This window comes from Bufo bufo, chromosome 9, assembly GCF_905171765.1.
Source record: "Bufo bufo chromosome 9, aBufBuf1.1, whole genome shotgun sequence".
Lineage (NCBI taxonomy): Eukaryota > Metazoa > Chordata > Amphibia > Anura > Bufonidae > Bufo > Bufo bufo.
Genome location: NC_053397.1, coordinates 1,336,723 through 1,408,811, shown reverse-complemented (window position 1 = coordinate 1,408,811; position 72,089 = coordinate 1,336,723). Strand labels below are relative to the sequence as shown.

Below are 72,089 nucleotides of genomic sequence, written 5' to 3'. Positions count from 1 at the left end.
CCTTGCAGGTGACGCACGCTTTTTATTTTACCCCGTTGTGGGAAAATTGGAATTTAGGGGAATTTTTGAAAATAACTGATTACACTTATTGGAGTTGTAGGGGTATTACCAGAGTGGCTCATTTGTTTGTTGTAGATCGTTTTAAAGTTTTAGGGGACTTTAACTTCACAAACACTTTCTTAGATCGATTTATGTACGCACGTTTAAAACATGCACACGACGGCACACTTAACAAAACATATAGGATTACTGCACAACATTCATTTTTTGATTATTGTTTTTCTCACGCAGGGAAAAAGATTAAAAGGACACAGATTTACTCGAAAATGCGAGATTCACTGTCCACGGTGTTTCCTTTTAAAAGTATAACTAAATGGGAGCAGGAATTACAAATCTCCCCCCTCCCCTGGTCACAGATTTTTAAAAATATGAAAAAGGTAGTATCGGCAGCCAGCTATAGTTTGATCCAGTTTAAGATTTTTCGCAGGTTATACTATACACCGCAAATGCAGGCTAAATTTGCTAATAACCGAGGACGTGATTTTTTTCTGTCAAAAGTGCGGCAGACCCAATGTTGGATATATCCATCTTTTATGGGAATGCAGGGTGATAAAGCGTTTTTGGGAGCAGGCATTTACAGCATTGCAGGGGGATCTTCTCCAATCCTCTGCACCAGATATGATCTCTGCAATTTTGGGCGTTTATATACCTGACAGTCCTAACCCTTCCGTACATCAATTAGCTTGGCTGAAGGGCTGCTTGATTGCAAAGGTGCTGATAGTCAAGAGATGGGGTTCCCTTATTTCCCCTGTACTTGAGGAGTGGAGACGGATCATGTCCCAAATAAAGCTCTACGAGGAGGTTGAGAGGCGGAGTAGGTGAGGCATGAGTTATTATGCTGCTCTGCAGAAGTGAGGTGAATTGGTTCAGCTTGAAGAGTGGAGTATAGGGACGGGTACGGGGGGGATACGGGGTCCGGGCTATCAGCGACAGCAGCTAAGGGAAAGAGGGGGAACAGTGGGGCTTAAGGGTATTAGGCTTGAGTTTACAGTGTTGGATTGAATGTTACTGGCTATGATAATGTTGAAATTATATTAACATCTTTGGCATGTGTGTATAAGCTTTGTCTTTCTTTTTATATTTTTGGCTTATTTTTGTTCCTTTTTGTAACTATTATTGAAGAAAATAAAATTTAAATAAAAAATAATAATAATGTGGGAACAGCTGTAAAGGAGGTGGTATGGGATGCCATGTACGCCTGTCTTAGAGGGGTGTTCGTTCAAGGAGTCAGTAGGGCTAAACCTAAAAATTGCCAATTAAGAGAATTTCTACAAGACAGGTTGTCATTAACGGATGAGGAGTTTGTGGAGAGGGGCGATCAGTTATCTTTCTTAGTATGGAAGGAGGCGCAGCTAAGTGACGGTATCTTTACATTATATGTTTTTATATAAATGATGATATATTTGCCTTATAAATCATGTATTCACGTACCCATTGTTTAAGCCTATTTATTCCTGTATCCCTCAATCCACAGTAAAACAAGATGAATGGCAAGGTCCTGTGCAATCTGAATCCGGCCTTGCATTTGATCAGCTACTCGCTGAAGCCGATACCTAGTAACATTTTATTTTGGGAGAGTTATTCTATCACAATAACAATAGTCTTCTACAGCTCATCTGTAAAGTCGCCTGGGAAATGTTGAGCTCACAAGCTTGGAGAAAGAGAAATTCCAGCGATCTTCTAGAACAAATCCATCTTTATTGAAGCATACAAAATCTGTTTCTAACGGTGCGTTTTTTGACTACTTATGTCGGACTTTGAATTATTCTGGATTTTATATGCTTCAATAAAGATAAATTTGTTTTAGAAGATCGCTGGAATTTCTCCTTGTAGTCAGAGTACCATGACCCATCCAGCAAATGCATGTCCGCTGCCAGACACTAGCTGGAGTTGGAGAACTTGCCCTGCAATGCCCCGGGTCCTGGCGAGAGTGAGACAGCTGCCATGATATGAGCAATCCCATTTAGGAGCCTAACTAGTTAACCCCCAGTGGTCCCTGCTGCTGGTATGGTATGCTGTCTTGCATTCACTGGGTAGCTACTAGCATGTGGAGCAGACATGTACAGTAGTCATACTAGCCAAGGTCAGAAACAGAGTGGTCATGTGTCAAAGCCAAAACAGGATTCCATACCAGTAACAGAAACCAGAGTCAGTCAGAACCAAGACACAAAAGGGAAGAGAACAGTCACTAAACAGTTCAAGGTCAAACACAGGAGCAAGCATTGAGAAGGCAGAGAAGGCGGGTAACAAGTAAGAGTACTTACAACATGCACCCAGGAAGCAAGCCGAAAAGTCCAATCCCAGCAGGACTGAGGTAGACCCAGATCTCACTGCTCCAGGTAACAGAACAGGTCTCTCAGGCTATGCCCTCTCCTATCTCTTCTGCTGGCTTCTGGAGCAGATTATTATGGCCTCCTTCCCATAGTGAAATTTTGGTAGGTACTAACCACTGCATAACAGGAACACCCCATGAGACTGGCATTTTTGGGAGAGTGCTGACCCAGTTGTCTAAAAAAACATCACAATTTTACCCTTGTTGCTGATGAGAGCAAATCTATATCTGGAAGAAGGTGAAGACAGCTAGCCGACAATAGGCGGCAGAAGAGTAGGACCGACCTGGCCCTTGGATACAGTCTGCCAAAGAGGAAGCTCTTCCCCTGAGGTTTAGTGGGCAGCCTCCAGGGAAGGGACTGGTCGGCTAAAAGGTCCAGAATGCCTACCACGAATTATGAGGTTCAGATAGGCCGAGTCCAGCTCTGGAAGTTCAAGGCAAGAGAAACGGACTCCAAGTGGGGGCAGGGTCACAGATGGCATGGCTACTAGAAAACAGGCCTATAATTACTGTCTGGAATGTCTTGAACCTGAGTAACTGTGAAGATCAATTTCTCTTCTTATAGACCGCGTGCATGTGTCATCTGATGTTCGCAATAACCAGAAAGTAATATACAGCTGAAGAAAACCGCAGACTTGAGACAACATCAATGGGCCACAGGAGAGAGCCATCAATAAAAAGCCATCAATAAAATCAGGCTTTAATAACATCAGTGATGGGGGGCCACCCGTCAGTGATGGGGGGGCCCGGACGGCTGTCAGTGATGGGGGGGCCCGGACGGGTGTGAGGCTGAGTGGATGCCCTGTTCATAAGCTCCAGAACCTGCAAGATAAAACAGCAGCTGACGGCAGGATTTACAAGCCTCCATCTAGGCCAGGGATCAACAACCTCCAGCTAAAACTACAACTCCTAGAATCCTCACTTCTATGAGAGTTACAAGAACAGCCAAGAAAGTGTGCAGGCTGGGAGTTGTAGTTTTACAGCAGCTGGCGTGCCGGCTGATTATAGCACTCACCGACAGCCACGGGTCGCAGCAGAAAGAACCAAGAACCGCCAAGAATGCAGCATTCACTATGGCTGGTGAGGGAATCCAAGATGGGCCCACTCCTCACATCACGGGTGACACTAGGGAGGCTCGTCCCAGTCACCGCCTGCCATTGGCCTCCCCCGACACCGCATATTTTAATCTGCGCACACGTGGTGAAGCAAAAGTTGCGGCGGGGAATGTATGATTATACATTGTGTCTGTGAATAAAGCAGTGATGTGTAGATGAGCTTTCTGAGCAGATCTCTGTGTGGTGAAGCTATAGTACATAGTGTATATGATATGGAGATGCTAGGACACCGCTCTGTCCTCAGCATCTCTTTCTTATACTTTGTCGGGCGGTAATAATTCAATTAAGATTATGGTCATAAAATGATTAACCATGAAAAAATACAATTTATATAATTTGTCATAAATTCTTGAAATCATGACCTGGTGACTTGTAGACAACCTAATTGATACAATTCACATCTGAGTCCGACTATTTCCTCAGATAAGTTATTTTGACGTGAGATGACGTTAATGATAAATGTGTAGTTTTACATTATACAATAATACACCGGTATTATAAAAATATGCAGATTTATTGGTTACCAGGTTATAAACATAAATAAGTAAATAAACACAAAGATACATGCAAATGAATATATATATAGCGTTAATATAAAGCATTAGAAGCCTAACAATACATGTGAGTGGAAATACCTTGTCACATTATAACCGAGCTATTATTAGGTTAGGATATCAAAATAGGAACATAAGTTATATACATCACTTCTGTTCAGAGAAAACCTCATGATATCAGGACGGGCATGTCTAATGCTAGACATCATTATAGAATGATAAATACATTCTGCCCCCCCTAACCAACTACACATGACTTCACGAATAGGCAAATCCATTCTAGGATGTAAGAAGCCATAACTGTATCCTTCCGCCCCATCCTGGACTAGTTTCACACATATGACCTTGGTAAGACTATTAAGACAAACAGGGATCTTATAATCAAAGCCATTATTACATTTTAAATGGGAAGAACTTGGAACAAGTCTTTCCTGTGGGAATCCATCACTTAGCTTGGCGAAGAATATTACTATCAATATATATAGGCAATCATTTAATGCTTTGATAGATTATGAGTCTAGATTCTTCTGCAGGTAGAATGAAGCCTCACAATATCCTAAGACTACATCTCAATGTGGATATGATCAATTAATTAAATTTATTCGCCAATCTAGATGGTATAATTTCACCCACATTATCCAATTAGTCTTAAAGGGGTATTCCCATCACAATGATCACTGTTAAATCTGTTAATGATTTGACAGTGATCATTTTCTGTAAATACATTTAATTACCTAATTCCCACCCTTTTGAGAAAATAAGTCCCCTCATACCTGATCATTTTCTTTAGTCTCCCCTGGTTACGGCCACCTCTCCTGTCGAATCCCGCCGGGCCGCGCTTGCGCCATGATGACTTCTTCCTGGCCAGTATAGTACAGAGCCGCGAACGCGCACGCAGGCTCTGTACTATACAGGCCAGGAACAAGTCACCATGGCGCATGAGCGGCGGCGTGCGCGTTCAGGACATTGCGCGGCCCGGCCGGGAGAAAATCTTCAGTGTTCTGCGCAAGCGCGGCCCGGCCGGGAGAAGAATCCAGGAAGTGATCGTCACGCTCAACGAAGGTAAGTATGAAAAGTAAAGATGGGAATACCCCTTTAATAAAATGAAATATTATTTGTGTCTCTTAGGAAGTCCTAGCAGGAATCTCACTTCTGCTTCTAGGAAAGCTGGGTGGTCCATCATAGTGCATCTCACCATGGCTTTCATCTTGATAGACCCCTCTAGAGAGCTCAACTTGTCTTTGTGTCTAAGCCTAAGCCTATCTTCTAACCTCTGTAGGTGTCCAGCTCTTTTGTTTTCCTTTCTCCTGGTTGCTTGGCCCCTTTGGGATCCTTCCTCCTTGTTCTTTTTTTTTTAATGGGGTTTTTCTTTCCTCCGTGTGTGTGGTTTATGATCACAAACTTATCAGTTAAACACACCTTCCTACTTTGGAACTTTTTCCAATCATTGTTGGATAGGCGTGTATTTTAATAAGGAATGTGACCTCATAACATCACCCAGAATGCAGTTTTGCTACTGTTGCAATGTCACCTACTCATACCTAGGTGGCACTACTGTATAAGCTATTTGCATCATCCTATAAAGGGTTAACTATGCAAGTCTGATTTCATCTGCCACAGCAGCCAATCTGTTCTAGGAACAAATGCCTGAAGAGGGGCACACTTGTGTAGAAATTGTCCACATAAATATGGTACCCCTTGCCAAATAAGGGTGACACCAAGTCCTAGACTGTCTTCCCACTGCTCCCCAGGTAGTCAGGGCAACCGACCGGCTCCAGGGTCTGATATTTACCCTCACAGACACAAAATTTGTGGGTATAGCCTGTGGCCCTTTCACAGAGCTTATACAATTTGACCCCATTTCAGGCGCGCTTGCTTGGGATGTATTGTTTGAAGCCAAGGCGCCCGGTAAAATAAGGGACTCGTCTACGCAGATGTTTTGCTCAGGGGTATACAAATCTGCAAATTTGGTGTTAAGGTGGTCTATGAGGGGCCGAATTTTGTGGAGCCGGTCAAAAGCTGGGTGGCCTCTGGGACGAGAGGTGCTGTTGTCGCTAAAGTGCAGGAAACGCAGGATGGTCTCAAATCGTGCCCTGGACATAGCAGCAGAGAACATGGGCATGTGATGAATCGGGTTCGTGGACCAATATGATCGCAATTCATGTTTTTTTGTCAGGCCCATGTTGAGGAGAAGGCCCAGAAAAGTTTTAAATTCGGAATTTTGGACTGGTTTCCACCGGAAAGGCTGGGCATAAAAGCTTCCCAAGTTGGCGGCTATAAATTGAGTGGCATACCGATTTGTTTCTGCCACGAGTCCAAGTCCAAGAGCTCCGCAGTCAAGAACAGCTCAAAAAATCCCAGTGCCGAACCGATCTGAGCTGTCTCAACCCGAACTCCAGACTGGGCGGTGTAAGGGGGAAGTAATGGTGCGGCTGAAGTTGGGGACTGCCAATCAGGGTTTGCCAGCACCTCAGGGACTCTACGGGTCTCTCTGTGCGGTGGCTGTGACGGGGTGACTACTGCACGTGCCACCGTACCAGCTTCAACTGCCCTTCTGGTGCTTGCTACTTCACCATGTTGTACGGCAGTGCTGGTACTAGGTCCAGGGAGGGCTGCGCTGCTGGTGTATGCCTCACCACGTGATCCGGCAGAGACAGCCCCACTCTGCTGCTCTTGAAACGGATCCTGCGCAACCTGTGGTCTAGCAACATGGGGCCGGGTACGCCTGGTTCTATCAGGGACCTCAACCTCCTCGTCCGAACTTTGGGTCAGACTGCCACTGCTTTCTACAGGTTCATATTCTGCTAGATTCGTCAGATGAGGGTTCACATTCCTCATCCGTCTGGGTCAGAAGCCTGTAGGCCTCTTCAGAAGAATAGTGGTAGGTTGTGGTGGCTCACTAGCAAGTATTTAAGGTATGGTGCTGCAAGCTCATATAGAGGGAATCACCCCACCCTCTTTTAAAAGGCAAATGTAGTAATAGAATAATGAGCGAGCACTCATACACTTGGCAACCAGATTGACATGTGCAGAAAATATTTATTAAATCCCCATAAAATACAAGTAATAAAATTTATAAGAACAATGTAGCAAGAATACCCCTTTATTTGCCATTTGGTCAACTAAATTTAGGGGGTATTCCCTGAGACTACCCAAGAAAAAAAGCAAGCCTGTCTTACAAATGGGAGGCTAGCAAAGTACCGGAAGCCGCTACGATTGATAAAAAATATCAAAACCGATTTTTTTATCGCCGCAGTGCTTGGAAAGTGATTGTGCAGTGATCCAAAAACAAAAAATTTTTTTGTCACTGCGGCGGGGCGGGTGTGGGTGAACGCACGTGTGGGCGACCGATCAGGCCCAAGGTGACACTAATACTATTATAGATCTGACTGTGATCAGTTCTGATCACTTACAGATACTATAAAAGTACAAAAGCGAATTAGCGATACGCTAATCAGCGAATAAGTGACTGCGGTACGGTGGTCTGGGCGCTAACCGACGCTAACTACCTAACAAAGGGGCCTAAACTATCCTAAACCTAACAGTCAATACTGGTGAAAAAAAAAATGTGACAGTTTACACTGATCACTTTTTTCCCTTTCACTAGGTTATTGACAGGGGCGATCAAGGGGTTAATTGGGGTGATGGGGGTGATCTGGGGCTAAGTGTGGTGTTTGGTGTGTACTCACTGGTATGTGTGCTCATCTGCTGGGACCAACCGACGAAAAGGGCCAGCAGAGGAGCACAGAAGCCATTTATAAATATAAGGTGTTCGATGGCTTGTGATTTGTTTTTTTGAAAATCATCAGCCTGCCAGCCACGATCATTGGCTGGCAGGCTGGTGACGAACTTGTCCTCTAACTTTTGCCGGCCCGTGATGCGCATGCGCGGGCCGGCTGTGAGCGTAATCTCGCGTCTCGCGAGATGACGCGCCGGCGCGTCCAGGAGGAATGAATCGACCGCCTCCGGAACGCAATCCTGCGTTAGGCGGTCCGGAGGCGGTTAAAACATCCCTGATAAAAATAAAAAAAAATAGGTATAACTGAAAAAAATATTAAAATAAAAAATCCTATGATCTTGCGGTGGGAAAAAAACCAAAAACGTTTAGCATTCATAAATCAGATCTGGTCTGTGAGATGGTAGGAGCTTTACTTCCCAGGAGAAATATCCAATAGGATTCTCGATTGAGAATTTTCCTATTCAGATCACTGCCTCTGGAAGGGTTAAACACCCTTTCAATGCCTGATGTAGCTGGAGCTGTCTTCTTTAAAGTCTTCTGTTTCCTCATCCGGACTTTCGGGGCATTACTTGTGCAGCCTAAACAGCGGAGTTCCCATAATCTGCGGTCACAGCTAATAGAAGATTTCATCTCATATTCTAAACCCGTTTTTCCCAGGGCAATACGAGAGCCCAGCCACATCCGTAGCCACAGATAGGGCCGGGGGCTATCCATAGTACTCAGTATATTGGGCAGACTAGATGGGCCAAATGGTTCTCATCTGCCGGCACATTCTAGGTTTCTATAACATCCGTAGCACCCTGGTGTAATTAGGCTTCGTTACCTTATCTAGAAGCAGACCTGCGATAATGCCCGGGTCTAAAATCTTTCCCAGGTGTCCATCTCAATACAGGACAGGGATAAACCTCTGTATAATATTCTTCACTAGTACAAACTGAGGACCATAGGTGGTCGTGAATGGGACCTGACATTTGTATTATTTCCCTCCATATTTCCTGGTTTTAGCTGGTTTAAAGTATTCTGATTGTTTCCCACAAGCCAGTGAGGATGCCGGTAATTGATCTGAAAGCACTCCGCCCCACTGAAGAGGCTGAGAGAATGCAAACTGCAATTCTTACCAACATAAGAAATGAGCAATAGACAGTAATAGTCTCTTTAACAATGCACGATTGGTCAAAATTAAAAAAAATAGATTTTGTAGCCTGAAATACGAGCTTCAAACTCATTACAAAAAAGTAAAAAAAACTATTAAAAAAATTAAAGTTTAAAATCACCCCCCTTTCTGTACAATAAAAAATAAATTAATAAATAACCAACCATGATGTGTATACTTTTTCACCACCACGACCAAAAGTGCCCGTACTAATATAACAATTATTTTTCCAATATGGCGAATGGCGGAATGGAAAAAAAAAGAGTCAAAATGGGCAATTTGTCATTTTTTCATTGCTTCCCTTACCCAAAAAAAAAAAAAAAAAGTAATAAAATGTGATCAAAAAGTCACACACACTCCAAAATTGTATCAATAAAAACGACATTGTTTTGCAAAAAACTAGCCCCTATATAGCTCAATTTATTTTTTGAAGTTTAAATTTATTTTTACACTACTTAGACATAAAAAACCTATACATATGGGGTAACGTTGTAATCGTACTGACGCAGAGAATGAAGTGCATGGATCAGTTTTGCCGCAAACGGAACACTGTGGGAACAGAACCCGTAAAACGGTGGAATTGCTTTTTTCCAATTCCACCCCAATTGGAATTTTACTGCTTCCCACTAAATTGCATGCCATAATTAATGGTGGCACTAGAACGTACAACTTGTCCCGCAAAAAATAAGCGCTCATACAGCTATTTGAACGGGGAAAAAAAACAAGATTTTTGTGAAACTCACCTGTAAAATCTCTTTCTCGCTTGTATCATTGGGGGACACAGGACCGTGGGTGTAGCTGCTTGCTGCCACTAGGAGGCGACACTAGGCTGAAAAGTGATAACTCCTCCCCTGCGGCTATACCCCCTCCAGCCTGGAGAGAGCACATCAGTTTGTGCCCAAGCAATAGGAGTAGAAGAAAAAAACTATACGGTAAACAACCAATAACTGACCAATGCCAGTCGGATCGAACCCGAACTGAGGGCCATACCGGTTCCTCAACCGCCAGCATTTACAGCAAAACGCAGTTACTGGGTGGGAGCTGTGTCCCCCAATTAACTAAGCGAGAAAGAGATTTTACAGGTGAGTTACACAAAAATCTTGTTTTCTCGCTTGTATCATTGGGGGACACAGGACCCTTGGACGTCCTAAAGCAGTCCACGGGGAGGAAAAAACAAACCACACGCCCTTGGAGAAAAAAAAACGACCTCGAGGACGCGTAACCCACTACCGCCTGCAAGACCTTGCTGCCGGGAACAGCAGCCGCCCGTAGGAAGACACCTGGTAAAACTTGGTGAATGTGTGCCTGGAAGACCAAGACACTGCCTTCTACAACTGGAAAGCTGCTGCATGACGGAGATAAACCCGAGAAGCGCAGGCCGCTGGTCGGGTGGGCCAAGGCTCAGCGAGCCATGCCTTACCCCAGAAGCGGAACGCCCGAGCAGCTGTTAAACGGATATACCTGGAAAACAGCCCTTGGAGGCAGTCAGCTTTGACAAGGACCTCCAGGAAAAAATTGGTAAAAGGTCCGTACAGCGGAAGCACTAGTCATGGACAAGCAAACCTTGGAGGCCAAATCACATGGCTGATAGAGAGCTCGGTCTGTAGAATGCGAGGGAGAAAGAAGAGAAATCCATGTCTGTGAGGACGTGGAAAGGCGACTACCTTCTGTAAAGAAAGAGGATACTGGACGGAGCACTGCCTTATGTTCTGGATAAAAGAAAAAAAAGAAATAAATACGAACAAGAAGGCGTAGTAACTCCGAAAAATGCTACCCAAACGCTGGCTCCTGGTCACAACTGTGGGAGTAGAACTAAAATCCAGGTCCGCAGGATCCTCCTCTAGCCAGGAGAACGCTCCCTAGGAAGGGGAATATTGGTAGACCAATGCCCTTACAGCTGTAGAGGCTTGTGGTGAGATTTCTAGCGAGAGAAGTTGCTTGAGAAACCACCGAGGCAAAAATGCCTGAGCCAGGCATGCCCCACTGCAGGCCAAAGAAACAATACCTCGGAGCAAGGAAAAGGTAAAGCCAATGAGAGCATCATCTGTGATGGGAAGCCCAGTCAGTGACCCTATATTCCCAATGTGGCAACCCTGCCTGGAAGGGCGGATGGGTGGAACAAAGATGAGAGAAATACTCTTGCCGGGTGGAATGTGAATACGCCGCCCACACCTCCACCGTACCCGAGGGACCCTGGGTGCGTGGAAAAAATAGAGTTGAGCTTCCCGAGTCGTACGGCCCATGGCTACTGGTCAGCTAGACAGAAGGAGAAGACGAACAGTTATCCAACTCGAGGAGGGACAGGAAAGGAAAAGTGTGTTCCGTCCGAGAGACAAAACCCTTACCAGCGGTGACCAGGTGTGACAGACACACGCTCTAACCGTCGTGGGAGACTCCCAGTCCACCACTGGAATGAGCAGTGAAGGAATGACCACCGTTGGCTTGAGGTGACGTAGATATTACTCATCTCTGAAGAGAGGTCGCACCGATGGTGTCACGGCATCAACCATTAAAAACCCAGGTCGCGCTTATAACGGCAACCTAGTGGTTGACGAGTGCCGCGGGGACTAAGCTACCCAGTAGAACGCACTCGAAGGTAGGTGATGATCAGCAATGGCAAGTACGCCATCGCCACGCCTGAGTTGATGACAGAAGGACAACAGTTGCCAGAGCAACAGGCACTCATAGGTAGAGTAAACCAGAGCTAAAGTCCATTGCCTCAGACTGACGGACTACAGAATCTATTGGTAATGCAATACTCCGCCTGAAGATGAGGCCATACAAAAGGAAGCCACAAGAGTAATGCTCACGCCATACTCCAGCTGAGGAGGAGGCCACACCGTAGAGGTCACCGATTCCAGTGTCAGAAGAATCCGTCATCTGATGAAAAGGCTGTGCAGCAGGAACCCTAGCATGTAATGGCGACGCAAACACCCCTTGTGCAGTAGGAGCTACCGCATGCTCCACTAGTGTAAAATGAAAAGGGAGCTGAACAGGAGCAACCGCCGAAGCAGTGGTAGGGTAGAACCCCTACCTGAGGGGAGCTGCCCCACTACAGGGATTACGACCATCTAGCTCTAGCGTGAAGACTTTCCACCCTCGTAATGGTCACTGCAGAGTGCCAGCATAACACCCTCACCTAGATCAGCAAGAGTGGTGGACAAGAATCCATAGTCAGTGGAATACTTTGCTTGCTGGATCGTAATCACAGCATTTTGGGTAATGTGACTTACCTGAACGGTGGATGCCCATGGGGATGTGGGGTCTCTAGGACACAAGTGTTGCTGGTAGACCCCCCTGAGGGCACAAAGGTCGACATTTTCGTGCCTGAAGAACAGAAGGATACAATCTGAAAGTAGCCATAGAATCCTGTGGCCATATCCGTATGCCACTAGATGGAGAGTACCAGCGGTACCGACTGTGGTCACGGACCACCTTGAAGGAAGCCAGGCATCTAGTGTCGTGGCGTAGTTAAATTATATCATGCAAGAAATGCTAGTGGTTACCCCGTAAAGGAACATTTGTAGAGGGTAATGCCACAGGAAGCATGTGATGGCAAAAGACTGATGGAATAGCATCCAGTGGTAGTGCGATCCTCTGGATAAGGAAGGGGGTAGCGCAATAGTCAGAAACACAATCCACTGAAGTGTAATTACCCCACCTACGGAGGGGGGGGGGGGATGCCTACGGTAAGCACTGCACTCAGTGGCAGAGCAATCACTCCCCCTATGACAGGGAGTAACATATTCAGCAAGTACTGTAACCCGAGGTAGTGCAAGTACCTCACTTACCGAAGGGGGTAACGCATACAGCAGGAACTTGCATGCGACGAGTTCAGTACCCGGCGGGAAGTGTCCATTACTTCACCGAAGTAAGGAGGCAATGTATACGTAAACACTGTAACAGCCTTGAGAATGCCATCATGCCACCTAAACAAAAGACTAATACATACAGACAGTATTGTGTCCAGGCGGAACTGCAATTCCGCCACCTACGGAGCTGGGGGCGCCTTTGGCTGGCATTGAGACCAGTGCTAGTGCGGTCAGTCCACCAAAGGAAGAGGTAATACATAAGGTAAGTATTGCCACCAGTAGTAGTGCAAAGACCACCTAGGGAAGGGGGTAATGCATACACCAGCACCGTAATCTTGGAAGATTGAAGAGGATTCGTGTCAGAGTCGAATAACTGACCCCCCCCCCCCCGGAACTAACCCCTCCAGGTTTTTTTTAGCGTGATCCTAGGGAGGAAGGGTGGGAGTGCGAAGGTGAGCCAGGAGGAAATACGACCTGCTCTGGCCCGCTCGTGCGCAGTTCCACCTCTCAGCCTCTAGCCCATGGCTGTTGCAGGCCGCACCGGTATTGATATAACGACCAAACTACCCCGGGGGTGAAATGGAATCCAAATGCACTTGGATTTTTCGCAGTTGGAGCATTATCAACCAAACGGCCCCGGAGGGTGGATTGGAAACTGTTAGGAATCCTCCACTGATCGGGTTCGGGTACAGGCCCTGGGCAGAGCTCTGTGAGGAGGGCGGGACCTGTATGGGCGCACTTTTTTATAAAAATTTTGTTAAACATTTTTTATTTTTTGGGATGAGGACCTAACCTCCAATGGACAAGGGGCAGGAAAGGCTGCATACTGCAATATTAAGGCACATTGTGCCTGCAGATAGAAACCCAGGGTAAGGGTAATCTGGTCATCGGCCTCAAAGATGTGGCTGGGTAGGAAGGGTTAACTGTCCAAGGACCGGGGCGGAGCCAGCTGGCTCCCGGGGAGAATTCGCGCCAGAAGATGAGCCCGCCCCCCCATACCTGAGGGTGGAAGTTGCGGCCTAGAAGGCCGCAAAGCCGGGAACTGAAGTTTTCATGCAGGCCGACCGGAACTCACCGCCAGCCCAACACAGCGGTACCTGGATCGGTGCAATGAATGAGGCTGCCTGTGCCCACTGGCCGCGGAAGCCCACCCCGTGGGCCGGGAGAAAAACAGCGCGGCCGGGAAGAAATGCGGTAGGCCCGAACGAAGCCGAGGCCTAGATTTGTGGCGCCCGGCCGACTGGGATCTCCACTCCGCCGCCGGAAAATGGAGGTACCCAGAACGGTACTAACAGGCGCCCAAGTTGTATACCTGACTAAAGGTGCGGTGCTTGGCCGACCGGGGAGCCCGCCCGGTCGGTCTGAGAAAAGGGTGGCACGGAACTGAGCGCAGTAAGCGGTAGTTTCTAAATGTCCCCTGCTCGATATTAGATCGGAGGGGTGGGGAGAAAGGATCTAAATTGCCGCCGTCATGTTTGGGACTAACCCCTTCATTGTCTGATTTGTGAGGCGATATGCGGCAACTGGTGGAGGACTCGCAGCCTCCTTAAGAAAGGGTCATGGTGTGAGGGGGACAGAGAGGTACAGTAATACTCACCTGTCTTCACCCTTAGTCTTGTACCAGCAGGGCCACCCCACGACCGCTGGCACCAGGCGACAGGGGTCCAGGCAGAGAAGGGCTGGAGAGGAGGTGGCCCTCTTGCTGGCGGGAAGCAGGGGAGCGAGGCTGCCCTGGTCCGCTTTGTCTTCTTGGGGGAGGCAGGGCGGTGGAACAAGCAACACCGGCCAGCCTCCCAGGGAGACAGAGACGCAAGCATTCCTGTGCCCCATCCATAAAATCTGTGAAAAATAACAAAATGAATAAAATCAAAAAAGAGCCGCCCTGCTAAGCAGGGAGGTCTGCCTCCTACGACACTGATGTGCTCTCTCCAGGCTGGAGGGGGTATAGCCGCAGGGGAGGAGTTATCACTTTTTAGCCTAGTGTCGCCTCCTAGTGGCAGCAAGCAGCTACACCCACGGTCCTGTGTCCCCCAATGATACAAGCAAGAAAAAATATATATAAAAAAAATTAAAAAAGTTATGGCTCAAGGAGGATAGGGAAGAAAAATGAAGCCACAAAAATGAAAAAACTTTGATATCCTATTGTCCCCGAGACATTGTGTGTAAATTCCAGATTCGTGTGGCTTTCATTTATATCCATGTCCGTGGAACCAAAGTCAAATCCTCAATAAATCTACTATACCACAATGTGTGGTGCCGTTGCCTTCACTTGCAGAGCTGCCTGGGGCAGTGAGGACTCACACACTTTGCTCTGGTACTTGTATAAACTACGCATTCGTGAGTCTTCCTGTCTCAGCCATGATGGCGTACCATAGAGTCGTATCATTATCATCTACTGAAGAACAGTGTAGTGTGAAGTATTTGCCCCTTCACTTCCCTAGGCTGCGCTGCAAGTGGCGGCTATTTTAAGTCATTCCCGGAGAACCCTTTTCAGGACAGGACTCTTCAGGTCATGTCATAGCATCTCGACAGGGTTGTGCCTCAGTCACACGTCCGTGTTCGGTCAGCGATTTGCATCAGTGATTATGAGCCAAAACCAGGATTGGAGCCTATAAAAAGGAAAGATCTGCTCCTGTTCTGTGTTCACATATCAGGGCATTCTAGAGCATCTCCATAGGGTTAAGGTCAGGACTCTTCAGGGCATTCTAGAGGAGCATCTCCATAGGGTTAAGGTCAGGACTCTTCAGGGCATTCTAGAGCAGGGCTGGCCAACCTGTGACTCTCCAGCTGTTGTAAAACTACAATTCCCACCATGCCCTGCTGTAGGCTGATAGTTGTAGACAGTCTGGGCATGCTGGGAGTTGTAGTTTTGCAACAGCTGGAGAGCCACAGGTTGGCCATCCCTGTTCTAGAGCATCTCCATAGGGTTAAGGTCAGGACTCTTGAGGACATTCTAGAGCATCTCCATAGGGTTAAGGTCAGGACTCTTCAGGACATTCTAGAGCATCTCCATAGGGTTAAGATCAGGACTCTTCAGGACATTCTAGAGCATCTCCATAGGGTTAAGGTCAGGACTCTTCAGGGCATTCTAGAGCATCTCCATAGGGTTAAGGTCAGGACTCTTCAGGGCATTCTAGAGCATCTCCATAGGGTTAAGGTCAGGACTCTTCAGGGCATTCTAGAGCATCTCCATAGGGTTAAGGTCAGGACTCTTCAGGGCATTCTAGAGGAGCATCTCCATAGGGTTAAGGTCAGGACTCTTCAGGACATTCTAGAGGAGCATCTCCATAGGGTTAAGGTCAGGACTCTTCAGGGCATTCTAGAGCAGGGGTGCACAAACTTTTTTGGTCTGGGGGCCGCATTGTCACATCGCTCTATTTCAAGGGGCCGCAAATAAAAAAAAATGTTGATCGGCGCTCATCTGCCTATTACACAAGCCAGTGCAAAGTGACTGGGGAGGAGTGATCGCTGCCACAGTCGTGCTGCAGATAATCGGACATCTTTCATCCTGATAAAATATTCAAATCAGCCGACAAATGAGCAATTCCTTGTTTATCGACTGATCAGCTGCACGATTATACCGGCCAGATATAAGCGCTCCTATGAAGACTTGTTCCCAGTAATTGTCCCAAATATCGTGCTGCAGCATAGCCCCTGAAACCGAAGAGTTATACTTACCTGCTCCCCGCCTCTCTGAACTGCCTCCGCTGTTTACACCTGGCAGTGCATGGACATGGTCATCCACCACTCCAGACAATGACTGGCTTAGGCGGTGATGTGGCCACAAGCAGCGTGTCCCTGCTGAAGCCAGTCATTGACTGGAGCTGTGCAAGTGACCATGGCTATGCACTGTCAGGTGTAAACAGAGCAGGAACCGGAAGATGGAGGCAGCGGGGGCAGCGCAGAGGAGCGGAGTGGAGCAGGTAATTATGAATCTTCTATTTCAGAGGCCATGCTCCAGGCCTCATTTTTACCAGAAAAGTGGGGACATTTCCTTCCATCCGGCCTCCTATTTATAAATCAGCGGTTTCCTTCACCGCAGAGGACGGAGCTCACTGGTTATCACCAGCTCCTGCCAATCCGGTTATAGGCGTCCTGCAGTAACCAGTAAGCACATTACCTTGCTAGTGGGGAAGGCGCCTATTGGTTAACGCTTGAATGACCAGGCCCGAAAAGGCCTCCACTGTATCTCAGAGCGCCTGCGCTGAATCAACACAGGCGCGCGATTTTTGAAATGCTGACAGGGCTGGCCCGGAGGAGGAGATCGCGGTCAATCAACAAGAGGAGGGGGCGGTTTTCTGCGGCTGCTACCAGCACGTAGACGCCCTACTTGCTGGTAGAAAGGTAATTAGCATATAATAAAAGTAAGTTTTTTGCTAAATCTACTGAACGAAAATTATTAATAACAATGTATAGCAATATCGCATGATAGGGATTATAAGTACACAAAAAAAAAGAGTTTAGTGGGGTGACAGGAGCCCTTTATTGACCAGACACTATTTTGTGATTTAGCGCGCGGTGGTTCAAATGATTGTGACCATCATATTTGTTGGACTACTAAGATAATTTTTGCAACAATTTTTATTTGGGGGAAACTATACAAAAGTTTTTAAAAAGTATATATTTTTTTCAAACTATAGCTCCTTATTCTTTAAATATGCAAACTGACACCAAAATAAATGATTATAATTAGTTCTCTATTTTGTGTATTTTGCTATATAATATGAAAAGTTTCACGTGAATGGGGCGGTAATGGTGACTGTTTTGATTGGTTTGGGTGTCTTTTCTTTTATGTATGAATTTTTTTTTTACTTAATATATTTCTGCTCCATAATATGTCCCCCAAGAGGTCATAAAAAGATCTTGGGGGACACTGTCACTTTTTTAAATTTTGCACTTTTTCATAAAAAGACTGTGGTGGGACAGTGAACACTCTTTTATTAAGCACTTTTTCCTTTATATTTTATTTTATTTTTTAATTTATTTAGTTTTCAAATCTTTTAAAATCATTTTTTAAAATATATTTTTACCACATAATTTGTCCCCAAGAGGTCACTGAAAGACCTTTGGGAGACAATAAGTGGCTTTTTTTGTACTATTTCCACTGTAACTGGAGCATCCAAAGGAGCCCCAGTTAGAGGGTAACAAGCCTGCTGGGGGGGCTTTGTACCAGGGCAGCGCTCCTCTGTTCCCGAGACACCTAGAGATCACGTGATCGCCGGGTCCACACTGCAGAGCGCTCATAGAGGAGAAGGCAGAAGAGCTAATAAAGCGCTTCTGTCTTCTCCTCAGCTTCCCCGCTCTCACTAATAGTCGGGGACCCTTTCTGCTCCTGCTACAGTGCAAAACCTGTGATCCATCTGCTGTGTGTCTGCCCAGCAGGGCGGGGGCCGCAAACCATGGCTCTGGGGGCCGCAGGTTGTGCACCCCTGTTCTAGAGCATCTCCATAGGGTTAAGGTCAGGACTCTTCAGGGCATTCTAGAGCATCTCCATAGGGTTAAGGTCAGGACTCTTCAGGGCATTCTAGAGCATCTCCATAGGGTTAAGGTCAGGACTCTTCAGGGCATTCTAGAGCATCTCCATAGGGTTAAGGTCAGGACTCTTCAGGGCATTCTAGAGCATCTCCATAGGGTTAAGGTCAGGACTCTTCAGGGCATTCTAGAGGAGCATCTCCATAGGGTTAAGGTCAGGACTCTTCAGGACATTCTAGAGGAGCATCTCCATAGGGTTAAGGTCAGGACTCTTCAGGGCATTCTAGAGCATCTCCATAGGGTTAAGGTCAGGACTCTTCAGGGCATTCTAGAGGAGCATCTCCATAGGGTTAAGGTCAGGACTCTTCAGGACATTCTAGAGGAGCATCTCCATAGGGTTAAGGTCAGGACTCTTCAGGGCATTCTAGAGCATCTCCATAGGGTTAAGGTCTGGACTCTTCAGGGCATTCTAGAGGAGCATCTCCATAGGGTTAAGGTCAGGACTCTTCAGGACATTCTAGAGGAGCATCTCCATAGGGTTAAGGTCAGGACTCTTCAGGGCATTCTAGAGCATCTCCATAGGGTTAAGGTCTGGACTCTTCAGGGCATTCTAGAGGAGCATCTCCATAGGGTTAAGGTCAGGACTCTTCAGGACATTCTAGAGGAGCATCTCCATAGGGTTAAGGTCAGGACTCTTCAGGGCATTCTAGAGCATCTCCATAGGGTTAAGGTCAGGACTCTTCAGGGCATTCTAGAGGAGCATCTCCATAGGGTTAAGGTCAGGACTCTTCAGGACATTCTAGAGGAGCATCTCCATAGGGTTAAGGTCAGGACTCTTCAGGGCATTCTAGAGCAGGGGTGCACAACCTTTTTTTGTCTGGGGGCCGCATTGTCACATCGCTCTATTTCAAGGGGCCGCAAATAAAAAAATGTTGATCGGCGCTCATCTGCCTATTACACAAGCCAGTGCAAAGTGACTGGGGAGGAGTGATCGCTGCCACAGTCGTGCTGCAGATAATCGGACATCTTTCATCCTGATAAAATATTCAAATCAGCCGACAAATGAGCAATTCCTTGTTTATCGACTGATCAGCTGCACGATTATACCGGCCAGATATAAGCGCTCCTATGAAGACTTGTTCCCAGTAATTGTCCCAAATATCGTGCTGCAGCATAGCCCCTGAAACCGAAGAGTTATACTTACCTGCTCCCCGCCTCTCTGAACTGCCTCCGCTGTTTACACCTGGCAGTGCATGGACATGGTCATACACCACTCCAGACAATGACTGGCTTAGGCGGTGATGTGGCCACAAGCAGCGTGTCCCTGCTGAAGCCAGTCATTGACTGGAGCCGTGCAAGTGACCATGGTTATGCACGGTCAGGTGTAAACAGAACAGGAACCGGAAGATGGAGGCAGCGCAGAGGACCAGAGCGGAGTGGAGCAGGTAATTATGAATTTTCTATTTCAGAGGCCATGCTCCAAGCCTCATTTTTACCAGAAAAGTGGGGACATTTCCTTCCATCCGGCCTCCTATTTATAAATCAGCGGTTTCCTTCACTGCAGAGGACGGAGCTCACTGGGTATCACCAGCTCCTGCCAATCCGGTTATAGGCGTCCTGCAGTAACCACTTTACCTTGCTAGTGGGGAAGGCGCCTATTGGTTAACGCTTGAATGACCAGTCCCGAAAAGGCCTCCACTGTATCTCAGAGCGCCTGCGCTAAATCAACACAGGCGTGGGATTTTTGAAATGCTGACAGGGCTGGCCCGGAGGAGGAGATCGCGGCTGGCCCTGTCAATCAACAAGAGGAGGGGGCGGTTTTCTGCGGCTGCTACCAGCACATAGACGCCCTACTTGCTGGTAGAAAGGTAATTAGCATATAATAAAAGTAAGTTTTTTGCTAAATCTACTGAACGAAAATTATTAATAACAATGTATAGCAATATCGCATGATAGGGATTATAAGTACACAAAAAAAAAGAGTTTAGTGGGGTGACAGGAGCCCTTTATTGTCCAGACACTATTTTGTGATTTAGCGCGCGGTGGTTCAAATGATTGTGACCATCATATTTGTTGGACTACTAAGATAATTTTTGCAACAATTTTTATTTGGGGGAAACTATACAAAAGTTTTTAAAAAGTATATATTTTTTTCAAACTATAGCTCCTTATTCTTTAAATATGCAAACTGACACCAAAATAAATGATTATAATTAGTTCTCTATTTTGTGTATTTTGCTATATAATATGAAAAGTTTCACGTGAATGGGGCGGTAATGGTGACTGTTTTGATTGGTTTGGGTGTCTTTTCTTTTATGTATGAATTTTTTTTTTACTTAATATATTTCTGCTCCATAATATGTCCCCCAAGAGGTCATAAAAAGATCTTGAGGGACACTGTCACTTTTTTAAATTTTGCACTTTTTCATAAAAAGACTGTGGTGGGACAGTGAACACTCTTTTATTAAGCACTTTTTCCTTTATATTTTATTTTATTTTTTAATTTATTTAGTTTTCAAATCTTTTAAAATCATTTTTTAAAATATATTTTTACCACATAATTTGTCCCCAAGAGGTCACTGAAAGACCTTTGGGAGACAATAAGTGGCTTTTTTTGTACTATTTCCACTGTAACTGGAGCATCCAAAGGAGCCCCAGTTAGAGGGTAACAAGCCTGCTGGGGGGGCTTTGTACCAGGGCAGCGCTCCTCTGTTCCCGAGACACCCAGAGATCACGTGATCGCCGGGTCCACACTGCAGAGCGCTCATAGAGGAGAAGGCAGAAGAGCTAATAAAGCGCTTCTGTCTTCTCCTCAGCTTCCCCGCTCTCACTAATAGTCGGGGACCCTTTCTGCTCCTGCTACAGTGCAAAACCTGTGATCCATCTGCTGTGTGTCTGCCCAGCAGGGCGGGGGCCGCAAACCATGGCTCTGGGGGCCGCAGGTTGTGCACCCCTGTTCTAGAGCATCTCCATAGGGTTAAGGTCAGGACTCTTCAGGGCATTCTAGAGCATCTCCATAGGGTTAAGGTCAGGACTCTTCAGGGCATTCTAGAGCATCTCCATAGGGTTAAGGTCAGGACTCTTCAGGGCATTCTAGAGCATCTCCATAGGGTTAAGGTCAGGACTCTTCAGGGCATTCTAGAGCATCTCCATAGGGTTAAGGTCAGGACTCTTCAGGGCATTCTAGAGGAGCATCTCCATAGGGTTAAGGTCAGGACTCTTCAGGACATTCTAGAGGAGCATCTCCATAGGGTTAAGGTCAGGACTCTTCAGGGCATTCTAGAGCATCTCCATAGGGTTAAGGTCAGGACTCTTCAGGGCATTCTAGAGGAGCATCTCCATAGGGTTAAGGTCAGGACTCTTCAGGGCATTCTAGAGGAGCATCTCCATAGGGTTAAGGTCAGGACTCTTCAGGGCATTCTAGAGCATCTCCATAGGGTTAAGGTCTGGACTCTTCAGGGCATTCTAGAGGAGCATCTCCATAGGGTTAAGGTCAGGACTCTTCAGGACATTCTAGAGGAGCATCTCCATAGGGTTAAGGTCAGGACTCTTCAGGGCATTCTAGAGCATCTCCATAGGGTTAAGGTCTGGACTCTTCAGGGCATTCTAGAGGAGCATCTCCATAGGGTTAAGGTCAGGACTCTTCAGGACATTCTAGAGGAGCATCTCCATAGGGTTAAGGTCAGGACTCTTCAGGGCATTCTAGAGCATCTCCATAGGGTTAAGGTCAGGACTCTTCAGGGCATTCTAGAGGAGCATCTCCATAGGGTTAAGGTCAGGACTCTTCAGGACATTCTAGAGGAGCATCTCCATAGGGTTAAGGTCAGGACTCTTCAGGGCATTCTAGAGCAGGGGTGCACAACCTTTTTTTGTCTGGGGGCCGCATTGTCACATCGCTCTATTTCAAGGGGCCGCAAATAAAAAAATGTTGATCGGCGCTCATCTGCCTATTACACAAGCCAGTGCAAAGTGACTGGGGAGGAGTGATCGCTGCCACAGTCGTGCTGCAGATAATCGGACATCTTTCATCCTGATAAAATATTCAAATCAGCCGACAAATGAGCAATTCCTTGTTTATCGACTGATCAGCTGCACGATTATACCGGCCAGATATAAGCGCTCCTATGAAGACTTGTTCCCAGTAATTGTCCCAAATATCGTGCTGCAGCATAGCCCCTGAAACCGAAGAGTTATACTTACCTGCTCCCCGCCTCTCTGAACTGCCTCCGCTGTTTACACCTGGCAGTGCATGGACATGGTCATCCACCACTCCAGACAATGACTGGCTTAGGCGGTGATGTGGCCACAAGCAGCGTGTCCCTGCTGAAGCCAGTCATTGCCTGGAGCCGTGCAAGTGACCATGGTTATGCACGGTCAGGTGTAAACAGAACAGGAACCGGAAGATGGAGGCAGCGCAGAGGACCAGAGCGGAGTGGAGCAGGTAATTATGAATTTTCTATTTCAGAGGCCATGCTCCAAGCCTCATTTTTACCAGAAAAGTGGGGACATTTCCTTCCATCCGGCCTCCTATTTATAAATCAGCGGTTTCCTTCACCGCAGAGGACGGAGCTCACTGGTTATCACCAGCTCCTGCCAATCCGGTTATAGGCGTCCTGCAGTAACCACTTTACCTTGCTAGTGGGGAAGGCGCCTATTGGTTAACGCTTGAATGACCAGTCCCGAAAAGGCCTCCACTGTATCTCAGAGCGCCTGCGCTAAATCAACACAGGCGTGGGATTTTTGAAATGCTGACAGGGCTGGCCCGGAGGAGGAGATCGCGGCTGGCCCTGTCAATCAACAAGAGGAGGGGGCGGTTTTCTGCGGCTGCTACCAGCACATAGACGCCCTACTTGCTGGTAGAAAGGTAATTAGCATATAATAAAAGTAAGTTTTTTGCTAAATCTACTGAACGAAAATTATTAATAACAATGTATAGCAATATCGCATGATAGGGATTATAAGTACACAAAAAAAAAGAGTTTAGTGGGGTGACAGGAGCCCTTTATTGACCAGACACTATTTTGTGATTTAGCGCGCGGTGGTTCAAATGATTGTGACCATCATATTTGTTGGACTACTAAGATAATTTTTGCAACAATTTTTATTTGGGGGAAACTATACAAAAGTTTTTAAAAAGTATATATTTTTTTCAAACTATAGCTCCTTATTCTTTAAATATGCAAACTGACACCAAAATAAATGATTATAATTAGTTCTCTATTTTGTGTATTTTGCTATATAATATGAAAAGTTTCACGTGAATGGGGCGGTAATGGTGACTGTTTTGATTGGTTTGGGTGTCTTTTCTTTTATGTATGAATTTTTTTTTTACTTAATATATTTCTGCTCCATAATATGTCCCCCAAGAGGTCATAAAAAGATCTTGAGGGACACTGTCACTTTTTTAAATTTTGCACTTTTTCATAAAAAGACTGTGGTGGGACAGTGAACACTCTTTTATTAAGCACTTTTTCCTTTATATTTTATTTTATTTTTTAATTTATTTAGTTTTCAAATCTTTTAAAATCATTTTTTAAAATATATTTTTACCACATAATTTGTCCCCAAGAGGTCACTGAAAGACCTTTGGGAGACAATAAGTGGCTTTTTTTGTACTATTTCCACTGTAACTGGAGCATCCAAAGGAGCCGCAGTTACAGGGAAACCAGCCCGCTGGGGGGGCTTTGTACCAGGGCAGCGCTCCTCTGTTCCCGAGACACCCAGAGATCACGTGATCGCCGGGTCCACACTGCAGAGCGCTCAGAGGAGAAGGCAGAAGAGCTAATAAAGCGCTTCTGTCTTCTCCTCAGCTTCCCCGCTCTCACTAATAGTCGGGGACCCTTTCTGCTCCTGCTACAGTGCAAAACCTGTGATCCATCTGCTGTGTGTCTGCCCAGCAGGGCGGGGGCCGCAAACCATGGCTCTGGGGGCCGCAGGTTGTGCACCCCTGTTCTAGAGCATCTCCATAGGGTTAAGGTCAGGACTCTTCAGGGCATTCTAGAGCATCTCCATAGGGTTAAGGTCAGGACTCTTCAGGGCATTCTAGAGCATCTCCATAGGGTTAAGGTCAGGACTCTTCAGGGCATTCTAGAGCATCTCCATAGGGTTAAGGTCAGGACTCTTCAGGGCATTCTAGAGCATCTCCATAGGGTTAAGGTCTGGACTCTTCAGGGCATTCTAGAGCATCTCCTTAGGGTTAAGGTCAGGACTCTTCAGGGCATTCTAGAGGAGCATCTCCATAGGGTTAAGGTCTGGACTCTTCAGGGCATTCTAGAGCATCTCCATAGAGTTAAGGTCTGGACTCTTCAGGGCATTCTAGAGCATCTCCATAGGGTTAAGGTCTGGACTCTTCAGGGCATTCTAGAGCATCTCCATAGGGTTAAGGTCTGGACTCTTCAGGGCATTCTAGAGCATCTCCATAGGGTTAGGGCTCATGCACACAAAACGTATTTTCTTTCAGTGTCTGTTCCATTTTTTTTGCGGAACCATTAATTTCAATGGGTCTGCAAAAAATGGAAGTTACTCCGTGTGCATTCCGTTTTCGTATGTCTGTATTTCCGTTCCGCAAAAAAATAGAACATGTCGTATTATTGTCTGCATTACGGACAAGGATAGTACAGTTCTATTAGGGGCCGGCTGTTCTGTTCCACAAAATACAGAATGCACATGGATGTCATCCGTATTTTCTGTGAACTGCAAAATACATACGGTCGTGTGCATGAGGCCTTCGGGTCAGGACTCTTCAGGGCATATCAAAGCATCTCCATAGGGTTAAGGGCTAAAACCCATCCCAAAACACAAATCTTTTTCCCGCCATTCTTTCGTTGATTTACTGGTGTTCTTTGAAGCTTCACCCAACATATTATTAGTAAAAATATATGTGGGGAAAAGCCATGAATAACAGAAACAAGGGCCCCGGCAAAGTACTTCACAGAGGTTCATGACAACCAACTCACTTACTTCACCTATTTGGCACTGAAAGGGTTAACAAGCCTGCTAGGAGGAGACAGACAGACAGCAACTTTTGCTATAGCCGGGGAGGAAACTCATAGGTCACCTGGACCTCATTTTATGGATTTTTTGATCTTTTTGTATTTCATGAAGATTACCCTTTTGGTCCAAGTGGCCACAATGAACTCTGAGAAGAAAGACATCCTTTGGTTAGAGCTGTAAAGGGACGTCCTGGGTTCAGCAGAGACCTGGGGAGAATTTGCTTCCATAGATGGTTGGATTGTATAGAGCCCTCGGGGATAGGAAATAAGCGTAGAGTGCAGTTAGAGGGTTAAAGAGGACCGTTCATTGCTTTTTTAGAAACAGGTATGTCTACCAGATAGGTGAACACCTCCACTTTTAAAATGCGCCTTTCCCCCCCCAAAAAATGCCGCTGCATGGGGATACTGTGCCCACCGCTATTTTTGGCACCTCATTTGTTCATTTCCACCATCGGTACAGGGAGGAGGGGGCGTCTGCTTCCCCCCGGCTGTGATGCACTTCGATGCGATTGGACGGCTGTTAGTACCTGCAGAGATCTCCTCCACAGTATGGCTGGAGCAATCGCTATGCCATCGCTCTTCCCCATTGTGAATCATTGCCGCAGCAGATTGAGATTACACACCATCCGCCGCCGACAAACAATGATCTTTAAGACGGTCAAAAGATTCCAGTTATCTGATGATCGAGCAACCGGCAGCAGGATTACACTGCAAGAGCTTCATACAATCCTGAGTGAGGCAAACAATGTCTGTACAGCGCTGTGGAATATGTCAGTGATATATAAGTGATGAGAATGTCTGTACAGCGCTACGGAATATGTCAGTGATATATAAGTGATGAGAATGTCCGGCTGTGGAATATGTCAGTGATATATAAGTGATGAGAATGTCTGTACAGCGCTGTGGAATATGTCAGTGATAGATAAGTGATGAGAATGTCTGTACAGCTCTGTGGAATATGTCAGTGATATATAAGTGATGAGAATGTCTGTACAGCGCTGTGGAATATGTCAGTGATATATAAGTGATGAGAATGTCTGTACAGCGCTGTGGAATATGTCAGTGATATATAAGTGATGAGAATGTCTGTACAGCGCTGTGGAATATGTCAGTGATATATAAGTGATGAGAATGTCTGTACAGTGCTGTGGAATATGTCAGTGATATATAAGTGATGAGAATGTCTGTACAGCGCTGTGGAATATGTCAGTGATATATAAGTGATGAGAATGTCTGTACAGCGCTGTGGAATATGTCAGTGATATATAAGTGATGAGAATGTCTGTACAGCGCTGTGGAATATGTCAGTGATATATAAGTGATGAGAATGTCTGTACAGCGCTGTTGAATATGTCAGTGATATATAAGTGATGAGAATGTCTGTACAGCGCTGTGGAATATGTCAGTGATATAGAAGTGATGAGAATGTCTGTACAGCGCTGTGGAATATGTCAGTGATATATAAGTGATGAGAATGTCCGGCTGTGGAATATGTCAGTGATATACAAGTGATGAGAATGTCTGTACAGCGCTGTGGAATATGTCAGTGATATATAAGTGATGAGAATGTCTGTACAGAGCTGTGGAATATGTCAGTGATATATAAGGGATGAGAATGTCTGTACAGCGCTGTGGAATATGTCAGTGATATATAAGTGATGAGAATGTCTGTACAGCTCTGTGGAATATGTCAGTGATATATAAGTGATGAGAATGTCTGTACAGCGCTGTGGAATATGTCAGTGATATATAAGGGATGAGAATGTCTGTACAGCGCTGTGGAATATGTCAGTGATATATAAGTGATGAGAATGTCTGTACAGTGCTGTGGAATATGTCAGTGATATATAAGTGATGAGAATGTCTGTACAGAGCTGTGGAATATGTCAGTGATATATAAGTGATGAGAATGTCCATACAGCGCTGTGGAACATGTCAGTGATATATAAGTGATGAGAATGTCCGGCTGTGGAATATGTCAGTGATATATAAGGGATGAGAATGTCTGTACAGCGCTGTGGAATATGTCAGTGATATATAAGTGATGAGAATGTCTGTACAGAGCTGTGGAATATGTCAGTGATATATAAGTGATGAGAATGTCCGTACAGCGCTGTGGAATATGTCAGTGATATATAAAAGTGATGAGAATGTCCGTACAGCGCTGTGGAATATGTCAGTGATAAATCAGTGATGAGAATGTCCGGCTGTGGAATATGTCAGTGATATATAAGTGATGAGAATGTCCGGCTGTGGAATATGTCAGTGATATATAAGGGATGAGAATGTCTGTACAGCGCTGTGGAATATGTCAGTGATATATAAGTGATGAGAATGTCTGTACAGCGCTGTGGAATATGTCAGTGATATATAAGTGATGAGAATGTCTGTACAGCGCTGTGGAATATGTCAGTGATATATAAGTGATGAGAATGTCTGTACAGCGCTGTGGAATCTGCAACTCCTGGCGGCCACCCATCATGAAAAGACTTTACATACTGGTCTGCCATCCTGAGAAGACTTTCCCGGCTGCTCCACTTCAATTGTCCAAGGGTGGATCGCCAAGTAAATTGTCTGCCACGGTTCCTGCAGTACCCTAACCCTCCAGCAGGGTTAATGGCCAGTAAAACCAGTGACGGGAGGAGGTCCCAGTGTCCAACAACTAATGGCAGGCTGTGACACCCTCTACTACCCCCCCTTCCCCAGTCTACAGGCTCACCACAACACCCCCTCCCCCGCACGACAGAGCAACAATCTCCCCCTCTTCACAGGCAGGACATCTATACCCCCTCCCCCCCGGCACGGCTCCACAAACGTATACTCCACACACACACGTATGACACTGCTCCACACACACCCCATCCACACGTATGACACTGCTCCACACACACCATCCACACGTATGACACTGCTCCACACACACACCATCCACACACACACCATCCACACGTATGACACTGCTCCACACACACCATCCACACGTATGACACAGCTCCACACACACACCATCCACACGTATGACACAACTCCACACACACACCATCCACACGTATGACACAGCTCCACACACACCCCATCCACACACACCCCATCCACACGTATGACACTGCTCCACACACACACCATCCACACGTATGACACAGCTCCACACACACACCATCCACACGTATGACACTGCTCCACACACACACCCCATCCACACGTATGACACTGCTCCACACACACACCCCATCCACACGTATGACACTGCTCCACACACACACCCCATCCACACGTATGACACTGCTCCACACACACACCATCCACACGTATGACACAGCTCCACACACACACACCATCCACACGTATGACACTGCTCCACACACACCCACCATCCACACGTATGACACTGCTCCACACACACCCACCATCCACACGTATGACACTGCTCCACACACACCCACCATCCACACGTATGACACTGCTCCACACACACCCCATCCACACGTATGACACAGCTCCACACACACCCCATCCACACGTATGACACAGCTCCACACACACCCCATCCACACGTATGACACAGCTCCACACACACCCCATCCACACGTATGACACAGCTCCACACACACCCCATCCACACGTATGACACTGCTCCACACACACACCATCCACACGTATGACACAGCTCCACACACACACACCATCCACACGTATGACACTGCTCCACACACACACACCATCCACACGTATGACACTGCTCCACACACACACACCATCCACACGTATGACACTGCTCCACACACACACACCATCCACACGTATGACACTGCTCCACACACACACACCATCCACACGTATGACACTGCTCCACACACACACACCATCCACACGTATGACACAGCTCCACACACACACCATCCACACATATGACACAGCTCCACACACACACCATCCACACGTATGACACAGCTCCACACACACCATCCACACGTATGACACAGCTCCACACACACCCCATCCACACGTATGACACGGCTACATCATTTCTCTGCCAGTCATTTTGCATTGTTAACTCTTTAATGTGACAACAGAAGGTTTATAACAAGCCCAAGGGCACGCTCCCTGCAGTCCGCACAGGTGGAGACCATGTCTGATACATGTAGAAGGGAGCATCTACATCCTGCACACATGGGGCCTGATTTATCATATTTATACCCCAGTTTTCTGCGTATTTGCAACTTTTTCGCCCCAACTTGCACGAACGATGTTTCTCCTTCCCACTTACCCCAAGAGCAGGCATGAGGGCAGGGAGGGGACGGGTCACGGACTACCGGATGCTGTGCCTAATACGAGGCGTACCCCGCCGGTCAATGATAACGGAGGCCCATAAAGTTTTATCATGGGGGAGGGGCAGCTAGGAAACCAGAAGGCTCAGTCGGACTCTTCGTCTTCCTCCTCCAGGTCACTTTCTCTGCTCTCCTCTTCCTATAAAGTAAAACAAAGGAGTCTGCCCGCGTGTCCATGGGGTCCTTATATCCATGAACAACATGTATCCCACCCTACGAGCGCCTCCTGCTCTATATGTAACATGTACACCACCCTACGAGCGCCTCCTGCTCTATATGTAACCTGTACACCACCCTACGAGTGCCTCCTGTTCTATATGTAACACGTACACCACCCTACGAGCGCCTCCTGCTCTATATGTAACCTGTACACCACCCTACGAGCACCTCCTGCTCTATATGTAACCCGTACACCACCCTACGAGCGCCTCCTGCTCTATATGTAACCCGTACACCACCCTACGAGCGCCTCCTGCTCTATATGTAACACGTACACCACCCTACGAGCGCCTCCTGCTCTATATGTAACCTGTACACCACCCTACGAGCGCCTCCTGCTCTATATGTAACCTGTACACCACCCTACGAGCGCCTCCTGCTCCATATGTAACCTGTACACCACCCTACGAGCGCCTCCTGCTCTATATGTAACACGTACACCACCCTACGAGCGCCTCCTGCTCCATATGTAACATGTACACCACCCTATGAGTGCCTCCTGCTCTATATGTAACATGTACACCACCCTACGAGCACCTCCTGCTCTATATGTAACACGTACACCACCCTACGAGCGCCTCCTGCTCTATATGTAACATGTACACCACCCTACGAGCGCCTCCTGCTCTATATGTAACCTGTACACCACCCTACGAGCGCCTCCTGCTCTATATGTAACACGTACACCACCCTACGAGCGCCTCCTGCTCTATATGTAACATGTACACCACCCTACGAGCGCCTCCTGCTCTATATGTAACCTGTACACCACCCTACGAGCGCCTCCTGCTCTATATGTAACCTGTACACCACCCTACGAGCGCCTCCTGCTCTATATGTAACACGTACACCACCCTACGAGCGCCTCCTGCTCTATATGTAACATGTACACCACCCTATGAGTGCCTCCTGCTCTATATGTAACCTGTACACCACCCTACGAGCGCCTCCTGCTCCATATGTAACACGTACACCACCCTACGAGCGCCTCCTGCTCCATATGTAACCTGTATCCCACCCTACGAGCGCCTCCTGCTCTATATGTAACCTGTACACCCTACGAGCGCCTCCTGCTCTATATGTAACCTGTACACCACCCTACGAGCGCCTCCTGCTCTATATGTAACCTGTACACCACCCTACGAGCGCCTCCTGCTCCATATGTAACCTGTACACCACCCTACGAGCGCCTCCTGCTCTATATGTAACACGTACACCACCCTACGAGCGCCTCCTGCTCCATATGTAACATGTACACCACCCTATGAGTGCCTCCTGCTCTATATGTAACATGTACACCACCCTACGAGCGCCTCCTGCTCTATATGTAACACGTACACCACCCTACGAGCGCCTCCTGCTCTATATGTAACATGTACACCACCCTACGAGCGCCTCCTGCTCTATATGTAACCTGTACACCACCCTACGAGCGCCTCCTGCTCTATATGTAACACGTACACCACCCTACGAGCGCCTCCTGCTCTATATGTAACATGTACACCACCCTACGAGCGCCTCCTGCTCTATATGTAACCTGTACACCACCCTACGAGCGCCTCCTGCTCTATATGTAACCTGTACACCACCCTACGAGCGCCTCCTGCTCTATATGTAACACGTACACCACCCTACGAGCGCCTCCTGCTCTATATGTAACATGTACACCACCCTATGAGTGCCTCCTGCTCTATATGTAACCTGTACACCACCCTACGAGCGCCTCCTGCTCCATATGTAACACGTACACCACCCTACGAGCGCCTCCTGCTCCATATGTAACACGTACACCACCCTACGAGCGCCTCCTGCTCTATATGTAACCTGTACACCCTACGAGCGCCTCCTGCTCTATATGTAACCTGTACACCACCCTACGAGCGCCTCCTGCTCCATATGTAACCTGTACACCACCCTACGAGCGCCTCCTGCTCCATATGTAACCCGTACACCACCCTACGAGCGCCTCCTGCTCCATATGTAACCCGTACACCACCCTACGAGCGCCTCCTGCTCTATATGTAACCTGTACACCACCCTACGAGCGCCTCCTGCTCCATATGTAACACGTACACCACCCTACGAGCGCCTCCTGCTCTATATGTAACCTGTACACCACCCTACGAGCGCCTCCTGCTCTATATGTAACCTGTACACCACCCTACGAGCGCCTCCTGCTCCATATGTAACACGTACACCACCCTACGAGCGCCTCCTGCTCCATATGTAACCTGTACACCACCCTACGAGCGCCTCCTGCTCTATATGTAACACGTACACCACCCTACGAGCGCCTCCTGCTCCATATGTAACCCGTACACCACCCTACAAGCGCCTCCTGCTCTATATGTAACCTGTACACCACCCTACGAGCGCCTCCTGCTCCATATGTAACACGTACACCACCCTACGAGCGCCTCCTGCTCCATATGTAACACGTACACCACCCTACGAGCGCCTCCTGCTCTATATGTAACACGTACACCACCCTACGAGCGCCTCCTGCTCTATATGTAACATGTACACCACCCTATGAGTGCCTCCTGCTCTATATGTAACCTGTACACCACCCTACGAGCGCCTCCTGCTCCATATGTAACACGTACACCACCCTACGAGCGCCTCCTGCTCCATATGTAACCTGTATCCCACCCTACGAGCGCCTCCTGCTCTATATGTAACCTGTACACCCTACAAGCGCCTCCTGCTCTATATGTAACCTGTACACCACCCTACGAGCGCCTCCTGCTCCATATGTAACCTGTACACCACCCTACGAGCGCCTCCTGCTCCATATGTAACCCGTACACCACCCTACGAGCGCCTCCTGCTCCATATGTAACCCGTACACCACCCTACGAGCGCCTCCTGCTCTATATGTAACCTGTACACCACCCTACGAGCGCCTCCTGCTCCATATGTAACACGTACACCACCCTACGAGCGCCTCCTGCTCTATATGTAACCTGTACACCACCCTACGAGCGCCTCCTGCTCTATATGTAACCTGTACACCACCCTACGAGCGCCTCCTGCTCCATATGTAACACGTACACCACCCTACGAGCGCCTCCTGCTCCATATGTAACCTGTACACCACCCTACGAGCGCCTCCTGCTCTATATGTAACACGTACACCACCCTACGAGCGCCTCCTGCTCCATATGTAACCCGTACACCACCCTACAAGCGCCTCCTGCTCTATATGTAACCTGTACACCACCCTACGAGCGCCTCCTGCTCCATATGTAACACGTACACCACCCTACGAGCGCCTCCTGCTCCATATGTAACACGTACACCACCCTACGAGCGCCTCCTGCTCCATATGTAACCCGTACACCACCCTACGAGCGCCTCCTGCTCTATATGTAACCTGTACACCACCCTACGAGCGCCTCCTGCTCTATATGTAACACGTACACCACCCTACAAGCGCCTCCTGCTCCATATGTAACCTGTACACCACCCTACGAGCGCCTCCTGCTCCATATGTAACATGCTTACTGCCCTAATAGCAGCTCCTGCTCTATATGTAACACGTACACCACCCTACGAGCGCCTCCTGCTCCATATGTAACACGTACACCACCCTACGAGGGCCTCCTGTTCTACATGTAACACGTACACCACCCTACGAGCGCCTCCTGCTCTATATGTAACACGTACACCCTACGAGCGCCTCCTGCTCCATATGTAACCTGTACACCACCCTACGAGCGCCTCCTGCTCCATATGTAACCCGTACACCACCCTACGAGCGCCTCCTGCTCCATATGTAACATGCTTACTGCCCTAATAGCGCCTCCTGCTCGGTAGTAGCATGTTGACTGCACCCGCCTGACCCATGAGAGATCCCTCATTATAATGTGCACTGTGCGGCTGCCCGTGTCCTGCACCTGCTCCTCCGGCTCCTCGGGGGGGAGCTGTGACTCTGGATCCTCTTCTGTCTCACTGTCTTGTGACTTCTGGGATAATATTTCCTCCCCCTGAGAAAGTGAACAGATGCAGATTACATGGCGGTTCCCAGTTTGCCAATATCTGACCGGCGCGGCATACCCTGTGGGACCGCTCTCACCTGGAGGTCTCTGTTTTTGAGGTTGCCCAGCCAGAACGCCTCCTGGCAGTTGTTGAGGACCAGCATGGCTTTCACCCGGTACACGAACATCTCCAGAGTCTTCTTCAGCAGTGGCACGTGTGTGGTCAGACCGGTGTCCTGATGGATCTGAAGAGAAGGAAACCTCTCAGGTACTGAAAGAAGGCCAACACATGGCACCACACCAACCGGGCCGACACCTACTTTGGAGTGACCGCACATGTGGTGAAGTTGCCGGGTGCATAACTGTAGGATTTTCAGTAAACTCTGCACATCGTCCTGTAAAACATGCAAAGAAAATAAAACTGGGGGTCATTCAGCACATCCCAGTGCACGTCGCCATGGCTGAAAGCACAAGAGCAAACCATGCACCAGCGCTGCGCAAACACTATAATAAAGTAAATACAGTCGCCGTACTCACGATGTAAAACGCTAATGCTGCTTTATAAAGGCGAGATGCACAGCGTCCTGTAGAACATGCCATCAATAAGCTGACCACGGAGTGCGGGCAGCCATGGGTATATGGCCACACATTCCCGTATAACTCACCCGATGCTTCTTAAAACAGCAGTCCAGAAGAGGCATCCCGACCCTCAGGAAGGTCTCCACAAACTGGCGGCCATACTGCCGGGAAAGACAGAAGTGACAGTAAACCACTGGGGAAGGACTAGAAAAGAGACAGGACAAGCCGCGATGGAGTAAGAAGACCTCCGCACCTTCAGGCAGGTAATCAGCATGGGACGACTGTCAAACACCTGCGGAGGAAGAGACACCAACCTCAGTCTTCAGCCCTACTAGAAGCCCCGAGGGTCAGACCGCAGCACTCACCTTAACCAGGTTGACGAGAATGTGGAAATTCCTGACCGCCAGACTCCAGCACAGAAGCCGCTCCGCGTGTACCTGTAAGACACAGGGTGACCACTGCTCTACGTGAAGGACCCCCGGAATAAGAGGAAAAACTAGGACTAGCATGGCAGACGCCAGCACTAGGACTGGAAGGCACAGTCACAGGGTAAGGCGTGCGGCATCTGCACAACCGTGTGTGACAAGGACCAGGAATAGACCCGGGATGGACAGGATAGCCGCTTCCACCTAGAGTGCTGGGGTTACTAAGGTTAGGGTGCCCAGACCTAGCCACTTACTGCCCAACATATCCCTGTGGACCCAAGAATTAAAGGGAAAGTGGCGGTCCTCACTGCACAGGGCCTGCCAGATGCTTCCCCCACAGCTCCAGGACCACACAGACTCAGCCATGATATCCACCGCCACTTACCTGTCCGTCAGCCCTTGTCCCAGCAGGAATGTTCCTCACATATTTCTCCAACTTGTTCATCAGGACACGGTAGAAAACCACAAATGTTTGCCTGAAAAGAAGAGAAGCCCTGATACCAAGCGCCACCACCGGAGGCCCTATAGCGGGCACAACAGGGTGACAGCCGACAGTCCGGGCCGCATACCGGTAGGCACTACAGGGGGACAGCGGACAGTCCGGGCCGTATAGCGGGTGGCACTACAGGGGGACAGCGGACAGTCCGGTCCGTATAGCGGTGGGCACTACAGGGGGACAGCGGACAGTCCGGGCCGTATAGCGGTGGGCACTACAGGGGGACAGCGGACAGTCCGGGCCGTATACCGGTGGGCACTACAGGGGGACAGCGGACAGTCCGGGCCGTATAGCGGTGGGCACTACAGGGGGACAGCGGACAGTCCGGGCCGTATAGCGGTGGGCACTACAGGGGGACAGCGGACAGTCCGGGCCGTATAGCGGTGGGCACTACAGGGGGACAGCGGACAGTCCGGGCCGTATAGCGGGTGGCACTACAGGGGGACAGCGGACAGTCCGGTCCGTATAGCGGTGGGCACTACAGGGGGACAGCGGACAGTCCGGGCCGTATACCGGTGGGCACTACAGGGGGACAGCGGACAGTCCGGGCCGTATAGCGGTGGGCACTACAGGGGGACAGCGGACAGTCCGGGCCGTATAGCGGGTGGCACTACAGGGGGACAGCGGACAGTCCGGTCCGTATAGCGGTGGGCACTACAGGGGGACAGCGGACAGTCCGGGCCGTATACCGGTGGGCACTACAGGGGGACAGCGGACAGTCCGGGCCGTATAGCGGTGGGCACTACAGGGGGACAGCGGACAGTCCGGGCCGTATAGCGGGGGGCACTACAGGGGGACAGCGGACAGTCCGGGCCGTATACCGGTGGGCACTACAGGGGGACAGCGGACAGTCCGGGCCGTATAGCGGTGGGCACTACAGGGGGACAGCGGACAGTCCGGGCCGTATACCGGTGGGCACTACAGGGGGACAGCGGACAGTCCGGGCCGTATAGCGGGTGGCACTACAGGGGGACAGCGGACAGTCCGGGCCGTATACCGGTGGGCGCTACAGGGGGACAGCGGACAGTCCGGGCCGTATACCGGTGGGCACTACAGGGGGACAGCGGACAGTCCGGGCCGTATACCGGTGGGCACTACAGGGGGACAGCGGACAGTCCGGGCCGTATAGCGGTGGGCACTACAGGGGGACAGCGGACAGGCCGGGCCGGGCCTGTGGTTCGCCTACCTGGTCAGAGTGGGATATGTAGATGAATGTCCGTCTTTTGCCGCGTTCATCAGCTCAGACACTCCTGCGCCACAGATTTCTTCAATGGCTTTCGGGACATCAGCGTACTCCAGGTAGATACTGGAACACACAGGAACCGATCATAGTGCCGAGTCCAGCCCCCATCACACGGTGCCACATGTGGGCTCTGCCACTCACCATAACAGGCTCTGTAGGGCCTCATTAAACTTGATGCCCCTCTCACGCTCCCCGTTGGGCTGGATCCAGGACTGGCACAGAAAACCTTTCACAATGGAGGCTGTTTCCAAAAGAAGGACAATGAACGGCACGTACATCGCGATGAGCGCTAAATGAAGGGTGGCGCTGTGCATACCGGTACTGCTGCGGTACTGCGCGGCGTCCGTCTTCTCCATCAGCGCAATCAGCAGCTGCGTTAGGCTCAGGGCGGCAGAGATTGTGGGGACGCTGCTGCACAGGTTCTGGAAGTAGCTGACACTGTGGCTGAGAGGAAAAGGGCATCAGCAGGGGGCGCAGCAGTGAGAGCGGACATGGGACACGCGCGATACATACCGGACCTGCTCCTCCAGGTCCACCGACGGGTCCGACTCCTTTATTCTGTGTGCAAACACCGCCAGCGCCGACTTCCACAGATTCCTGTTCTCATGCTGTAAAAAGCCATTCCTAAAAGAAGAGGTGAGAGTGATATCAGCCGCAGTGCCAGGCCCCACACGTATGACGAGAGAGCGCCACATACCAGGCCAAGAGAGCGTGGAAAATCTGCAGGAGCAAATGGTAGCAGGAGGCCATGTGCTGGTGCTCCTTCACGTCCTGCCCCGCAGCACCCACCGCACCGGGACCCTCAGCCAGGAACGTCTGCCGAAGAGAAGGAGCGGTGAGCCATGACCGTCCGCGCTCAGCACATGTAACGTGCCACGAGATCAGTACATGCAAGACCTCACATCACAAGATGCCGCATGCCACGTGATCAGTACATGTAAGACCTCACATCACAGGATGCCGCATGCCACGTGATCAGTACATGTAAGACCTCACATCACAGGATGCCGCATGCCACGTGATCAGTACATGTAAGACCTCACATCACAGGATGCCGCATGCCGCATGATCAGTACATGCAAGACCTCACATCACAGGATGCCCCATGATCAGTACATGCAAGACCTCACATCACAGGATGCCGTGTGCCACGTGATCAGTACATGCAAGACCTCACATCACAGGATGCCGTGTGCCACGTGATCAGTACATGCAAGACCTCACATCACAGGATACCGCGTGCCACGTGATCAGTACATGCAAGACCTCACATCACAGGATGCCGTGTGCCACGTGATCAGTACATGCAAGACCTCACATCACAGGATGCCACGTGATCAGTACATGTAAGACCTCACATCACAGGATGCCCCATGATCAGTACATGCAAGACCTCACATCACAGGATGCCGTGTGCCACGTGATCAGTACATGCAAGACCTCACATCACAGGATGCCGTGTGCCACGTGATCAGTACATGCAAGACCTCACATCACAGGATACCGCGTGCCACGTGATCAGTACATGCAAGACCTCACATCACAGGATGCCGTGTGCCACGTGATCAGTACATGCAAGACCTCACATCACAGGATGCCACGTGATCAGTACATGTAAGACCTCACATCACAGGATGCCCCATGATCAGTACATGCAAGACCTCACATCACAGGATGCCGTGTGCCACGTGATCAGTACATGCAAGACCTCACATCACAGGATGCCGTGTGCCACGTGATCAGTACATGCAAGACCTCACATCACAGGATACCGCGTGCCACGTGATCAGTACATGCAAGACCTCACATCACAGGATGCCGTGTGCCACGTGATCAGTACATGCAAGACCTCACATCACAGGATGCCGCGTGCCGCGTGATCAGTACATGCAAGACCTCACATCACAGGATGCCGTGTGATCAGTACATGTAAGTCCTCACATCACAGGATGCCACGTGATCAGTACATGTAAGACCTCACATCACAGGATGCCCCGTGATCAGTACATGTAAGACCTCACATCACAGGATGCCGTGTGCCACGTGATCAGTACATGTAAGACCTCACATCACAGGATGCCACGTGATCAGTACATGCAAGACCTCACATCACAGGATGCCCCGTGATCAGTACATGTAAGACCTCACATCACAGGATGCCGCGTGCCACGTGATCAGTACATGTAAGACCTCACATCACAGGATGCCGCGTGCCACGTGATCAGTACATGTAAGACCTCACATCACAGGATGCCACGTGATCAGTACATGTAAGACCTCACATCACAGGATGCCGTGTGCCACGTGATCAGTACATGCAAGACCTCACATCACAGGATGCCACGTGATCAGTACATGCAAGACCTCACATCACAGGATGCTGCGTGCCAGGTGATCAGTACATGTAAGACCTCACATCACAGGATGCCGTGTGCCCCGTGATCAGTACATGCAAGACCTCACATCACAGGATGCCCCGTGATCAGTACATGTAAGACCTCACATCACAGGATGCTGCGTGCCACGTGATCAGTACATGCAAGACCTCACATCACAGGATGCCCCGTGATCAGTACATGTAAGACCTCACATCACAGGATGCCACGTGATCAGTACATGTAAGACCTCACATCACAGGATGCCGCGTGCCACGTGATCAGTACATGCAAGACCTCACATCACAGGATGCCGTGTGATCAGTACATGTAAGACCTCACATCACAGGATGCCACGTGATCAGTACATGTAAGACCTCACATCACAGGATGCCGTGTGCCACGTGATCAGTACATGCAAGACCTCACATCACAGGATGCCACGTGATCAGTACATGTAAGACCTCACATCACAGGATGCCACGTGCCACGTGATCAGTACATGTAAGACCTCACATCACAGGATGCCGCGTGCCACGTGATCAGTACATGTAAGACCTCACATCACAGGATGCCCCGTGATCAGTACATGCAAGACCTCACATCACAGGATGCCACGTGATCAGTACATGTAAGACCTCACATCACAGGATGCCGTGTGCCACGTGATCAGTACATGCAAGACCTCACATCACAGGATGCCACGTGATCAGTACATGTAAGACCTCACATCACAGGATGCCCCGTGATCAGTACATGCAAGACCTCACATCACAGGATGCCACGTGATCAGTACATGTAAGACCTCACATCACAGGATGCCGTGTGCCACGTGATCAGTACATGCAAGACCTCACATCACAGGATGCCACGTGATCAGTACATGTAAGATCTCACATCACAGGATGCCGTGTGCCACGTGATCAGTACATGTAAGACCTCACATCACAGGATGCCACGAGATCAGTACATGCAAGACCTCACATCACAGGATGCCGTGTGCCACGTGATCAGTACATGCAAGCCCACACATCACAGGATGCTGCGTGCCACGTGATCAGTACATGTAAGACCTCACATCACAGGATGCTGCGTGATCAGTACATGTAAGACCTCACATCACAGGATGCCGCGTGCCACGTGATCAGTACATGTAAGACCTCACATCACAGGATGCCACGAGATCAGTACATGTAAGACCTCACATCACAGGATGCCCCGTGATCAGTACATGTAAGACCTCACATCACAGGATGCCACGTGATCAGTACATGTAAGACCTCACATCACAGGATGCTGCGTGCCACGTGATCAGTACATGTAAGACCTCACATCACAGGATGCCGTGTGCCACGTGATCAGTTCATGCAAGACCTCACATCACAGGATGCCGTATGATCAGTACATGTAAGACCTCACATCACAGGATGCCACGTGATCAGTACATGTAAGACCTCACATCACAGGATGCCGCGTGCCACGTGATCAGTACATGCAAGACCTCACATCACAGGATGCCGTGTGATCAGTACATGTAAGACCTCACATCACAGGATGCCACGTGATCAGTACATGTAAGACCTCACATCACAGGATGCCGTGTGATCAGTACATGTAAGACCTCACATCACAGGATGCCACGTGATCAGTACATGTAAGACCTCACATCACAGGATGCCGTGTGCCACGTGATCAGTACATGCAAGACCTCACATCACAGGATGCCACGTGATCAGTACATGTAAGATCTCACATCACAGGATGCCGTGTGCCACGTGATCAGTACATGTAAGACCTCACAGCACAGGATGCCACGAGATCAGTACATGCAAGACCTCACATCACAGGATGCCGTGTGCCACGTGATCAGTACATGCAAGCCCACACATCACAGGATGCCGCGTGCCACGTGATCAGTACATGTAAGACCTCACATCACAGGATGCCACGAGATCAGTACATGCAAGACCTCACATCACAGGATGCCGTGTGCCACGTGATCAGTACATGCAAGCCCACACATCACAGGATGCTGCGTGCCACGTGATCAGTACATGTAAGACCTCACATCACAGGATGCTGCGTGATCAGTACATGTAAGACCTCACATCACAGGATGCCGTGTGCCACGTGATCAGTACATGTAAGATCTCACATCACAGGATGCCGTGTGCCACGTGATCAGTACATGTAAGACCTCACATCACAGGATGCCGTGTGATCAGTACATGTAAGACCTCACATCACAGGATGCCACGAGATCAGTACATGTAAGACCTCACATCACAGGATGCCGTGTGATCAGTACATGTAAGACCTCACATCACAGGATGCCACGAGATCAGTACATGTAAGACCTCACATCACAGGATGCCGCGTGATCAGTACATGTAAGACCTCACATCACAGGATGCCGTGTGCCACGTGATCAGTACATGCAAGACCTCACATCACAGGATGCCGTGTGATCAGTACATGTAAGACCTCACATCACAGGATGCTGCGTGCCACGTGATCAGTACATGTAAGACCTCACATCACAGGATGCCACGTGATCAGTACATGTAAGACCTCACATCACAGGATGCCGTGTGATCAGTACATGTAAGACCTCACATCACAGGATGCCACGAGATCAGTACATGTAAGACCTCACATCACAGGATGCCACGTGATCAGTACATGTAAGACCTCACATCACAGGATGCCGTGTGCCACGTGATCAGTACATGCAAGACCTCACATCACAGGATGCCGTGTGATCAGTACATGTAAGACCTCACATCACAGGATGCTGCGTGCCACGTGATCAGTACATGTAAGACCTCACATCACAGGATGCCACGTGATCAGTACATGTAAGACCTCACATCACAGGATGCCGTGTGATCAGTACATGTAAGACCTCACATCACAGGATGCCACGAGATCAGTACATGTAAGACCTCACATCACAGGATGCCCCGTGATCAGTACATGTAAGACCTCACATCACAGGATGCCACGTGATCAGTACATGTAAGACCTCACATCACAGGATGCCGCGTGCCACGTGATCAGTACATGTAAGACCTCACATCACAGGATGCCACGTGATCAGTACATGTAAGACCTCACATCACAGGATGCCACGTGATCAGTACATGTAAGACCTCACATCACAGGATGCCCCGTGATCAGTACATGTAAGACCTCACATCACAGGATGCCACGTGATCAGTACATGTAAGACCTCACATCACAGGATGCTGCGTGCCACGTGATCAGTACATGTAAGACCTCACATCACAGGATGCCCCGTGATCAGTACATGTAAGACCTCACATCACAGGATGCCACGTGATCAGTACATGTAAGACCTCACATCACAGGATGCCCCGTGATCAGTACATGTAAGACCTCACATCACAGGATGCCGTGTGCCACGTGATCAGTACATGTAAGACCTCACATCACAGGATGCCACGTGATCAGTACATGTAAGACCTCACATCACAGGATGCCCCGTGATCAGTACATGTAAGACCTCACATCACAGGATGCCACGTGATCAGTACATGTAAGACCTCACATCACAGGATGCTGCGTGCCACGTGATCAGTACATGTAAGACCTCACATCACAGGATGCCCCGTGATCAGTACATGTAAGACCTCACATCACAGGATGCCGTGTGCCACGTGATCAGTACATGTAAGACCTCACATCACAGGATGCCGTGTGCCACGTGATCAGTACATGCAAGCCCTCACATCACAGGATGCCCCGTGATCAGTACATGTAAGATCGCACATCACAGGATGCCACGTGCCACGAGATCAGTACATGTAAGACCTCACATCACAGGATGCCGTGTGCCAGGTGATCTCATGTGGCACATAAAATCTGCGCATTAATATAATATATAGATCCCGCTGTGCAGGCGCCAATCAGGACAAGGTGACTATGGGGAAACGATCGGGAAGGATGGTTCCTAATGCCGCGCTCGCCAGTACCTGGAAGTAGTGGTGCACGTTCTCCACATGGCTGCACAGCGGGGTCAGGAGCCCGACAACCACTTCTGCCACGTCTTGAGGCGTCCTCTGGCGCAGATGGGAGAACTCCGAGCTCTTCGTGTCTTTCACCTGCACAACAGGGAGATTAAATCCACACACATGTAAAAGGGCAGCCGCGTGCGTGTCCGGGAATTTATATACTGTGCCGCCAGGTATATGCCCTAACATTATATAGACCCCCCGTACATTATATAATATATACAGACCCCCTGTACTATATATAATATATACAGACCCCCGTGCTAGGGATCGACCGATTATCGGTTTTACCGATATTATCGGCCGATATTAAGGATTTTGAACGTTATCGGTATCGGCATCTATTATGCCAATATTCCGATAACGTATGGGGAACAAGGATCGTGCTGCTGACAGCGCTCTGTGCTCCCTCGGCAGCCCAGGGGAGAAGAAAGCAGCGTCTCCTCCCCCTGTGCCGCTGCTGCCACCAATGAGAGGAGGGAGGAGAAGAGGAAGGGCTGTGGTCACTGCGCCACCAATGTCTAATACTGGGGTTGGGGGGGGCGCACTGTGCCACCAATGATTAATACAGGGGTTGGGGGGGGGGGGGGAAGGGGCGCACTGCGCCACCAATGAAGATAACTCTCTCATTAATTCATATACAGGTGGCGGGTGCTGGCTGCAGAATCAAATAGCCGGCTCCCGACCTCTATGAACGGCAGCTGCGGTCCGCGGTAGTTAACCCCTTAGGTGCTGCGGATCGCAGCTACCGCTCATAGAGGTCTGGAGCCGGCCATGTGATTCTGCAGCTCCCGCCTCCTGTATATGAATTAATGAGAGAGTTATCTTCATTGGTGGCGCAGTGCCATGGTAACATCCCTGCTGCTGTGTGTACTATGCACAGGACAGCAAAGAGAGTGTGAGGTCCTATTCACCCTGATAGAGCTCTGTCAGACACTACTGAAGCCCTGGCTGCCATGGTCAGCTCCCTGCTGCTGTGTGTACAGAGCCCAGGACAGCAGGGAGAGTGTGAGGCCCTATTCACCATCATAGAGCTCTGTCAGACACTACTGAAGCCCTGGCTGCCATGGTAACATCCCTGCTGCTGTGTGTACTATGCACAGGACAGCAGGGAGAGTGTGAGGCCCTATTCACACTGATAGAGCTCTATCAGACACTACTGAAGCCCTGGCTGCCATGGTAACATCCCTGCTGCTGTGTGTACTATGCACAGGACAGCAAAGAGAGTGTGAGGTCCTATTCACCCTGATAGAGCTCTGTCAGACACTACTGAAGCCCTGGCTGCCATGGTAACATCCCTGCTGCTGTGTGCACTATGCACAGGACAGCAGGGAGAGTGTGAGGTCCTATTCACCCTGATAGAGCTCTATCAGACTCTACTGAAGCCCTGGCTGCCATGGTAACATCCCTGCTGCTGTGTGTACAGAGCCCAGGACAGCAGGGAGAGTGTGAGGTCCTATTCACCCTGATAGAGCTCTATCAGACTCTACTGAAGCCCTGGCTGCCATGGTAACATCCCTGCTGCTGTGTGTACAGAGCCCAGGACAGCAGGGAGAGTGTGAGGTCCTATTCACCCTGATAGAGCTCTATCAGACACTACTGAAGCCCTGGCTGCCATGGTAACATCCCTGCTGCTGTGTGTACTATGCACAGGACAGCAGGGAGAGTGTGAGGTCCTATTCACCCTGATAGAGCTCTATCAGACTCTACTGAAGCCATGGCTGCCATGGTAACCTCCCTGCTGCTGTGTGTACTATGCACAGGACAGCAGGGAGAGTGTGAGATCCTATTCACCCTGATAGAGCTCTATCAGACACTACTGAAGCCCTGGCTGCCATGGTAACATCCCTGCTGCTGTGTGTCTATGCACAGGACAGCAGGGAGAGTGTGAGGTCCTATTCACCCTGACAGAGCTCTATCAGACACTACTGAAGCCCTGGCTGCCATGGTAATCTCCCTGCTGCTGTGTGTACAGAGCCCAGGACAGCAGGGAGAGTGTGAGGTCCTATTCACCCTGATAGAGCTCTATCAGACACTACTGAAGCCCTGGCTGCCATGGTAACATCCCTGCTGCTGTGTGTACTATGCACAGGACAGCAGGGAGAGTGTGAGGTCCTATTCACCCTAACAGAGCTCTATCAGACACTACTGAAGCCCTGGCTGCCATGGTAACATCCCTGCTGCTGTGTGCACTATGCACAGGACAGCAGGGAGAGTGTGAGGTCCTATTCACCCTGATAGAGCTCTATCAGACACTACTGAAGCCCTGGCTGCCATGGTAACATCCCTGCTGCTGTGTGTCTATGCACAGGACAGCAGGGAGAGTGTGAGGTCCTATTCACCCTAACAGAGCTTTATCAGACACTACTGAAGCCCTGGCTGCCATGGTAATCTCCCTGCTGCTGTGTGTACAGAGCCCAGGACAGCAGGGAGAGTGTGAGGTCCTATTCACCCTGATAGAGCTCTATCAGACTCTACTGAAGCCCTGGCTGCCATGGTAACCTCCCTGCTGCTGTGTGTACTATGCACAGGACAGCAGGGAGAGTGTGAGGTCCTATTCACCCTGATAGAGCTCTATCAGACTCTACTGAAGCCCTGGCTGCCATGGTAACCTCCCTGCTGCTGTGTGTACTATGCACAGGACAGCAGGGAGAGTGTGAGGTCCTATTCACCCTGATAGAGCTCTGTCAGGGTAAATAGGACAAGGGTTCTAGTCCCTAAGAGGGCTAAAAGTTAGGTACTGTATATAATATCCACAGACCCCCTATTCCGGTACTGTATATAATATCCACAGACCCCCTACCCCGGTACTGTATATAATATCCACAGACCCCCTACCCCGGTACTGTATATAATATCCACAGACCCCCTACCCCGGTACTGTATATAATATCCACAGACCCCCTACCCCGGTACTGTATATAATATCCACAGACCCCCTACCCCGGTACTGTATATAATATCCACAGACCCCCTACCCCGGTACTGTATATAATATATACAGACCCCCTACCCCGGTACTGTATATAATATCCACAGACCCCCTACCCCGGTACTGTATATAATATCCACAGACCCCCTACCCCGGTACTGTATATAATATCTACAGACCCCCTACCCCGGCACTGTATATAATAATATCTACAGACCCCCTACCCCGGTACTGTATATAATAATATCTACAGAACCCCTACCCCGGTACTGTATATAATATCCACAGACCCCCTATTCCGGTACTGTATATAATAATATCTACAGAACCCCTACCCCGGTACTGTATATAATATCCACAGACCCCCTACCCCGGTACTGTATATAATATCCACAGAACCCCTACCCCGGTACTGTATATAATATCTACAGAACCCCTACCCCGGCACTGTATATAATATCTACAGACCCCCTACCCCGGCACTGTATATAATAATATCCACAGATCCCCTACCCCGGTACTGTATATAATATCTACAGACCCCCTACCCCGGTACTGTATATAAGAACCACAGACCCCCTACCCCGGCACTGTATATAATATCCACAGACCCCCCTACCCCGGCACTGTATATAATATCCACAGACCCCCTACCCCGGTACTGTATATAATATCCACAGACCCCCTACCCCGGTACTGTATATAATATCCACAGACCCCCTACCCCGGCACTGTATATAATAATATCCACAGACCCCCTACCCCGGTACTGTATATAATAATATCCACAGACCCCCTACCCCGGTACTGTATATAATATATACAGACCCCCTACCCCGGTACTGTATATAATATCTACAGACCCCCTACCCCGGCACCCGTCCGGTGCAGCACTGATCGTATACAGCAGACGCTGCGCCCATCTGGTGCAGCACGGAGTGGCAGCCTTCTACAGACCACAGGACGGAGCTCTACTGTACACAGCACAGGCTCTTAGCCACATTTTTTGTTGGTCAGGGTTTATGTGCGGCAGTGAAAAACACCCTAATGGAAACCTGAAGAACCCCCATCAATGGGAGCCACTGGATCTGTCCCCGCGGCGTTACAGGCTCACACTGTCTGCAGTCTATGCAATCAGAACATGAAGGGTTCGAAGAGGTCTAACCCCAGAGGTGACCCCATATATACAGCTCTATACAGAGTGCATGGCCGGGCACAGCAGCTCAGACTTGGCTTACCTTCAGAATGAGTGACCTTTTGGAGGTGGTCAGAATGTGCTCCACTTTGCGGGACAGATCCTCCAGGAGAAAGTCAAGCTCTGCCGGCCCCAGCTGCACCACTTCTGTAGCCTGTAGGACACAGAATGAATGGTGCTGAGCTCGCAGCCGCCCGCAGGCTGTGACTGCACCAGAATCAGGAGGCAGACCTTTACCTTTGTACACATGTTAGAATCCAGCAGTGAGCGCGTGACGAGGCCGCTCTGGAGAACCGTGAACACGTGGACATCCAGCTCCCTAAAGAATGGCCGGTAACTGCACAGGCTGACGCAGGGCCTGCTGTTCTCATCCTTGTCCTGAAACACATGGAGATTGAAGACCTCAGCAACAGAGAGGGCCCCGAAACCTCCTACTTACAGAGCTGGACTACCTTCTCCAACTGGCTCTTCTGCGTCTCCAGCGGCTCCTCAGTCTGTGAGGCTTCTGTGGACGAGTTCTTCCCATCCCCCAGTGGACGCTTCTTTCCTTAAGTATGAGAAATGCGGCAATGAGCCCGAGCTCTGACACAAGATGGCCGCTCTCGCACTGCACCCACATTCTGAACCGAGGCATCACCCCAAAAGGTAAAGAGCAAGTCATCACAACCCTTCTCACCCGTCATTAGCCGCTTAGTAAGAATCCACAGCCCACCCAGTCAGGAAGAAGAGCCAAGATGATTGGAGACCTCCCCGCCCAGTCAGGAAGAAGAGCCAAGATGATTGGAGACCTCCCCGCCCAGTCAGGAAGAAGAGCCAAGATGATTGGAGACCTCCCCGCCCAGTCAGGAAGAAGAGCCAAGATGATTGGAGGCCTCCCCGCCCAGTCAGGAAGAAGAGCCAAGATGATTGGAGACCTCCCCGCCCAGTCAGGAAGAAGAGCCAAGATGATTGGAGGCCTCCCCGCCCAGTCAGGAAGAAGAGCCAAGATGATTGGAGACCTCCCCGCCCAGTCAGGAAGAAGAGCCAAGATGACTGGAGACCTCCCCGCCCAGTCAGGAAGAAGAGCCAAGATGACTGGAGACCTCCCCGCCCAGTCAGGAAGAAGAGCCAAGATGATTGGAGGCCTCCCCGCCCAGTCAGGAAGAAGAGCCAAGATGATTGGAGGCCTCCCCGCCCAGTCAGGAAGAAGAGCCAAGATGATTGGAGACCTCCCCGCCCAGTCAGGAAGAAGAGCCAAGATGATTGGAGACCTCCCCGCCCAGTCAGGAAGAAGAGCCAAGATGATTGGAGGCCTCCCCGCCCCAGTCAGGAAGAAGAGCCAAGATGATTGGAGGCCTCCCCGCCCAGTCAGGAAGAAGAGCCAAGATGATTGGAGGCCTCCCCGCCCAGTCAGGAAGAAGAGCCAAGATGATTGGAGACCTCCCCGCCCAGTCAGGAAAAAGAGCCAAGATGATTGGAGGCCTCCCCGCCCAGTCAGGAAGAAGAGCCAAGATGATTGGAGACCTCCCCGCCCAGTCAGGAAGAAGAGCCAAGATGATTGGAGGCATGCCCACCCAGTCAGGAAGAAGAGCCAAGATGATTGGAGGCATGCCCACCCAGTCAGGAAGAAGAGCCAACATGATTGGAGGCATGCCCGCCCCCCATTGATAGTACCCCTCTTAGTCTTCTTCACAGCAGTAACAGCAGGTAATGCAGGAGGTGGCCCCTCAATCTGATCACAGTCAAAACGGGCACAAGGCGGAACATAACCGGGACAAGCTGAAGAAAAACAAAATGAATGTGAGTGACCCCAAATCCCCCATATGTGACTCCCACACCCACCATGCTGATCACCAGGAGGCAGTATTATAGTAGTTCTATACATAGGAGCAGTATTATAGTAGTTATATTCTTGTACATAGGGGCAGTATTATAGTAGTTATATTCTTATACATAGGAGCAGTATTATAGTAGTTATATTCTTATACATAGGAGCAGTATTACAGTAGTTATATTCTTGTGCATAGGAGCAGTATTATAGTAGTTATATTCTTGTACATAGGAGGCAGTATTATAGTAGTTATATTCCTGTACATAGGAGCAGTATTATAGTAGTTATATTCTTGTACATAGGAGGCAGTACTACAGTAGTTATATTCCTGTACATAGGAGCAGTATTACAGTAGTTATATTCTTGTACATAGGAGCAGTATTACAGTAGTTATATTCTTGTACATAGGAGCAGTATTATAGTAGTTATATTCCTGTACATAGGAGCGGTATTATAGTAGTTATATTCTTGTACATAGGAGGCAGTATTATAGTAGTTATATTCTTGTACATAGGAGTAGTATTATAGTAGTTATATTCTTGTACATAGGAGTAGTATTATAGTAGTTATATTCTTGTACATAGGAGCAGTATTATAGTAGTTATATTCTTGTACATAAGAGCAGTATTATAGTAGTTATATTCTTGTACATAGGAGGCAGTATTATAGTAGTTATATTCTTGTACATAGGAGGCAGTACTACAGTAGTTATATTCTTGTACATAGGAGCAGTATTATAGTAGTTATATTCCTGTACATAGGAGCGGTATTATAGTAGTTATATTCTTGTACATAGGAGGCAGTATTATAGTAGTTATATTCTTGTACATAGGAGTAGTATTATAGTAGTTATATTTTTGTACATAGGAGTAGTATTATAGTAGTTATATTCTTGTACATAGGAGCAGTATTATAGTAGTTATATTCTTGTACATAGGAGCAGTATTATAGTAGTTATATTCTTGTACATAGGAGCAGTATTATAGTAGTTATATTCCTGTACATAGGAGCGGTATTATAGTAGTTATATTCTTGTACATAGGAGCGGTATTATAGTAGTTATATTCTTGTACATAGGAGTAGTATTATAGTAGTTATATTCTTGTACATAGGAGTAGTATTATAGTAGTTATATTCTTGTACATAGGAGCAGTATTATAGTAGTTATATTCTTGTACATAGGAGGCAGTATTATAGTAGTTATATTCTTGTACATAGGAGGCAGTATTATAGTAGTTATATTCTTGTACATAGGAGGCAGTATTATAGTAGTTATATTCTTATACATAGGAGGCAGTATTATAGCAGTTATATTCTTGTACATAGGAGCAGTATTATAGCAGTTATATTCTTGTATATAGGAGGCAGTATTATAGTAGTTATATTCTTATACATAGGAGCAGTATTATAGTAGTTATATTCTTATACATAGGAGCAGTATTATAGTAGTTATATTCTTGTACATAGGAGGCAGTATTATAGTAGTTATATTCTTGTACATAGGAGCAGTATTATAGTAGTTATATTCTTGTACATAGGAGCAGTATTATAGTAGTTATATTCTTGTACATAGGAGGCAGTATTATAGTAGTTCTATTCTTGTACATAGGAGCAGTATTATAGTAGTTATATTCTTGTACATAGGAGCAGTATTATAGTAGTTATATTCTTGTATATAGGAGGCAGTATTATAGTAGTTATATTCTTGTACATAGGAGCAGTATTATAGTAGTTATATTCTTGTACATAGGAGCAGTATTATAGTAGTTATAGTCTTGTACATAGGAGCAGTATTATAGTAGTTATATCCTTGTACATAGGAGCAGTATTATAGTAGTTATATTCTTGTACATAGGAGCAGTATTATAGTAGTTATATTCTTGTACATAGGAGGCAGTATTATAGTAGTTATATTCTTGTACATAGAAGCAGTATTATAGTAGTTATATTCTTGTACATAGGAGCAGTATTCTAGTAGTTATATCCCTGTACATAGGAGCAGTATTCTAGTAGTTATATCCCTGTACATAGGAGCAGTATTATAGTAGTTATATTCCTGTATATAGGAACAGTATTATAGTAGTTATATTCTTGTACATAGGAGCGGTATTATAGTAGTTATATTCTTGTACATAGGAGGCAGTATTATAGTAGTTATATCCTATGATAGAAGGATATAACCGAGTCCGGAGTAGTAAAAAGACTACGCTTTAACCTCTTGATCTATAGCTTTGCTCTATCCTAATGAGACTTTCTCCCATGTAATTGATATCTAAATGGGTTGTGACATAACTGGAATGTATAACCTATCCACAGGAGTGGTGACAAACACCTGATGACTTTGGGTTCACCATGTGGGCCCCCACTGATCACCAGAAGGGGAGTCACAAAACCCAATTCCTCATCACCGCACAGCGGCAGTGAGGAGGCGTTGGGATGGCAGTCAAGCGCGCGCCGTGCCGTCTGTGGGGCTGATGGACGTAGCCGAGCGCTGTACTTGTGACAGGGTAATAAGTGTCCGTTGTGACACAACCCCTTTAAGTGGAAATACAGGTCTGACCCCAGACATTAGTCACACTCTGAAATGTAGGAAGGTAGACAGGCGATACCAGGCAGACACTTCTCCAGGATGGATCGCAGCCATGTGATGTTCTGTAGACGGCTCAGCACCTTCCCCTTCATGTCGGCGTTTGGCTGCTTACAGAAGGCGTTGACTACCTGCAGGGAAGAGCTCAGTGTCAATCAGGAGGTCGCAGCCATTGGAGGAACACATGGCAGCTTCATCACATTCACCTCTATAAACCAGTTGATGGCCAGAAAGAGCAGCGAGCACAGTAACTCCCGTTCTTGCTTGGTCAGAGAATCCATCTTGTCGATGACGTCTAGATCTGTGAGGTAGAGCGGGCAGCCTTCGGAGACACAATGCAGGATGGATCAGAGCACAATTCTCCAGTAATCAGTCATATAGCAAGATGCGGTCCACAGAACTTACAATCAGCAATAGGAAATTAATGTCACAATGAGGTGGAGAAAACAATCCCGTTGTTCCCCCTTTGAGCTACGCACCGAGGGAAAATTCCAGCAATACTACCACCAATATCCAACACCAAGTGTGTTAAACGTGAAAACCAGGAAGCCCCCAATATGAAGAAGAAGTCACACCAGATAAGGACTGCGGGTCCATTACTTGAGGACCTTAAATCACCATCTACTAAACACCAACGGCCACTACAACATTAGGGTGCGATGGTCCCAACAGAGGGGGGGGGGGGGGGCTCGGAAGACAAACTCCTCTAAAGAAAAAATAAAAAATACAAACCCAAAAAGTAGACGAAATTGTTTCACAACCACTAGTGGTCGATTAAAAGGCCAGAGGGATCCGAATGAACCGGCCCGGCAGAGTAAGGGACTCTCGCCCCCCCGGCAGAGTAAGGGACTCTCGCCCCCCCCGCCCCGCAGAGTAAGGGACTCTCGCCCCCCCCCCCGCCCCGCAGAGTAAGGGACTCTCGCCCCCCCCCCCCGCAGAGTAAGGGCCCCTCGCCCCCCCCCCGCCCCGCAGAGTAAGGGACTCTCGCCCCCCCCCCGCCCCGCAGAGTAAGGGACTCTCGCCCCCCCCCCCGCCCCGCAGAGTAAGGGACTCTCGCCCCCCCCCCCCGCAGAGTAAGGGACTCTCGCCCCCCCCCCCCCCGCCCCGCAGAGTAAGGGACTCTCGCCCCCCCCCCGCCCCCGCAGAGTAAGGGACTCTCGCCCCCCCCCCCCGCCCCGCAGAGTAAGGGACTCTCGCCCGCCCCCCCGCCCCGCAGAGTAAGGGACTCTCGCCCGCCCCCCCGCCCCGCAGAGTAAGGGACTCTCGCCCGCCCCCCCGCCGAGTAAGGGACTCTCGCCCCCCCCCCGCCCCGCAGAGTAAGGGACTCTCGCCCCCCCCGCCCCGCAGAGTAAGGGACTCTCGCCCCCCCGCCCCGCAGAGTAAGGGACTCTCGCCCCCCCGCCCCGCAGAGTAAGGGACTCTCGCCCCCCCGCCCCGCAGAGTAAGGGACTCTCGCCCCCCCCGCCCCGCAGAGTAAGGGACTCTCGCCCCCCCCCCCCCGCAGAGTAAGGGACTCTCGCCCCCCCGCCCCGCAGAGTAAGGGACTCTCGCCCCCCCCGCCCCGCAGAGTAAGGGACTCTCGCCCCCCCCGCCCCGCAGAGTAAGGGACTCTCGCCCCCCCGCCCCGCAGAGTAAGGGACTCTCGCCCCCCCGCCCCGCAGAGTAAGGGACTCTCGCCCCCCCCGCCCCGCAGAGTAAGGGACTCTCGCCCCCCCCGCCCCGCAGAGTAAGGGACTCTCGCCCCCCCGCCCCCGCAGAGTAAGGGACTCTCGCCCCCCCCGCCCCGCAGAGTAAGGGACTCTCGCCCCCCCGCCCCGCAGAGTAAGGGACTCTCGCCCCCCCGCCAATTTATAGGTAAACTTACACTTAGACGTCACTTTGCCCACAAACCCTTACACTGAGTAGATGGTAATGAACCTCCAGTTCCCTCTACTTCTCCTAATGTAGAAACACAATTACCAGTCTGTCTGAATTCAATCCTATCCCCTCCAATGTTAAGGGAACATCGTCATTTTATCCCCTTAAAAGTAGGGGCCCACATATTGAATGCGGTTATAACATGGTCATGAAGGACTTGTCTTTGGTAACACTTCCTTAAATATGAATACAAATAGAAGTAATCACACTGAGAACCCCAGAAGAAGTGACAAACTGGGGAGAATGGTCGGCTCGGAGGAACTTAATGGAAAACAAATAAAATAAAAAAAAATAGTGATAAAAAGTGCGGATAAGGGAGGAGGTATAGTCATTCTAGAAGCCGACTAGCGGATCAAAACTACTATAAAATCATAAAAAAGAGGACACAAAGATCTGTAAAAAAAATAAAAATATTCAATCTTTGAACTAGTTGATTTAGGATCTGACAAAGAATTATCGTTAAAAAAAAAGAAAGAACTTTTTTGAAAATCCCACACCCTTCCCTCTATTTTCTACCAAAAATCCATAAATCTCTCGTCAATCCCCCAGGTAGACCAATTCTTTCCGGGATAGGCTACAGAAATATGTTCCCACACTTCCCTCCTATCTTAGGCTACTTTCACACTAGCGGCAGGCTGTTCACCCTGTCGGATCCGTCCTGGCGCCATTTCGCCGTGCCACCGGACTGCCGCTCCGTCCTTATTGACTATAATGGGGACAGGGATGGAGCTCCGGCGCAGCACAGCAGTGCGCGGTGCGAGGTCGCCAGACTAAAAAGTCAGACATGTGCCGGAGCTCCGTCCCCATTATAGTCAATGAGGACGGAGCGGCAGTCCGGTGGCACGGCGAAATGGCGCCAGGACGGATCCGACAGGGTGAACAGCCTGCCGCTAGTGTGAAAGTAGCCTTAGAGACACTTCCCACCTTATTCAGTTCCTAGAGTCATTGACAGGGGAGGACTCCGGACGTCTCCTCTTTGTACAGCGACATTAAACATGACCCCGGGTCACAGATGTAACATACGCTCATGCAGAAAAAGCAAAGACTTTATTTTTGAAGCCATCAATTTCACACTTCACCATAATTACTTTGTATTCAACGACACCCATTATATCCAGATAAATGGCACTGCCCCATCATATGCCAACCTTTTTATGGGCGTCTGGAGAGAAATTTAGGTTATTACTACACCCTCAAATCTAATTTTACCGTATGGCACGGAGGGACAGATGAGATCAATTCATCAAACTACTGAACGCTAACGATTGGAACCCATCCTATTGAGGTCGATTTCCTGGATCTACAGCTCATCGGTCACGACCGGAAGATTTCCACCAAGACTGGTTTTAAAAGCGTTGATGCCAATAGCTCCCTGGATTACAACAGTCATCATCTTAAAACGGAAACGCAACATTGCCTTTAGCCAAATGAAGCCAATTAGGAGAAATTGCTCTGATGACCGGGCAATGAGGAGCCAAAATCGGGATTTTGAAAGATAGATTTAAGGATCAGGAAAAGACTTTTAGAGGAATCTACGAAAAGAATCCTCAAAGTTTCCCAAAAGGAAAAAAGTCTTTTACCGCGCGGCAGCAACAAAAAGAAACCTAAAGAAAATGGGTCACAAAATGAAACGTATCAGCGCAGTCCGATTACTAGATTTAACCCCCAACACACCTTCATTAGAAACACCCGGGCAAGAAACACCAACAGTGGATATATAAAGTCTACACACCCCTGTTATAATGTCAGGTTTCTGTGATGTAAAAAAATGAGACAAAGATAAATCATTTCAGAACTTTTTCCCCCTTTAATGTGACCTATAAACTGTAATAAACTCAATGGAAAAACAAACTGAAAGCTTTTAGTTGGAGGGAAGAAAACAAAGAAAACTAAAATAATGTGGTTGCATAAGTGTGCACACCCTCTTATAACTGGGGATGTCGCTGTGTTCAGAATGAAGCAATCACATCCAGAATCCTGTTAGATCGGAGTCGGCATACACCGGCCATCATGTAAAGGGCCTCTGATTGACCCCAGATAAAGCTCAGCTGCTCTAGTTGGTCTTTCCTGAAGTTTTCTTGGTCACATTCCACAGCAGAAGCCACGGTCCACAGAGAACTTCCAAAGCATCAGAGGGGTCTCATTGTTAGAAGAAATCAGTCAGGAGAAGGGGACAAAAGAATGTCCAAGGCATTAGATCTACCATAAAACACAGTGGAGACCGTCATCAGCAAGTGGAGAAGATATGGCCCAACAGGGACATCACCAAGAACTGGACGTCCCTCCAAAACTGATGAAAAGACGAGAAGAAAACTGGTCTGGGAGGCGACCAAGAGGCCTACATAAACATTACAGGAGCTGCAGGAATATCGGGCAAGTCCTGGCTGTGTGGTCCATGTGACAACAATCTCCTGGATTCTTCATATGTCTGGGCTATGGGGTAGAGTGGCAAGACGAAAGCCTTTTCTTACCAAGGAAAACATCCAAGCCGGGCGACATTCTGCAAAAATACATCTGAAGTCTCCCGAAAGCATGTGGGAAAAGGTGTTCTGGTCTGATGAGACCAAGGTGGAACTTTTTGGCCATAATTCCAAAAGATATGTTTGGCCCAAAAACAACCCTGCCCATCACCAGAAGAACCCCATCCCCACAGTGAAGCATGGTGGTGGCAGCATCATGCCAAGGGGCTGTTCTCCTTCAGCTGGAACTGGGGCCTTAGTTAAGCTGGAGGGAATTCTGAACGGCTCCAAATACCGGTCAATATTGGCCCAAAACCTTCAGGCTTCTGCTAGAAAGCTGAACATGAAGAGGAACTTCATCTTTAGGCATGACAACGACCCAAAGCATCCATCCAAATCACCAAGGAATGGCTTCACCAGAAGATGATGAAAGCTTTGGAATGGCCCAGCCAGAGCCCAGACCTGAATCCGATTGAAAATCTGTGGGGTGATCTAAAGAGGGCCGTGCCCAGGAGATGCCCTCGCAGTCTGTGGGGTGATCTGAAGAGGGCCGTGCCCAGGAGATGCCCTCGCAATCTGTGGGGTGATCTGAAGAGTGCTGTGCCCAGGAGATGCCCTCGCAATCTGTGGGGTGATGTGAAGAGGGCCGTGCCCAGGAGATGCCCTCACAGTCTGTGGGGTGATGTGAAGAGGGCCGTGCCCAGGAGATGCCCTCGCAATCTGTGGGGTGATGTGAAGAGGGCCGTGCCCAGGAGATGCCCTCGCAATCTGTGGGGTGATCTGAAGAGGGCCGTGCCCAGGAGATGCCCTCGCAATCTGTGGGGTGATCTAAGGAGGGCTGTGCCCAGGAGATGCCCTCGCAATCTGTGGGGTGATCTGAAGAGGGCTGTGCCCAGGAGATGCCCTCGCAATCTGTGGGGTGATCTGAAGAGGGCTGTGCCCAGGAGATGCTCTCGCAGTCTGTGGGGTGATCTGAAGAGGGCCGTGCCCAGGAGATGCCCTCGCAATCTGTGGGGTGATCTGAAGAGGGCCGTGCCCAGGAGATGCCCTCGCAATCTGTGGGGTGATCTAAGGAGGGCTGTGCCCAGGAGATGCCCTCGCAATCTGTGGGGTGATCTGAAGAGGGCTGTGCCCAGGAGATGCCCTCGCAATCTGTGGGGTGATCTGAAGAGGGCTGTGCCCAGGAGATGCCCTCGCAGTCTGTGGGGTGATCTGAAGAGGGCCGTGCCCAGGAGATGCCCTCGCAATCTGTGGGGTGATCTGAAGAGGGCTGTGCCCAGGAGATGCCCTCGCAATCTGTGGGGTGATCTGAAGAGGGTTGTGCCCAGGAGATGCCCTCGCAATCTGTGGGGTGATCTGAAGAGGGCTGTGCCCAGGAGATGCCCTCGCAGTCTGACAGATTTGGAGTCTTTTTGCAAAGAAGAGTCAAAATAATGTGCCATGCTGATAGACTCAGACCCAAAAAGACTGAGTGCTGGAATAACATCAAAAGGGCTTCAACAAAGTATTAGTTTATGGGTGTGCACACTTTTGCAACCACATTATTTTAAAAAAAAATAATAATTCTTCCCTGTAACCTACAAGATTTCAGTTTGTTTTTCCATTGAGTTGTACAGTTTATAGGTCACATTAAAGGGGGAAATGATTTATCTTTGTCTCGTTTTTTTACATCCCAGAAACCTGACATTTTAACAGGGGTGTGTAGACTTTTATATCCTACAGTACTATACAACCCGGGAATACACTGCTGTTATACTGGGGAAGGTGTAGGGTTATACAGGGGTGTGTAGACTTTTTATATCCATTGTATATACACCCGGGATACACTGCTGTTATACTGGGGAAGGTGTAGGGTTATACAGGGGTGTGTAGACTTTTTATATCCATTGTATATACACCCGGGATACACTGCTGTTATACTGGGGAAGGTTGTAGGGTTATACAGGGGTGTGTTAGACTTTTATATCCACTAGTATATTACACCCCGGGATACACACTGCCTGTTATACTGGGGATGGTGTAGGGTTATACAGGGGTGTGTAGACTTTTTTTATATCCACAGTACTATACTACCCGGGATTAACACTGCTGTTATTCTGGGGAAGGTTCGTAGGGTATACAGGGGTGTGTAGACTTTTTATATCCACAGTATATACACCCGGGATACACTGCTGTTATACTGGGGAAGGTGTAGGGTTATACAGGGGTGTGTAGACTTTTTATATCCACAGTATATACACCCGGGATACACTGCTGTTATACTGGGGAAGGTGTAGGGTTATACAGGGGTGTGTAGACTTTTTATATCCACAGTATATACACCCGGGATACACTGCTGTTATACTGGGGAAGGTGTAGGGTTATACAGGGGTGTGTAGACTTTTTATATCCATTGTATATACACCCGGGATACACTGCTGTTATACTGGGGAAGGTGTAGGGTTATACATGGGTGTGTAGACTTTTTATATCCACAGTATATACACCCGGGATACACTGCTGTTATACTGGGGAAGGTGTAGGGTATACAGGGGTGTGTAGACTTTTTATATCCACAGTTATACACCCGGGATACACTGCTGTTACTGGGGAAGGTGTAGGGCTATACAGGGGTGTGTAGACTTTTCATATCCACTGTAGATCTGTAATCATGGAAATCTGCATGTGTGTTTATTTTATTCTATTTTATTTAAGTATTTTTTTACTTTTACAAAACATTGCGGTGCGTTCCACTTGTTGTTGCCTTTTCATAGGTAAAATGCATCAATATCCAATTATTCTAGTCCAGATGGATGTTCATTTCTTTAACCTCTTAAGGACACATGAACGTACGGTATGTCATGTGTTGTTCCGATCACTGCCGCCCGGCCGGGCGGTGATCGGAACAAGGTGCCTGCTCAAATCATTGAGCAGGCACCTAGGCTAAATGTCGGCGATCGCCAGCAAACCGCAGGTCAATTCAGACCTGCGGTTTGCTGCGCTTTCCTGCAGTTTCTGATCCCCCGCGGTCCCTGGAAAAGGTTAACAGCTCAGGGAGCTCCCTCCCTCTTCCATCGGGGGGCTGCTGTGCCTTTGCAGCCCCCGATGGGAGAGAGCCCCCCAGACAGCCCCCCTCCTTACCCTTCCCGTCTGCGAAGTTGTGGCTACAACCGAAGGCAGACGGGGAAGGTTCCCAGGGCAACAGGACGCCTTTCTCAGGCATCCTGCTGCCCATGGTGCTGAACAGATCTGATGCTAAAGGCATAGATCTGTTTCATAACAAAATGTAAGGTAAATTCAGTGCAGTAACCCTATAGTAGTGTACTGTACGGTCTTATACAGACATCAGACCCACTGGATCTTCAAGAACCAAGTGGGTCCTGGTCCAAAAAATGTAAAAAAATGTGAAAAAAGTAAAGTAAAAAAAAAAACAAAACACATTTTATCACTAAAGATAAAAAAAAATACACTACACATATTAGGTATCGCCATGTCCGTAACGACCTGATCTATAAAACGGTCATGTTACTTCCCCCGCACGGTGAACGCCATAAAAATAAAAAAATAAAAACTATGAGGAAATTGAAATTTTGCCCACCTTACTTCCCAAAAAAGGTAATAAAAGTGATCAAAAAAGTCGCATGTACGTCAAAATAGTACCAATCAAACCGTCATCTCATCCGCAAAAAATCATACCCTACCCAAGATAATCGCCCAAAAACTGAAAAAACTATGGCTCTTAGACTATGGAAACACTAAAACATGATTTTTTTTTGTTTCAAAAATGAAATCATTGTGTAAAACTTACATAAATAAAAAAAAAAGTATACATATTAGGTATCGCCGCGTCCTTATCGACCGGCTCTATAAAAATATCACATGACCTAACCCACGGGTGTCAAACACAAGGCCCGCGGGCCGAATCCGGCCCGCCAGACCTCGTCATGTGGCCCGCGCAGCCGCCGCCAGCCTTCACCTTTTATTCTCGCTTTTTTTTTTTTTGACACAAGAAAGCCGCCTCTTCAGCGCATGCGCGGCAGCCTACAAGCCAGGGAACGTCTGCCCTCTAGCGGCGCCGGCCATTCTACACAGGAAATAATTGTACCGTATATCCTAATTGCTTGTGTAGAATGCAGGCAGGCCGGGCGGGGAGCAGCGTAACTCCCTGATGTCACGTGCCTGCACCGCCTACTTTATGAATGAAGCAGGCGGCGCAGGCAAGTGACGTCAGTGAGTGACGCGCCGGCCGCCCGTCCTGCCTGCCGGCATTATACACAAGCAATTAGGATATACGGTACAATTAGGAGTGAGGGGGGCATGTTTAATAACTTTTAATTCAATAATACATTTTATATTTGTATACTGGGGGGGGGGGGGGGCGGCGGCAGGGGGTTTACACGGAATCTGTGGATGGCACAGTTAAGGGGTGGGGGTCTGTGGATGGCACTGTTATACAGTGGGGGGTCTGTGGATGGCACATATATAACACTGCCATCCACAGATCCCCCCCCCCGTAACAGTGTCTGTCATCCACAGATCCCCCCCATAACAGTGTCAGTCATCCACAGATCCCCCCATAACAGTGTTCGTCATCCACAGATCCCCCCATAACAGTGTTCGTCATCCACAGATCCCCCCATAACAGTGTTCGTCATCCACAGATCCCCCCATAACAGTGTTCGTCATCCACAGATCCCCCATAACAGTGTCCGTCATCCACAGATCCCACCATAACAGTGTTCGTCATCCACAGATCCCCCCATAACAGTGTTCGTCATCCACAGATCCCCCCATAACAGTGTTCGTCATCCACATATCCCCCCATAACAGTGTTCGTCATCCACATATCCCCCCATAACAGTGTTCGTCATCCACAGATCCCCCCATAACAGTGTTCGTCATCCACAGATCCCCCCATAACAGTGTTCGTCATCCACAGATCCCCCCATAACAGTGTCAGTCATCCACAGATCCCCACCATAACAGTGTTAGTCATCCACAGATCCCCCCATAACAGTGTCCGTCATCCACAGATCCCCCCATAACAGTGTTCGTCATCCACAGATCCCCCCATAACAGTGTCCGTCATCCACAGATCCCACCATAACAGTGTCCGTCATCCACAGATCCCACCATAACAGTGTCCGTCATCCACAGATCCCACCATAACAGTGTCCGTCATCCACAGATCCCCCCATAACAGTGTCCGTCATCCACAGATCCCCCCATAACAGTGTCCGTCATCCACAGATCCCCCATAACAGTGTTCGTCATCCACAGATCCCCCATAACAGTGTTCGTCATCCACAGATCCCCCCATAACAGTGTCCGTCATCCACAGATCCCCACCATAACAGTGTTAGTCATCCACAGATGTTTAAAAAAAAAAATATATAATTACTGTCTGTTACCAAAAATCATTTTTCAATAAATTGTACAATAATTGTACATTTGAATATCTACTTACCATTATTCTGACTATGTTTCTGCTTTCAGAGCTAGTTATTACTTACATTATTACAAAAAACAGTAATAATTGAATGCAGTGACAATTTATGATAATAAAGAGTGGACACATAGTCCTACAGATACAACCGGCCCTTTGAGGGTGACCAAACTGCTGATGCGGCCCCCGATGAATTTGAGTTTGACACCCCTGACCTAACCCCTCAGATGACCACCGTAAAAAAAGCCATTTTTTGTCATCTTACGTCACAAAAAGTGTAATAGCAAGCGATCAAAAAGTCATACGCACCCCAAAATAGTGCCAAACAGTCATCTCATTCTACCAAAAATTAGACCCTATCTAAGATAATCGCCCAAAAACTGAAAAAACTATGGCTCTCAAACTATGGAGACACCAAAACATGATTTTTTTTGTTTCAAAAATGAAATCATTGTGTAAAACTTACAAAAATAAAAAAATTGTATACATATTAGGTATCGCCGCGTACGTGACAACCTGGTCTATAAAAATATCACATGATCTAACCTGTCAGATGAATGTTGTAAATAAAAAATAAATAAAAAAACAGTGCCAAAACAGCAATTTCTTGTTACCTTGCCGCACAAAAAGTGTAATATAGAGCAACCAAAAATCATCTGTACCCTAAACTAGTACCAACAAAACTGCCACCCTATCCCGTAGTTTCTAAAATGGGGTCACTTTTTTGGAGTTTCTACTCTAGGGGTGCATCAGGGGGGCTTCAAATGGGACATGGTGTCCAAAAAACCAGTCCAGCAAAATCTGCCTTCCAAAAACCGTATGGCATTCCTTTCCTTCTGCGCCCTGCCGTGTGCCCGTACAGCGGTTTACGACCACATATGGGGTGTTTCTGTAAACTACAGAATCAGGGACATAAATAATGAGTTTTGTTTGGCTGTTAACCCTTGCTTTGTAACTGGAAAAAAAAAAATATTAAAATGGAAAATCTGCCCAAAAAAGTTAAATTTTTAAATTGTATCTTTATTTTCCATAAAATATTGTGCAACACCTAAAGGGTTAACAAAGTTTGTAAAATCAGTTTTGAATACCTTGAGGGGTGTAGTTTCTTAGATGGGGTCACTTTTATGGAGTTTCTACTCTAGGGATGCATCAGGGAGGCTTGGTATGGGACATGGTGTCAAAAAAACTGTCCAGCAAAATCAGCCTTCCAAAAACCAAACGGCGCACCTTTCCCTCTACGCCCTACTGTGTGCCCGTACAGTAGTTTACGGACACATATGGGGTGTTTCTGTAAACGGCAGAGTCAGGGCAATAAAGATACACAGTCTTGTTTGGCTGTTAACCCTTGCTTTGTTAGTAGAAAAAATGGGTTAAAATGGAAAATTAGGCAAAAAAATGAAATTCTCAAATTTCATCCCCATTTGCCAATAACTCTTGTGCAACACCTAAAGGGTTAACGAAGTTTGTAAAAATCAGTTTTGAATACCTTGAGGGGTGCAGTTTATAGAATGGGGTCATTTTTGGGCGGTTTCTATTATGTAAGCCTCGCAAAGTGACTTCCGAGCTGTAGTGGTCCCTAAAAATTGGGTTTTTGCAAATTTCTGAAAAATTTCAAGATTTGCTTCTAAACTTCTAAGCCTTGTAACATCCCCAAAAAATAAAATATCATTCCCAAAATGCTACAAACATGAAGTAGACATACGGGGAATGTAAAGTCATCACAATTTTTGGGGGTATTACTATGTATTACAGAAGTAGAGAGACTGAAACTTTGAAATTTGCTAATTTTTCCAAATTTTTGGTAAATTAGGTATTTTTTTATGCAAAAAAAATAAATTTTTTTGACTTCATTTTACCATTGTCATGAAGTACAATATGTGACTAAAAAACAATCTCAGAACGGCCTGGATAAGTCAAAGCGTTTTAAAGTTATCAGCACTTAAAGTGACAGAGGTCAGATTTGCAAAAAATGGCCTGGTCCTAAGGTGAAAAAAGGCTGAGTCCTTAAGGGGTTAAGAGCCATGCTGGACTATAGTTACAATTATGTATGTCTTGAGGAGGCCGAAGTAAGGGCGCACAGAGGTCTCTGCTCTTCAGTCTTATTCTTCTCATGAATGTACCGGTCTGAGAAGAGGCCTCCTTGTCTACGGGAGATAAAGATAAGCTCTATGCAGCTGGTGATCATTACCTCTACAATTAGGCATTTATTAATGAAGCAAAATATATAATATTCGTGTATTCATTTAATGAGCCTTAGCTAGTCCTTAGCATAAGACAATCAGTAGGACATTATATATATATATATATATATTTGTTTATATTATATTGTTACGAAGACATGTATCCAGTATATTGTATATATATATTTCTCATTAGGAGAATATTTGTCTCTAAGAGTGTCTGTGAAGATGTGTGTTTTGTAACAATCACATCTTTGGTATGACAAGAGGTACTGATATCTCTGAGAAAACAAGGCCATTCATCTCATCATGGTCCATAAATCAACAGTGTGAGAAACATTCAGAGAGACGCCTAGAGGTCTGTCTCTAATTGCTACAAGTGTCAGAGTTAATCCCTATAGCTTTGAATTAAAGCTTCTAAGGTCAAATGTATAAAATACATTTTATTCAGACCTACATAAGTTAACCCTTTATACTATGATGCAGATAGCTTATACAGCAGTGCCACCTAGGTATCAGTAGGTGACATTTCAACAGTAGCAAAAGTGCATTCTGGGTAAGGTTATGATGTCACATCTTTTATCAATGGTCACGCCGATCCGACAATGATTGGAAAGATCCAAACTAGGAAGGTGCGTCTAACTGATAGGTTGGTGATCATAAGCCATACACAGAAGGTAGAAGAAAAAAAAAAAAAAAGAGAAAAAGAGTGGAGAAGAGAAGTCTATCAAGATGAAAGTCATGGTGAGATGCGCTATGATGGACCACCCAGCTTTCCTAGGAGCAGAAGTGAGATTCCTACTAGGACTTGGTAAGAGACACAGGAAATGATATTTCATTTTATTAAGACTAATTTGATAGTGTGGGTGAAATTATACCATCTAGATTGGCGAATAAATAAATGATTAAATAAATTGATCATCTCCATATTGAGATGTAGTATTAGGATATTGTGAGGCTTCATTCTACCTGCAGAAGAATCAAGACTCATAATCTAGCAAAGCATTAAATGATTGCTTATATATATATATATATATATATATATATATATATATATATATATATATATATATATATTTTGATAGAACATTCTTCGCCAAGCTAAGTGATGGATTCCCACAGGAAAGACGTCAAATCCTTCCCATTTAAGATCCTAGATCCCTGTTATTTGTCTTAATAGTCTTACCAATGTTATATATGTGAAAATAGTCCAGGATGGGGCGGAAGGATACAGTTATCTCTTCTAAGTTATATCCTTGGATGGATTTGCCCATCTTGAAGTCATGTGATGTGTAGTTGGTTAGGGGGGGGGCAGGATGTATTTAGCATTCTATAATGATGTCTAGGATTAGACATGCCCGTCCTGATATCATGAGGTTTTCTCTGAACAGAAGTGATGTATATAACTTATGTTCCTATTTGATATCCTAACCTAATAATAGCTCGGTTATAATGTGACAAGTTATTTCCACTCACATGTATTGTTAGGCTTCTAATGCTTTATATTAACGCTATATATATATTCATTTGCATGTATCTTTGTGTTTATTTACTTATATATGTTTATAACCTTGTAACCAATAAATCTGCATATTTTTATAATACCTGTGTATTATTGTATAATGCAAAACTACATTTCATCATTAACGTCATCTCACGTCAAAAAGAACTTATTTATCTGAGGAAATAGTCGGACTCAGATGTGAATTGTATCAATTAGGTTGTCTACAAGTCACCAGGTCATGATTTTAAGAATTTATGACAAATTTTACAATTTTTTTTTTTTTTTATGGTTAATTATGGACCATAATTAGGGAGCGCACATCACCGGAGGTAAAACGTCATTTCCGGGCCAGTTCCTCTTTTTCCGCGATTTGAACACGTGCTAAGCCTTTATTGAAGGTAGTGACCTATGTATAGACTGTATTTGTACTACTCCTCAGCTATTTCAGACCCCCCAGACGCATTGAGTGCCGCGAGTTTTGAATAATCAATCTGACGCTGGATTTACGGCTGCCATTTTTTTCTACCATCTTAGAAGCGAACCCGGCACTATATCCGGAGAAAACAAACCAGCGTACAGCTGCCCGTCAGGACTGTAAGACTGTACCTAACAAAGCGTCGATCTCATCCAGGTTCCCAGCAAACTCGTCTTCTATGCAGAGACGCAGCAATCGGAAAAATGGGCACAAGCAAAGAGGAGAGACGAGGCTGTAGGAGGAAGAGGAGAGGTGTTAATATGGAGAGTACGGAGTCACAGCACGTACACAGAACCATGAGGCACAGGTGAATATGCCGCCACAGGATCTCCGGCGCTGCACGGTGCACACCTACAGCTCAGCTACTCCCGGACCCTGCACCTTCTGCATTCTGGGGTTATGTCTGCCTGGGATAAGACACAAAGGGAAGGCTCCAGAACAGCGGGTAGTGCCGGGAAACCATCTGCATGGCATCAGGGCGAGGCACAGGACCAATCAAGGCTCAGGGACACCGCGCACTCACCGTCCTTCACAAAGGGAAGGCTCCAGAACAGCGGGTAGTGCCGGGAAACCATCTGCATCGCATCAGGGCGAGGCACAGGACCAATCAAGGCTCAGGGACACCGCGCACTCACCGTCCTTCACAAAGGGAAGGCTCCAGAACAGCGGGTAGTGCCGGGAAACCATCTGCATCGCATCAGGGCGAGGCACAGGACCAATCAAGGCTCAGGGACACCGCGCACTCACCGTCCTTCACAAAGGGAAGGCTCCAGAACAGCGGGTAGTGCCGGGAAACCATCTGCATCGCATCAGGGCGAGGCACAGGACCAATAAAGGCTCAGGGACACCGCGCACTCACCGTCCTTCCCGCATTGTTGGGGCAGAACCTTTATCAGCGATATCTTGTGACAGAAGCGGGAGGAGATTGATGACAACGACACTTTGACTCTCATCATCCTCCAGGTTGTACATGGCTTTCACTGGGAATAGGTGGGTCCTGTGGAGAGAAGATGGGACTGAAGCAGCTGACAGAGCAATGCTCGCCTGATGTGAACTGCATGAAATCCGCTGCCAGTGGTGGCGCCATCTACTGGCAGAGGCATGGGATCGTATAATAGGCTCTACAGCCAGCGGTGGAGAAGCAGGTGTCTGCAGCGTGTCAAGGGACGTGACTTGTAGGCATCTGTGGCGTCACAGACACGGCTCCACGTACATACCCTTCTGCTGCCTGGTCCAGGTCCACAACATAATCGTCCTGAAAATCTTCCACCACTGTCTTCCTCATATGTTCCTGCACCAGACAGAAGGAAACAGATCAATTCACTGACTGCAAGCAAGGGGTCCTGAGTCACTCTTCACTAACATCAGAAGCCTGATGACATTTACAAAAATGGAGGATTTACGGACATCACGTTTCTAGAACTTCAAGAATCAGCGCAAAACAGCAGCAAGAGATGAAGCGGACGCCAGGATCCTGCGCAGGGTCTGCCCATCATGAAGTGTCTTGGTAGGTGGTCTGCCCACAGACGAGAGCCCGTCACCTGCTGGCCCTCAGGATGGATACGAGGCAGCTCTGTCTCCCACATGGGATCCCAGCGTCCCCAACCCTTCCCTGGAAGGCTGTACCTACCATGACCTGAGCGTCCAGGCTTCCCGTCTGCACCAGATCAGCCAGCTCATCGTAGTAGAAGGCCGCAGCAGGCGGCGACTGCTCGCAGCACGTACCGGCCAGTTCCAGAAGAGAGGTGACCTGCAGGCATCCAGAGAAGGACACAGACTGAGCGCACCGCTGCCAATGACACAGCGCAACCGCAATCCCCGCGCCATTAACATGACCACATCAGTGAGGCTGGCGGTGTCCGTGGGAGGCCGACTGTCAATTACTTCTAACAGGCCTCTGTGTGATGGGGGCACACGTCGGACACCATGTTGTGCGGTATGTCCCCCCCCCCCCCAATCTCCGCCAGGGGAGCCGGAGCACATACTTGTGGGTTTTAGCACATTCAGATGCCGTGGTAACATTTGACCACGGCATCTGAAAAGTTAAAAGTTCGCAATCGGCATTACCACCGGCCATGGACTTTAGCCGAGGGTGTCTGCTGGGCCAAACAAAGCAGCTATGGCGTCCGCTGCACGCACATCCGGACGCCATGTTTAAAAGCCATGTACTCCTTTGGGGGCAATTTTTTTTCCTTATTGCAATTTACTCCTTTTGATCTAAAAATATATTTTTTAATTGTTCTTTATTAAAAACACGGAGCCTTTTTTCTGTACAGAGCGGAGATGCTGGCAGACAAACAAATTGCCTCCAGCTGGTCGGGAAGGGGTTAAAGGCGGCTGTGGCAAAGAGCAGGAGTCTGAGGATGATCGGCTAGCGGCCTGGAGATTAGAGTGGATCCCGGTAGAAGAGGGCGATGTCGGTCAGTGGCCAGGACGAGGTGTTATCGCCAAAGCAATATATCTCCGCAATAGTGAATTGGGGGCCGGCGAGGAGGTGGGCGACGCCCCCGGAAATCTGCCCCCACAGCCGCTGCCCTTTATAATAGCCGCTTAGTCCTGGGGACGTTATAACAGGCCGTTACTGGTCAGCACTGGGGACGCCATGTAGTGTATAACAGGCCGTTACTGGTCAGCACTGGGGACGCCATGTAGTGTATAACAGGCCGTTACTGGTCAGCACTGGGGACGCCATGTAGTGTATAACAGGCCGTTACTGGTCAGTACTGGGGACGCCATGTAGTGTATAACAGGCCGTTACTGGTCAGTACTGGGGACGCCATGTAGTGTATAACAGGCCGTTACTGGTCAGCACTGGGGACGCCATGTAGTGTATAACAGGCCGTTACTGGTCAGTACTGGGGACGCCATGTAGTGTATAACAGGCCGTTACTGGTCAGTACTGGGGACGCCATGTAGTGTATAACAGGCCGTTACTGGTCAGCACTGGGGACGCCATGTAGTGTATAACAGGCCGTTACTGGTCAGTACTGGGGACGCCATGTAGTGTATAACAGGCCGTTACTGGTCAGCACTGGGGACGCCATGTAGTGTATAACAGGCCGTTACTGGTCAGTACTGGGGACGCCATGTAGTGTATAACAGGCCGTTACTGGTCAGCACTGGCGTCGCCATGTAGTGTATAACAGGCCGTTACTGGTCAGCACTGGGGACGCCATGTAGTGTATAACAGGCCGTTACTGGTCAGCACTGGGGACGCCATGTAGTGTATAACAGGCAGTTACTGGTCAGTACTGGGGACGCCATGTAGTGTATAACAGGCCGTTACTGGTCAGTACTGGGGACGCCATGTAGTGTATAACAGGCCGTTACTGGTCAGCACTGGGGACGCCATGTAGTGTATAACAGGCCGATACTGGTCAGTACTGGGGACGCCATGTAGTGTATAACAGACCGATACTGGTCAGTACTGGGGACGCCATGTAGTGTATAACAGGCCGATACTGGTCAGCACTGGGGACGCCATGTAGTGTATAACAGGCCGTTACTGGTCAGCACTGGGGACGCCATGTAGTGTATAACAGGCCGATACTGGTCAGTACTGGGGACGCCATGTAGTGTATAACAGACCGATACTGGTCAGTACTGGGGACGCCATGTAGTGTATAACAGGCAGTTACTGGTCAGTACTGGGGACGCCATGTAGTGTATAACAGGCCGATACTGGTCAGTACTGGGGACGCCATGTAGTGTATAACAGGCCGATACTGGTCAGTACTGGGGACGCCATGTAGTGTATAACAGGCCGATACTGGTCAGTACTGGGGACGCCATGTAGATTACAATTCCCTCATGATGTTCATGTATTATATCATGTCCGTGTATTGCCAACCACAGCAGGAAGCTGGCGGCGTTACGCAGGCTGGCAGGAGGCATGGCTAGGTCCGACATACAGAGAACTTACCTGGCGGAAGACGTTTGGACTCAGAGCTGGAGAGTCTGGATTGCAAGTTGTTGGTTTTCGCCTTAAAACACAGAAGAGAGCGCTATAAATCTAGGAGCGGCCAGCATGGTGGCGCTATTCTGTCTCACCTGTCACGTGTGGCCATGCTCCCCACCATCCTCATCGCCCCCATCACTCCTATGCGCTTGTACTTCAGGGCGGTGCTGGACAGCTGTTTTCTGATAACAATATGCAGCTCGTCCTGTAAAAAGGAGAAAGCAGACGGGAAGTGAGGCCGCAGAACATCTCACTGCTCCTCCCCATGCTACTCTTCTACGTACGGCATGCACACGTGGGGCCAACACAGGAGCTAGGAGGAGTGACGACTGTAAGACTGTGTTCACACTTCTACCAACCCTCAGTGACCCTCTAGCTCAAGCCACTTCCTGCGCGCCGAGCCCAAGACCAGAAAACGGAGAGGAGTGGCGACAAGCTGAGGACCAATCTCTTAATCCACTGCAGCCCCAGTTTTCACATTGAAATGTTCCTCCAGCAGAAAACTGTGTTACGGCGGACTGCAGACACTGATGGCCGCCGGGGGTCCTGCCGATCACTACAATGAAGGGGCACCTGCAAGGCACAGGCCAGGCGGCCCCCAACAGCCGGCAGAACCCCAGGATTCATAGAGATTGGGGGCACAGACCACCGCGGGTACAGCTGCTGCCACTAGGAGGCGACTCTCCTGTCCGTTATACCCCCGCAGCAGCCACCAGAACTGGAGATGGGTCAGAATCACGTACAGGTGCGGCCCAGGATTCATAGTGATTGGGGGGCACAGACCACCGCGGGTACAGCTGCTGCCACTAGGAGGCGACTCTCCTGTCCGTTATACCCCCGCAACAGCCACCAGAACTGGAGATGGGTCAGAATCACGTACAGGTGCGGCCCAGGATTCATAGAGATTGGGGGCACAGAGCACCGCGGGTACAGCGGCTGCCACTAGGAGGCGACTCTCCTGTCCGTTATACCCCCGCAACAGCCACCAGAACTGGAGATGGGTCAGAATCACGTACAGGTGCGGCCCAGGATTCATAGTGATTGGGGGGCACAGAGCACCGCGGGTACAGCTGCTGCCACTAGGAGGCGACTCTCCTGTCCGTTATACCCCCGCAGCAGCCACCAGAACTGGAGATGGGTCAGAATCACGTACAGGTGCGGCCCAGGATTCAGTGATTGGGGGGCACAGACACCGCGGGTACAGCTGCTGCCACTAGGAGGCGACTCTCCTGTCCGTTATACCCCCGCAGCAGCCACCAGAACTGGAGATGGGTCAGAATCACGTACAGGTGCGGCCCAGGATTCATAGTGATGGGGGGCACAGACCACCGCGGGTACAGCGCTGCCACTAGGAGGCGACTCTCCTGTCCGTTATACCCCCGCAGCAGCCACCAGAACTGGAGATGGGTCAGAATCACGTACAGGTGCGGCCCAGGATTCAGTGATTGGGGGGCACAGACCACCGCGGGTACAGCTGCTGCCACTAGGAGGCGACTCTCCTGTCCGTTATACCCCCGCAACAGCCACCAGAACTGGAGATGGGTCAGAATCACGTACAGGTGCGGCCCAGGATTCATAGTGATGGGGGCACAGACACCGCGGGTACAGCGGCTGCCACTAGGAGGCGACTCTCCTGTCCGTTATACCCCCGCAGCAGCCACCAGAACTGGAGATGGGTCAGAATCACGTACAGGTGCCCAGGATTCATAGTGATTGGGGGGCACAGACCACCGCGGGTACAGCTGCTGCCACTAGGAGGCGACTCTCCTGTCCGTTATACCCCCGCAACAGCCACCAGAACTGGAGATGGGTCAGAATCACGTACAGGTGCGGCCCAGGATTCATAGAGATTGGGGGCACAGAGCACCGCGGGTACAGCTGCTGCCACTAGGAGGCGACTCTCCTGTCCGTTATACCCCCGCAACAGCCACCAGAACTGGAGATGGGTCAGAATCACGTACAGGTGCTTTCCAGGATTCATAGTGATTGGGGGGCACAGAGCACCGCGGGTACAGCTGCTGCCACTAGGAGGCGACTCTCCTGTCCGTTATACCCCCGCAGCAGCCACCAGAACTGGAGATGGGTCAGAATCACGTACAGGTGCGGCCCAGGATTCATAGTGATTGGGGGGCACAGACCACCGCGGGTACAGCGGCTGCCACTAGGAGGCGACTCTCCTGTCCGTTATACCCCCGCAGCAGCCACCAGAACTGGAGATGGGTCAGAATCACGTACAGGTGCGGCCCAGGATTCATAGTGATTGGGGGGCACAGACCACCGCGGGTACAGCTGCTGCCACTAGGAGGCGACTCTCCTGTCCGTTATACCCCCGCAGCAGCCACCAGAACTGGAGATGGGTCAGAATCACGTACAGGTGCGGCCCAGGATTCATAGTGATGGGGGGGGCACAGACCACCGCGGGTACAGCGGCTGCCACTAGGAGGCGACTCTCCTGTCCGTTATACCCCCGCAGCAGCCACCAGAACTGGAGATGGGTCAGAATCACGTACAGGTGCGGCCCAGGATTCATAGTGATTGGGGGGCACAGACCACCGCGGGTACAGCTGCTGCCACTAGGAGGCGACTCTCCTGTCCGTTATACCCCCGCAACAGCCACCAGAACTGGAGATGGGTCAGAATCACGTACAGGTGCGGCCCAGGATTCATAGTGATTGGGGGCACAGACCACCGCGGGTACAGCGGCTGCCACTAGGAGGCGACTCTCCTGTCCGTTATACC

General features: G+C 48.6%; 1 protein-coding gene across 1 annotated transcript; it reads right to left on the bottom strand.

Moving 5' to 3' along the window:
• Window positions 1–29,266: 29,266 nt before the first annotated feature.
• Window positions 29,267–69,561, bottom strand: FANCD2 (FA complementation group D2; the record flags this gene model as incomplete). Its single annotated transcript, XM_040407892.1, has 26 exons — window positions 29,267–29,696; window positions 33,676–33,765; window positions 33,855–34,001; window positions 34,077–34,151; window positions 34,422–34,496; window positions 34,589–34,627; window positions 34,701–34,772; window positions 35,146–35,236; window positions 36,443–36,562; window positions 36,641–36,740; window positions 36,816–36,943; window positions 37,013–37,123; window positions 37,197–37,315; window positions 42,870–42,998; window positions 47,079–47,189; window positions 47,273–47,413; window positions 47,488–47,582; window positions 48,689–48,793; window positions 51,455–51,563; window positions 51,639–51,754; window positions 65,524–65,624; window positions 66,252–66,389; window positions 66,610–66,683; window positions 67,023–67,142; window positions 69,315–69,375; window positions 69,443–69,561. Coding segments are annotated over 26 exons (2,640 nt in total), but the record flags the coding sequence as incomplete, so codon positions are not given.
• Between the last annotated feature and the right edge of the window lie 2,528 nt (window positions 69,562–72,089).